At 42.6% G+C, this 72,089-nt stretch overlaps 1 protein-coding gene across 2 annotated transcripts; it reads left to right on the forward strand.

Moving 5' to 3' along the window:
- The first annotated feature begins 10,240 nt into the window (after nucleotides 1-10,240).
- On the forward strand, nucleotides 10,241-47,952 carry wnt5a (wingless-type MMTV integration site family, member 5a). Of its 2 annotated transcripts, none has more exons than XM_078209615.1 (5): nucleotides 10,241-11,292; nucleotides 20,944-21,074; nucleotides 22,314-22,561; nucleotides 25,835-26,127; nucleotides 45,577-47,952. In XM_078209615.1, the coding sequence occupies exons 1-5, from the start codon at nucleotides 11,287-11,289 to the stop codon at nucleotides 46,033-46,035; spliced, it is 1,137 nt and encodes a 378-aa protein (XP_078065741.1). In that variant the 5' UTR covers nucleotides 10,241-11,286; the 3' UTR covers nucleotides 46,036-47,952. The 2 variants fall into 2 exon arrangements, with proteins under 2 accessions (XP_078065741.1, XP_078065742.1); XM_078209616.1 differs by lacking the exon at nucleotides 10,241-11,292 and adding an exon at nucleotides 18,957-19,035 and having other exon boundaries at nucleotides 45,577-47,842.
- Nucleotides 47,953-72,089: the final 24,137 nt, after the last annotated feature.

Raw genomic sequence — 72,089 nt, forward strand, 5'->3', positions numbered from 1 at the left:
CCACCCACAGGCTTGTGCAGCGCGATTCGGACTTGCTGATATTTTTGCAGGCAGAGTGCATATGGGGGTGCCTGAGAATGGGTCTAAAAGTTGGATCTGAAACACTCCCAGTTTCAAGTCCGCCCAGTGCTTAGAATCAAAATGGTAAAATAGGGCCCTTCATCTGTCATGTGACAATTTAACTGGTGTGTCTATGTCCTGTTTTCTGTCCCTTAACCAATTTTGTACACATGCTTCCACTGCCCCTTTAATCCCAAGGGCTTTAATTTTACTAACAAGTCTATTGTGTGACAATTTGTCAAACACTTTTTGAAAGTTCATGCATATCAACTGCACTATCAGCATTAACCTTTCTGTTACTTTAGCAAATAATTCAATCAAGTGAGTCAAATAGAACTTGCCTTTAGCAAATATCATTTGTCTTTAAAATTAATTAGTCCATAATCTTCCAATTGTCAGTTAATTTTGTCCTGGATACTGTCTCTAAAGCACGACTGGATGTGGCAGGACTGCAGAGCTTAGATCTGATCCGTTGGTTGTGGAATCACTTAGTTCTGTCCATTGCATGCTGCTTCCACTGTTTGGCATGCACATAGTCCTGTGTTGCAGCTTCACCAGGTTAACAACTCATTTTTAGGTGTGTCTGGTGATATTCCTGGCCTGCCCTCCTTCACTTATTGTTGAACCAGCATTGATTCCCCTCTCGATGGTAATGGTAGAGTGGGGGATATGTTGGATCGTGAGGTTACAGATTGTGGTTGTTTACAATTCTGCTAAAGCTAATGGCCCGCAGTACCTCATGGATGCCCAGTTTTGAGTTGCTAAATCTTGTAAAAATCTTTCCAATTGCCACAAAACAGAATGCAAGGTAATCTTAATGGGAAAATCCCCACATGAACTGCGCAGTGGACAATATTGTCATGGACAGACGCATTTGCAAGAGGTAGGTTGATGAGGACAAAGTCAAGTCAATTTTTCCCTCTTGTTGGTTCCCTCACAATCGGACACGGACCCAGTCTAGCAGCTACTCCTTTCGGACCCGACCAGCTCAATGTGTAGTGGTGCTACTGAGCCATTCTTGGTGATGGACATTGAAGTCCCCATCAAGAGTACATTCTGTGTCCTTGCCACCTTCACTGCTTCTTCCAAGTGGTATTCATCAAGGAGGAGTACTGATTCGTTAACTGAGGAGTTAGTGGTCCAAAAGGTGGTAATCAGCAGGAGCTTTCTTTACATACATGTTTGACCTGATGCCATAAGATTTTATGAGGTCCAGAGTTGATTTAGAGGACTCAGGGCAACTCCCTCCCGATAGTATACCACTGTTCCGCCACCTCTACCTGGTCTGTCCTGCCAGTGGGACAGGACACAGCCTGGGTTAAGGTATGATTCCGTGAGTGTGACTATATCAGGCCTTGACTAGTCTGTAGGAAAGTTCTTATAATTTTGGCACAAGCTCCCACTTGTTAGTAAGGAAGACTTTGCAGTGTCAACAGGGCTGGGTATGCTGTTGTTGGTGCCTAAGTCAATGCCAGGTGGTCCATCTGGTTTCATTCCTTTTACATTACATAGCAGTTTGATACAACTGAATAGCTCACTAGGCAATTTCAGAGGACATTGAGAGTCAACCACTTTGTAGTGAGTCAGGAATCACATGTAGGCCACAGTAGATCACAGTTGGTTGCCTCATTAATGAACCAGATGGGCTTTTATGACAATTCACAATGTTTCATGGTCACCATTACTTAGACTAGCTTTTAATTCCAGATTTATTAATTGAATTTAACTTTCACCAGTTGCCATGGTGCGATTTGAACCGTTGTCCCCAGGGTATTAGCTGGAGCCCCTGGATTGCTAGTCCAGTATGCCACCGCCTCCCCTCAATAATGCTCTGCTTTTGTTCTCTGCTGTGTATACTATATAATTTGATTCTATGTAATCAACATTTTCCAAAATTCTTTTTGTGCTTAAGGTGGAAAATATGAAACCATGTTCAAAAAAATGAGAGGCCAGTTTGCCTTACCATATTTTGCAGCCAAGGACAATTTTTTGAATGCCAGTTATAAGAAGGGAAACATGCATTCATCAAATCATTTAAGTAGACAGAAAATCATAAGCAGCCAATCCACAATGTCCTGATGCACATAGTTTATAGGTGAGGCTGCCTACCACTAATGAATGTTTATAATATTATCATTTAGAGACCGAGTCCATAATGTAGGATGTAGTTAGTGAATATTTAGAGTGGCATGGGCTGAATTTCTAAAAGACAATTTGTACTTCACTCATTAAAGTTATTTAATTATTAGAGAATATTAATAAAGGGAATACACTGTGCATTCAGATAATTCCAACATCTTTAAAATAAATTGGATGAGTAAGGGCATGGAAGTGGAATTAGAGCAGATAGCAGAGGACGAGAGTAAAACGTAGATTTAGAGGTATGCTGGGCACAGCTTGCAAGAAGTTGCCACTCTCTGGCACCATCGAGCTGATGGTAGATGTGGGCTGAATGGCCTCCTTCAGTGCTTCAGTTTCCTTGATTCTTGGCCAGGCAATTAGCTTCCTTGGTGCCAGATTCTCTATTATCTTTGGATTAATCCCACTGCTGAAAAAATGCTATCTGAACATCCATCAATCTTTTGCAAATTTCTGAACAGATTATAGGCCAAACCAGATGTTCTCTTGCATCTCACTACAGGAGGATGGATATTGCATCTGTAAAGGGTTCCCAGTGGTTGGAGAAAAGGGGACACAGTTATGGCAGGTGTCAGCGTATGACATTCATTGCCTTTTTTGATATTTGCCAGATTCCTTCCTGACTAGTTAGGCAATACATCTGGGGAACAGATGAGCAAAGAAAGCATGTTATTTTTCAAGAGGCAAATAGATAGATTGCATTGAACAGTAGTTTGGCTGACTCCTGACTTTCCCATCTTTAGATATAAGGTCAATCAGTTGGTTGACTGATAGCACAAAGAGTTGGATGGCGAAATACACTGAACATAGTGCGTCAGTACAATTACTGAAAAAATGTCTTTATTGGTCGAACATTCGGCAAGAACAGAAAATTGACTAGAGTTCTGAAAAGTAAAACAGCACAACCTTGGTTGTGGACTCATCAGGAAGTGACAAAGCAGATAGTCCAAAAATGATATTGCAGACAGATAGGTCACTTCTTCACAAAATAAGACAGGAAAGTAAGGAGTTCCAGCTCCAAAACAAGGCCAACAGAGCCATCTCTCAAAGGTCAATGAATAAAATATCAAGAAAGAACAGTTCCATCCTCCTTTCCTTTCCATTGATCCTTTGGACATAGTAAGATCTTCATATAGTTAGTGTGTATTAGACCTCCCCAAAACATTCAATGCAATGGATTGCATTGAAATTGAGTAATTGTTCTTCAGAAGGGAAATTGGCAAGTTGGTTTGGATGCAGCAAGATCCTACTAACAGCAATTAGATGTAGGACCTGTTCATCATTTTTTGCAGACGTAGTTAAGGGAAGAATTCTGGCCAAGACATTGAGAGAAGTTCCTGCTCTTCTTTGAATAGCACCATGAATCTTTGTTCATTCAATGCATGCCTGCCACTTACAACTGGGCTTTTGTTCTCTGTCTTTATTGTATGGGACATTTCCCAAAAAGGTGAAGAGTTATGACTCTGCCGCATCCTATTTACAAATGAAAATTGCAAAAGGGACACATTGATTTCTAAATGGTAAGCTCATTATTGTTACGGACAATCTATTTTACAGCAGCTAGAATACTAATCAGTCAGAAAAAAATATAACAGTAGATGTTTAGTGAGGAGACTTAAAAAGTAGGATGTGACAAGTGTAATCCCCAAGGGTCTGTACTGGGGCCACAGTTCATCATTATATTCATAAATGACTTCGACAAAGGAATAGAGAATTGTTATCATTGTTAACTGATTACAAGTAGCATAGTACCTAGAGTACATGGAAATGGAAAGTTGTTCAGAGGCATTGATAGATTAAATGACTGGGCTAAACTGTGACAGATGGAGTTTAATGTGACAAAGTTTGAGGTTGTCCACTTTAGACATGTGAAAGAAAGATCAAAGTATTTTCTAAATGATGAGGAACTAGAAGCTATGATTGAGCAGAGACATTTAGGAGTCCAAGTGCAGAAATAACTGAAAGGTAGTGGACAGGTATAATTGGAACCTATGAAAGAGAAACTTAGGACAAACATAGCATCAGGGAAGGAGGTGCTGGGTTGCTAATGTATTTCCCACATCTTCCAGTTAGCGTTGCAAAAACCAGTGATAAAGTGGAATGCCATTCAGCTGCCAATCTGTTATCTGCTTCAATAAATTGCAATATGGAGCATTTGTGGTGCTCAGCTGACATTTTACATGAGCATTATTTTAACATATTTTCAGCTTGTAGAATTTTGAATCAACCTTGAAGGTTCACTGGTTTTGTAATATCTCTGATTTGAATGGGTTTAGAACAATTTGAGTTGCACAAAAGAAAATGTCAGAATTTATTTTGTTTGTATAGTCCCTGCCTCTGTGTAGTTTTCCTTGCACTTTCTATTGTGTGGAAATTGGTTTATGAACATCAAAAGCAATTTAAGATACCATTGCTTGCGTCTTGTGCATTCCCATTATAATTACTCCACAACTCGTGGCTGTGCCTTCAGTTGCCTAGGTTCCAAGCTCTGGAAAATGTTCCTCCTTACACCCCTCTATCTCTCTACCTCATTTTTCCCCCTAGAGACACCACCTACCTCTTTAACCAGGCTTTTGACAATCTGACGTAATAACTCCTTATATGGATTAGTGTCATATTATTTTTATAATGCTCCTGTGAAGTTAAAGTTGCTATACAAATATAAGTTGTTGATGTTGTTTTTCCAGAGTGTGAAAAAGCCTTAAGCCTTTTATTGGTTAATGCAGGTATTGTGTTACTAGATTATGCTGCGTATTCCACCTCCATATACTTGTGCCACAATCTTCTGGTGGAAAGCTCTGGTAACCTTTTCAGTCATGATGTGGAGATGCCGGCGTTGGACTGGGGTGAACACGGTAAGAAGTCTCACAACACCAGGTTAAAGTCCAACAGGTTTATTTGGTAGCAAATACCATAAGCTTTCGGAGCATTGCTCCTTCATCAGATGGAGTGGAAATGGAGTGGAATTGCACATTTCCACTCCATCTGACGAAGGAGCAGTGCTCCGAAAGCTTATGGTATTTGCTACCAAATAAACCTGTTGGACTTTAACCTGGTGTTGTGAGACTTCTAACCTTTTCAGTGGCACAGTGGTTAGTACTGCTGCCTCACAGCAAGTGAGAAGCATGGGAAGTCCATTGCCAACATACAGCAAATGCCTCACAGCACCAGGGACCCAGATTTGATTCCCAGCTTGGGTCACTGTCTATGCGGAGTTTGCACATTCTCTCCATGTGTACGTGGATTTCCTCCGGGTGCTCCAGTTTCCTCTCAGAGTCCGAAAGATGTGCTGTGCTAGCTAGGTGCATTGGCCATGCTAAATTCTCCCTCAGTGTACCCGAACAGGCGCCGGAGTGTGGCGACCAGGGGATTTTCACAGTAACTTCATTGCAGTGTTAATGCAAGTCTACTTGTGACACTAATAAATAAACTTTAAAAATTTTTAAATGCCATATATTACCATTGAAGAGTGATCAGTGCACAGGCTATTGTGAATATTTTATCTCCCAACAATAGGTATAATGAACTGGTTCAGTTTGCTTTTTTAAAAATTAATTTATGGGATGTGGGCGTCACTAACTCAGCCAGCATCTATTGCCTATCCCTAATTGCCCTTGAGAAGGGCAATCCTCTATTTTACCCTGTAGAGAATTCAATTTTTAAGATGAATAATATTAAAGGCTGGAATTTTGTCAGGAACCTCGGCCACCACTCAAAGAACAGGTGAAGAATTGTCATCCATTCCAAATCTGGAATATTGTGTGCAGTTTTGGTGCCCACATTCAAGAAAATATATATCACTGTCTGTGTGGAGTCTATACGTTCTCCCCGTGTCTGCGTAGGTTTCCTCCAGTCTCCTCCCACACTCCAAAGATGTGTAGGTTAGGTGGATTGGTCGTGCTAAATTCTCCCTCAGTGTGCCCGAACTGGCACTGGAGTGTGGTGACTAGGGAGTTTCACAGTAACTTCATTGCAGTAGTAATGTAAGCCTACTTGTGACACTAATGAATAAACTTAAACTTAAACTTGCATTGAAGGTAGTGCAGTGAAGGTTTACCAAGTTGATCCCTGTGATGAAGGGTTATCATATGATGGGAGGCTAATAAATTGGGCTTATAAACCTCTGGTGTTTAGAAGAATGAGAGCGAACTCATTGAAACCTACTGAAATTCTGAAGAGGTTTGACAGGGCAGATTTTGAGAGATTCTTTATAATGTAGGGAGGTGCGAAGTTATTAATTTGGTCTTAGAAATGCAGAATGTTTTTTCAAAAGTGTGAAACTTGTAAGTGCTGATGTTCAAAGAGTCATCGGTGTGCTCATAGAAGAAATGAAGAAAGTTAGCACCCAGGTGCAGCAAGCAACTAGGAAGGCAAATGGCCTGTTGGCCTTTATTGCAAGAGGACTGGAGTGCAAGAGAAATAAGTCTTGTACATGGTTTTAGTGAGACCACATCTGGAATACTGTGTGTAGTTTTAGTCTCCACATCTAAGAGGGGATATAGTTGTATTGTAGGCGGTACAGCAAAGGTTCACTAAATTGGTCCCTGAGATGACGGGGTTGTGCTCTGATGAGTGGATGAGTGAATTGGGCTTATATTCTCTGGGGTTTAGAAGAATGAGAAGTGAACACATTGAAATGCCTAAGATTCTGAAGGGGCTTGATCAGGTGGAGGCAAAGAGATTGTTTTTGCTGGTCGAGAAATCTCAAATACAGTGTCGGCATAAGGGGGCGAACATTTTGGATTGAGATGAGGAGGAATTACTTCATTCAAAGGGTTGTGATTCTTTGGAATTCTCTAGGATTGTGGATGCTCCATCATTGAATATATTTAAGGCTGTGATAGCCAGATTTTTAGTCTCTCAGGGAATCAAGGGATATGGGGAGCAAGTGGGAAAATGGGAGTTGAAACCCAGGATCAGCCACGATCGTATTGAATGGCAGTGAAGGTTTGATGGGTCATATGGTCTATTCCTACTCCTATTTCATGAATTCCATAGGAGAGGCCTGATGGAATCAAGTGCCCTTCAGGGTGGCCTTATCCGCCATTGAGTTCCTCGACAGCGCAAGTTCCAACCGCAAGAGATCTAGTGGCCAATCAGATGCTCCAGTAGGAGTGGTGGCTGCTGCCAACACTGTACTCACCAGAGGCCTAGGATTATTGTGGGACCCTAGACCAAAGGTGAGTGAGGATTGGAGGGGGTTGCATGGCCGCGGGAGGGGAGTTGGAGGAAAGGGGGGGGGGGGGGAATGCTTTAAGCCAATAACACTCACCTGAGGCCAGATAGCATAAATGGGCATAGCATTCCTGACAATGAGGGACCCTCAGGAGGTCACTGGCAAAGCTGGCTGTCCTGTCAGGTAATCCCTGAGCCACCACCAAATTGCAGTAATGAGCGTCAATTCCTCCATTCATGAACCTAACTGAGATCCCTGCCGCCGGGAATCCCGCCTCAGCATCTTCCCCCTCTGAATCAGGGGGAGAGATTTCCCGCCAGATAGCCAGACTGAAGCGCTGCCTCTCCCGTGATTAAAGGGACCCGACCCGCCGGCCGAGCCTGGCTCCCGCCGAGAGAAGCTGCTTTAAATCCAGCCCAACACTGCATTACAATGAGTACTGCTAGATATAATAAACCATGGCATCCGCGACTAAAAACACAAATGCTGCATAACCCTTCTGAATCCACCATTTCATTCAATTTCCCAGTTACAAAACTGAAACCTAAAAGCTGTCTAACCAGCCAATTATGACTTTAAAAAAGTTTAGTTTTGCTTTATTATATAATGCTTGTGATTAGGTAAATTGTCAAGCAGGAACTGGAGTGGGGGGACTTTAATATCTTTTATAGATTTCTCTTGAGAATTCTTGTTTGTTGGTGAGTGATTAATTTGGATTTCACTCCCCTGTCGTTAAGCAAATGTCTTGATCGCCCTAGTATCCGCTCTCTAGAGCCAACGCAGCGACATTTCTGCAAGTTCTTGTTCTGAACAGTGTACACATTTTAGATAAACTCTGGCGACTGGCGGATTTCAGCGGGTCCCTTAGAAAAGTCAAAACGCTCGGATTGACCGATAAATAATGACAGGGGGTTACATCCTGTTTAGAGATAGCCCCATAAACTGAACAGAGTTCCTTATTGTTTTACTTAAGGTGAACTGCCTTCCCAACATCCATTAAAACCGTTAGCTCGATTAGAAACCTCTATTTAGTGTAAAGTATCACCCTGGTAATGTGCTATTGTTGCAAAGCCCAAAATATTAGCCTTGGATACAAAGGTGCCGCAGTGACCTCTCTCTCCCTCCCTCTGTGTGTGTCTCCCACCCTTTCCGGAAGTAAGGCCGTCAGTAATTACAGCATTTGGAGCTAGCTGCCTGTGCAAAGCTGAGTCTGAGACCTGTAGCTCCTACCAGTAAAAGGGGGTGAGACGACTCCATGTACTCCGTGCCTTTAACGCTGAAGTCTGTGATATGAGACGGTCCCAGTCTGTCTGAACTGTTAAAGCGGCTGTGTCATGGGGACTGTGGACCCTAGTGTGATGGAGTGAAATTAGCAGGCGACACTTCCCCCGAGAGCAGCCCGAGCTCTGAGATCTTCATTCCCAACTTGCTGGACGTTGGAAAGATCCGTGATCAGAGTGGATGGCTGGGGGGGGGGGGGGGGGGGAGGTAGCAGCTTTCTTCTGTCCTCCCATGTAGCCTTGAACCGTGAAATGAAGGCTTTTGTTTTAGTTGTGTTCCCTAAAATAAAATGCCTGGAATAAACGCAGGGGTTCTTTGAGTTGCTGTTTATTTTGCAAGTAAAATCGAACCAATTGTGTGGATTGGGGCTGGGGGGGGGGGGGGGAGCAGGGGGGGGAATGCCCCCTTTTTGTATCAATTTTAACACGCTGCTCAGTTGTAAACTTTGATCTGGGTTGTGTTTGATACGACATCTAAAGTCAAGGATGCTCCAGCATGCAGCCCACCAGCTCCTGCACCCTTCCTCCGCGCCCCTCCACCCCCCCCAGCCCAAAGCAACTTGGTCTGATTTGTGTTTGCATTTCTCGTTTGGTGCTTCAATTTGTTGGAATTTTATAGGCCTCAGGCTTTGGAGAAGGTTCTTTGTTGATGTAATTGCCTCCCTGGGTGGATAAATTAGATCACCGGCATCTCTAACTATCAGCAACTTGATGCAAAAGTAAATTAATGATTTCAAAGTGGAAACGTGCACATCCTCAAACTCCATGTTTTGAATGGACCTACCGTTGCATTAAGTTGATCTTTCTCTGCACCCTAGCTATGATTGTAACACTACATTCTGCACTCTCTGGTTTCCTTTTCTATTAACGGTATGCTTTGTCTGTATAGCGTGCAAGAAACAATACTTTTCACTGTATACTAATACATATGACAATAATAAATCAAATCAAATGTAACTATATTCTGCACTCTCGTTTCCTTCTCTATGAACGGTATGCTTTGTATAGCATGCAAGAAACAACACTTTTCACGGTATACCAATACATGTGACAATAATAAATCAAATCAAACCAAAATGTTAGCCAAGTATGCCAGCAAAACAGAAATTCTAATCTAATAGACTTTTAAATATTTTAATATTTTCCCGTAGCTTCCCTATTGCACCAAAACATAAATCCATGGATGCATTATTTTTTAAATCAGCAATAACACATATTTTCCTGATTAGGCTGGTTCGTAACAAACACTATAATTAGCTGTTTACAGTTTACACCCCATTGTAATGAGTGAAACTGTAAGCTCCATTCAGCACTGTTGTGGTTTACATTGTTCACGCCTCAATAGCTTCTAGTTTTATCTGTGCCCTGCAAAAAAACATCATTGAGAATCTTCGGTAAACAGATGTTGAAGTGTGTTTGTTTGGTGGTGGGCATGGGACATGCCAGCTTTAAAAAAAAACACAACTCCCCCTACCCTCCCTCCCAAAAAAAAGTTGGGTAGGCGAGGGCGCGGCGCATGCGCGGGCCCCGGCTTGCCTGCGGGAGGAGTCAAAGCCTTTTCCGCAGAGTTCAGGAGGAAAAGCCCAGAGTGAGAATGAGAGCGGACAGGTGAGAGCGGAGGGGAGAGAGAGAGAGAAGCGAGGAAGGAAGCACGGTCCTGTGGATAATGACCCAGCCCAGTCTGTGCTTGTGTGTCTCCAGCCAGGCTGCTGTGTGTGTGTACATGCTGCAGGACACCAGAGGATTTATTTATGTGAAGGGCTGCTGCTGCTGCCGCTGTTGCTACAAATCTGAAGGCTGAAGCCGCAAGAGGAGCTCAGGAAACATTTAGTGGCTGCAATCAGGGTGTGGGTGGTGTTGGGGGTGGGTGGGGGGAGGAAGAGACAGAAAAAAAAAATCCTCCCAAGTCTTCCCTCTCCTTGACCACAACCCTCACTCAGAATGTCAGAAAGGACTTTTGAACCATGTTCGCAGGACACTTTGCTCTCCGCCAATTCGCTCTGCTAACAGCTCGGAAGGCTGGTGGAGAATACGGCTGCCAAACCCCACTCAAAGTTCGAGCAAAAATCTGATTTGGACTTGTTGGGGGGGGGAGAAAAAGGAAATCTTGCCGAAGTTTGCCTATCTGAAACCTGTGCCAGCAGAGATCAAGTGTGTGTCTGTGTGTCTGCTGGGGGGGCTGGCTGGGTGAAGCACTGGAAGTTTATTGCTGACGATCTGGCCAAAGGCATCTTGTTGCTGAATATCTTACTTCTTCCAAAGTGTTTCCGCACATCACGCCCACAGTTTGTTAGTAGCACTAATTATTTCTATTGCAGATGGACATTGTTGTAAATAGCCCTCGTTCCTTGGAAGAGTGGCGGTATTCTCCGCCTGCATCAGTTTAAAAAAAAGGGGAATGCGGCTGAAAAGCTTAATTCATTGATCCGGGTTTAAATCATTCGATCTGAAAGCCAATTTTTTTCATCGCCTTGATCCTCGGAGCTCTTTCGCCAAGGACATCTCGTGCTTAACCCGTTTTCACGCTTTGGACAGAGGGGATCAAGACTTTAAGCACAAGCTCACTGCAGAGGAATTACCTGCTTGATACTGTAATCTTGGATTACTTGGTGACCGCTTTGCCAAAGAAATATGGGGGTAGGTCTGTCTGCCTTGACACTGCTGCAGCATTCGTGGCTCTGTTTTAGACGGAGATGTACGTTTTGTTATTCTCTCAATAAGGAACTATTGCAACCGAGGCTTTTGTATAAGTAAGCGTGTAGTCACCGTGTGAGTGGTAACCATTTCTAACAGGCTGTAATAGTGAATTAATCTCTGCCTCTTGTGTGTCCATTCCAACTTTAGTCAGGGTTCTCGCTTCAGTACTGTACACTGCTAACACAAAGTAGCTTTTTTAGAAGTTGTACGCGGACAGATCAGAGAGCTCGATGTAACGTTGAAGCCCTCACTAAGACTATTTCAGGAGTTGCAAAGGTTCATTAATTTTAATTGTAATAATTGAGCCTATTTTTATAGGACAGCATGTAATAACAACAACATGATTCGAAGTCCAGTAAAGAACTTGTTTCAGTTTGGACATGTACATTGGGCAGTGCAGATATTACTATACACGCGGTGTGTATGTTCCACTTCTCTTGGCTGTACAGGACTTGCTCATGACATGAAAACACGGAGTGTGTGTTTAATTACATGTTAAATATTTGAAATGTTGCAGATATATTTTTCAATCTGTGTGGGTTGGGACCTAACTGGTTCGGTCGTCAAACGGTGTATAGCTCCATCTAGTGTGGAGATGCCTTCAATGTGATAGCCTCATTCCACCGCCCCCCCGAAAAAAAATACCTCAATTTAATATTTTTAAACACGGCATCATTCCAGCTGAGAAGCCAAAGAGAGGTCAAAAAACGGTTTCAAAATGTCACAGTTAACGTTAAAACGCCAAGGGAGTGTGTCCTAACGAGGTGAATCTCAGACAAAGAAACATTTTACTCCCCCATTAGACATCAGGTTGAAATCAAAGCGGTGATTTGAAGTCACATTTTAAGGAGGAAGACTCTTGTCAGTTTGGTAGATTGCCGCTTGAAGAATGTGTAAACCCCCCCCCCCCCCAAACGCCACAGAACTGCTCCCTGTAAAATAATTCCCAGCTTTTCGACAGACTCGAACAATCCTTGACTAGAACCAGTCTGATTTGGTTTACAACCTTGTCAAATTCACGATTTTAATGAATTGCCGAAGAAAATCTAGCCGTCCGCCAGTCTCAGATGAGCAGCGGAGTTGAGGACTTGTTCACCCCCAACCAGTACTCGCTGACACCGGCCGGGCGCGGGTGAAAGCGCCTCTGTGATTTGGCAAAGATTGAAAAATAAGAAACGAGCTTGTTCAAAAGCCACGGTACTTTTAAAACCCCGAGCAAAAAAGTTTGGTAAAGGGGCAAGGCCCGGATTTTCTGGCAGTTTGAGATGGACTGGTTGCGTTTGAAGGTGGTGGATTCGGACTTGTCCCTGCAAAAAGGACATTATTCACAAGATTAAAACTAAAATCATTTAGAAAGCGATGCAAAAGATTACAATGCAAGATTGCCCCCAGTTTGCGCACATGGCGTGGCTGGGATTCCACATTTATCAGGAAACCGCCAGCATTATGTCTAAGCACTGACTGTTCAATCAATCCACTGCACTGAACTGAATGAAAGGAATTGGCCATTCGCACTATAAACAGCGCAATGGTACTTTCCCGAACAATTGAGACTCTCTGCTTTTCGGATGTTGAGGCAGTTTGTCTTTTAAGGCTTCCGGGTGATCACGAATTAAATGCTAATGGTTTGAGCAAAAACATAATAAAACCGTCCAATGAAGCAGCTTCTCGCTTTCACTCCCCGAGCTCTTATTTACAGACGCCAGTTTTGCATTATTATTTCAATTCTTATTATTTTAGCCGGACCGTTAATCTTTCCAGTGTCCAAGGGGATTTTCACAGCAACTTCATTGCAGGGTTAACGCAAGCCTACTTGTGACTAATAAATAAAAACTTTAACTTTTAAAAACTTTGATTTGTTAAATTCACCGCCTCACTTTGAACATACACAAAACGAATCCCACATCTCCAAAATTAGAGGGGTTCAGGCGTGAGTGTGAAAGTGGCGAGTGGCCTTCTCCTGAGCAGAGGAAGAAGGGATCATAAGACCATAAGACATAGGAGCGGAAGTAAGGCCATTCGGCCCATCGAGTCCACTCCACCATTCAATCATGGTTGATTTCAACTCCATTTACCCGCTCTCTCCCCATAGCCCTTAATTCCTCGAGAAATCAAGAATTTCTCTTCTTAACAGGATCTTCTTAACAGGACTGGATTGCAACCGAATGGTAGTCCCGAGTGCCCGAAGTAGTAAACTGGTTGATGGGGGCGGGGTGGGCGATGGTTGTCAATGGAATCGATAAATTATCTGATCAGAAATATAGGTCGGAATGACGTGTTGTAATTGGCTGGTGTGACTGAATCCCTCGAGGAGAAGGAGGCACTAACATGGGGGCGGAGGGGAAAAGAACAGAGTACAAGATTCCCGGAGTTTGCAACAGAGCGAATGTCAATGACTGCGGGCTGTAGGAGTGTAATGCTGGCGGCTTGCGGGGAGGGGGGGATCTCTGCTGTTGGAAGAGACTTACACAGTGGATGTTAGTGGGCGCGATGAACTCTGACTTTGGGACTTGTGTTAATAGTGATGGCTATCTTGTCTCAACCCCCTATCACCCCCCCCCCCCCCCCCCAGCCACCACCACCGTTGTAAATTGGAAACAAAATCCCAAGTGAATGGCCAACAAGGGATTTTTCTTGGTGGGAATTGAACGGTTGAGACTAATTACTCCAAAAAAGATGTTTTAAAAACAAAAAAACATCTCAATTTTGAGTTTCCCGTTGGCGAGTTGCTGCTTGCAAAGTTCAATGGCTTTGCATATTAATTTTAATAAAGATTATTGTCCCGACTTATAACAATACTTGAGACTTGTTTATTTTGTCTTGTGAATGTAAATACATCACATCCCTCTGACTACTCCAGGCTCCTTAACTCTTTTCTTGACGTTGTGACTATTTTGTGAAACTGGTCATTCCAGTAACTTTGTAGAAATGTATCTGCCAGAAATGTTTAGTTTTATAAAAACAGTTAGAACGACACAGGGGGAGAGGTCTTTCTAAAATGCTTCTTAAAATGATTAATGCTGCATATGTCGAAACGGTCTCTTTGGACTATTGGAAGAATGCAATGTAACAAGAATACTGTAGCGGTTACAGAGATGTTTAAAACCGTACCCCTGTTTAAGCCGTGTGAAATATCGACTTGATCCAACCTGCTGTCCCCTACCTTAAAAAAATGGAATTTGAAAAATAGTTATTGAGTTTAATTCGCCGGTTTGGTGCAGCTGACTGTTACCTTTTCATGTTGGTGGCGAGAGAGTGGAAACTCTCTCGGTGCCCTCTCCGGCTTCCAGTGGAATTGAGGTGCTTTGTTTTCGGAGGTATCCCTCTCCCTCCCGCTAGATCATTACAGAGGAAAGGGAGCCCCCGTGCGTTGAACGCAGGACGTCTGGAGTCCCAGCTCCAAGCTGATTATGAAAGGACGGAAAGGACTTTGACGGGAAGTTTGGTTTTTTTTGGGGGGGGGGGGGGGGGGTGCGTGGAATTTAGGTGCCACACTTCTGAAGCTAAATTTCTGACAGCCACCTGAATTTCTCATTCAGATCCTCTGGCTTCGTTTAAATAGATTGAGTGCTTCAGACCGAACACAAATCCCCAAGTTGCTCTGCCAGTTTCATCTCCAGCCTTGTGCTGTTAAAATGAGCACGCGTTTCAACAACAGCGAAAGAATGAAAGAAATGGTTGTAGGGAATGTAAATAAATGCCCCGCAGGATGTCCTTTGAAAACTTTCCTGCATATATTAAAAAAAACCCCAAATGAATACGGTTGAATTCACGTCTCTTATTTTGATCGTTATCATGTAATCGTGTGGCGGAAGTAAAGTTTGTATCGTGAGGAAACCTCATTCTTCCACTCACTGTGAGTTGCGGTGCAGCCGTCTGCCCGAGCTGTACAAAGTGGTGGCTGGCTGGTAACCGCACTAAGTTCCTCCCTTGATAGCTGAGCGCCTCTCGCTTTCCCGGCACCTCGGCGAACACATAGACCGATGGTTTTGATATTGCTTTTTCAATTTGGCTTTGGAGATGGGAATTTTCAGATCAGTAAGTGCGACTGGAGACAGGCCCGGTGATAAATGAACAGTCTGTGACATCTTGCTGATTGATGCGTGTGGTTGTAAGGTGAAGTTGCTCTGTGCTCCATCATGTTTGGGATCCGGACAGGGACAACAAACTCGGTAAAAGGTGTTTGGCCGACTCTCTCCTTCCCCTCTCCCCACTTCTCCCCTTCTAAAGAAAAAAAGGCATCTAGTGAAAAACTGATACAATTTGCATTGTTAGAATATAAAACAAAACTAACAGGTCACTGGGATGGGATGCGCTTTAATTTAACAGTAGCAGGGATCCAAAGGGGTCGTCAGTTCCTGTGGCAGTCCGTGGGCTTGTAATAACTTGTTGCTTCTCCACTATGAAACCGATGACTATGAGGCACGACTTATCCGAACCATGTAGGTGTAAATAATTCTTGGTTCGATGTCTGACTTGTCAGTCATTATTCTCATTTCCCCCTGGTCCTAATGTGTAAATTAGGGCTCTGGGAAGTGCTTCGGAGTGTGCTCTGCAACCTCCACCCAGCTGATGAGATCGGAACGGTTTCCTGTTTAAATATTTCTGCTCGCGAAGATATTTACACAACTTTTTGTTGCTCCCCTAACATGTCCTAAGTGCACTTAGTACATTTTATATAAACAAATATTGTGACTACTAGCGGTAGTGCGCTTATCTCGCGTCGATTATCTACCATCACACAGCCAAGGGAAGGACGGTTGACTCCGTTGAATCCTATCATCTGTTAGTGTATCAGGTTGCAGTCTGAATATTTCACTGATAAAACATAAAAAGCAGCACAGGGCCCGCAGAACATTTTATCTATCGGCCTAAACATTGGAATTTGACGTGAACCGCAGAGAGAAAAAAAACCAAGAACCGGTGAAATTGGATTTCTTTCTATATTTACCATCTAGAACCCTGACAGTGAATTGACCAATGTTTCATTTCAGGCTTGGTCGTGTTATGTTTATATTTCTTTTTTTTTGTGGAGCCATAATGTCAGTTTGCCACTAAATAACCTATTTGGTTCCCTTCGGGGTGAGTTTAGTTTGTTAAAAGTAACCCTTAAAATGTTTAGTCCCTGGCAGATGTTTTCCGGAGGCCGCAACGTTAGCTCATTTCTATCAGGCCAATTTTAACTTCAACGCCTCAAATGATTAAATCGGACTTCGCCACTGCGATCAAAGGCGGGTGTTATTTGCCTTTTGAGTATTTGAACATTAACTGTATGTATAGTTGCTAATAAATCCTGTAATTTTAACACTATATCTATGTGTATGATCACACAGTTGGCTGTACTCTCCCCCATTTAAAAGGAGTTTCCCCTGCTAGGTTTACATTGACTGGGCTCTGGTTAATTGTTCAATGTTATCGTAATCTCTTGGTTTAAAGTTCACACTTTATTTCGGAAATTATTTCGAGAACTTTCAATTATCTCCAGAAATAATGGGAGCCAGAGCTAACTTTTGAAGCTTTATTGTGGTTTGTGGCACATATTATGCGCATAGAGCGTGTTCCTCAAAACGAAGGAACGCTCGAGATTAGAAAAGTTGTAAAACTTTCTGTTTCTATCTAAATTGAGAACTAGCTGATTCAATATTTACACCTTGCTATCCAGTCGCTTTTAGCATGCCCTTTTGCTCGAATTAGTTGCTATGAAAATCACTGTTTCTTAGAATTCATTCTCAGTGGACTTTAGAATTCTTGATCCAATGCAATATTTTAACACCGATACAAAATGCCCAACTACAGTTTTGGCAGTTTTGAAGTGATGCTATTGACATCTCGAATTTTCAAATGCCAAGTCTCAACATTCCACTTATCTCCCCAGTATGGCCAATAAGTGAAGAAATAAGAAGTAAGCTGCTGACAGATTCTTTGTATTATATTTTTTTGCACAGAGGATAAGCACACCTCTGCCCCTCACAAGCAAGAAACCAGTCCAGACACTATTGTGGCCGTTTCATTAACCCGCAAATATCTGAAAAGTGGGTGGAGAAACGCCAATGAATTTCTGGACGCAAGCAGCTGTCTTTACCTTGGAGGAGAATCTGATAGAGATGCTTACAACAATGGCATTCTTAGACTGGCTATTCTTTGGTAACACTCCAGATGGCTTCTTTTTGTCCAAATGACAGTTGTCCGAAAGTATACTTTATTAAATCCTGCATGCAAGCGGAGGGACTGAAATATCCAATCTCCACTTTCTCTACAGCTTGGCAATATTTCCAGAGTGTACCTGTTGAGGACCTATTTGCTGCATAGCTTCTTTCTCCATTGCCGATTGAACCAAACCAGGCGGCATTGTAAAATGATATGAGGCATAACGTCCCCGTTTGAATCCATGGAGTGTTCCCTGTTACTGATCCCAGAAGGTTCCCTTCATCCAGGATTCTTCTTGGGTTAATCTGAAAGCTGATTTGCGGGGCCGCTGAATCAGGGGATGCTTGGAACTGAGAGAGGAGGCCCTGACCCAGTTACCTTAATATTCTATATTATAGCACATCAGGGCACATTTACAACAGGCGAGGTTAATTATTTAGTCGTTGGTAGAATGAAAATTAATCTCTTGGCAGAATAATGTTCGGTCTTGAAGTTTTTGGGAGTGTATCAGCTGCATTACCTTTAATATACTAAGAGAAACATGTTAATAGAGGCGAGATGAATGCAACCAATTCCATTATTCAAAATCCTATTATAAATTGCAAGTATCCATTACAGATTATGAGAGGCTACCAGACACGTTTAATCTGAGTGTGAGGGCCTCTGTCTTCATTCAATAGTAGCCGCACATTTGATTCCCTCCCCAGTTAACGGGGCTCATTCTTGCTAACCTTGCCCCGCTGCATTATTACCCTGCCGCGTTCCCACGATTGTTGGGTCGATTGGCAACCGGTCTGGTATATTTTCACGCCAGGAGCAGAACGGGGAGATCAATGCAATCATATCCGTGTGCACAGATCTGGCAAGCAAGCTAAATATTTTCCTTTGCAAGTGGATCGCTCCTTCAGTCCATTTGTTTGCTTAGTGGGAGTGTTTTCAGTCGAAACCCAAACATTTGAAATGTCACCTAGATATTGGACCCCCCCCCCCCAACACACTCGCACAACTTAACTTTGATTTCGTGCAGCCCGAGATGGGGAGAATTAGAAAACGCCTACTGCCGCCTGCCAAAAGTCGAATGAGATGTTAGAATATGTAAATTGTCGATGAAAACTTATGTCTAACAATTTGATATCATGCTCCGCCAATAGAAAGCAGCATGAGGAGTTGTGCAACTCCTGTAGAAACCAGTGCAGTCTGAAATTGGAAACATGAATGCAGCCAGGCTGGGAACAAAAAGGGGTCTTTAATTGATGGGCGCGGTGCCGTTTCTATTTAGGATTTTTTATAAAAAAAAGTTAGCTGCACTACAGCCTGCTAACATAGGGAACAGATGTTTGTATGGTCGGATTTGATTAAACATTGGTGACGGAAGCACTTATATGGCGTTGTCGAAAATAAAACACTTTAGAAATTTCATAGTTTTGACAGTTAACTCAGGGGTCGACAAAGTTGCAGGGAATAAAGTAATTATGAAAGAACCCGCACCCCCTCAAGTTTTGGCTTAACTTTCGCACTAACTAGATAGATTTTGGGGTGAGTACTTGGTCAATAAAATGACCTTTTTTTCCGACCTTGCCAAATGTCGAGGGTTGCTTAGAGAATTTGCTGTCCCAGCGATGTTTTGTGTTTCGGATGCGGTGCACGCTGTGTGGATTGTCACTGCCTGCTCCAGCTGCAGCGAGATAGGCTGAGTTGATTTCTATTGCGTTCAACTGATAAATTTGGGCTCCGTTAACATAAACTATTCTCCGAGTGAGAGGCACGGCGGATTGTATTCCCGAATGAGTATGTGCATCATTCGAATTCACAACCGTTAATAACATTGGTGCACAAGGGTGTCAGCCCGGTTGCGAGTCTGCAGGGAAAAGCTTTGAATGTAATATTGAATTTTATGTTCTATCCACTGCAAACACGGCAGTGAATTCTCCAGAAATTCGATTGCCACCAGCACATCCCAGGGATTTCTTTAGGACATGACGTGTTTGCACAATAGAAAGTTAATAAAATTATTTGTTGCGCTTTTTTTGGGAGGGGGGGTGGTTAATACTTAAACGTGACGCCCCATCACCATAGATCAATTCTCCCCCCATCCCCATTCCGCCATACATAAATCTTATCAGCGATGGGAAGTGATGCTGGATGACCTCCTGTATTGACTTTGCAAGATTTTCTAGGTACTTGCCACCTGTTAGGGAAGTGTTTCTTCTCGGGGGGAACATGCTGCCTCAGTTGAGACACGAATTCAAGTCTTCAGTCATCCCTGGTTAGCCCAGACGGCAATCAAAGCCTTAAAGAATCTCACGTCGACCTTCGCCTTTAAAAAAAATTAGATCCTTAATTGACTATCAGAATTCGTTTATGAAAGTAGAGACTGTATCCTTATCCAGTTGTGGAAATATTATTTGAATTCGTACTCATCCATTTAAGGGGATTATTATGGTCATTAACTAAAGAAACATGTTTTTTGTTACATTTATTTAACCTTTTTGCTATGGAATCAAGCGGCTTCTGTCTCTAGCTGTCCCACGCCTTGTACAAGACCGGCTAATGACTTCGGCCCTGGAGAATAGAGACTTGTTCAGCCTCCCACCTAATTTTGGGTCACTTCACCTAGCCGACCTGACTTGTAGCCTGCAAGCTTCAAAGCGGACAGGCAATGCCGCCGACACTAAAGCACAATTATTATTTCCCATGTATATTGCTTTCGGAAGATTCGAATGACTCAGGGGGTGTTGGAGAACTCCGTCGGCCAAATCCCTTCCGATGACCATCTCTTATGATTTTAAACTCCAAACCCAAACTGGGAGTCCACCACCTCTTGGCTAATATTTACACGTAAATTAATCACCTCCTTTGAGAATAATTAAGGAGACTTCTCCCCCTTTTCGTTTAGTTACTTTGGCTATATTTGAAAATGATCCAAAAAAATAACCCGGTGCAGGATCAGTCTGAATGCAAACAGGACAGAGGATGTTTAGGGATTTGAAATGTTTACCTGTATTATATACTTTTCAGAACGGCATCAGCTCTCCAGTGTTACAGAGCCCGCTTTGCCTAAGTGTGATTTATTAAGAAGCAAGCTAAGATCAGGTCACGTTAATGTTTTCTGCACGGAATATTGCGTTCTTCATTTGCCCCATCGAGGCATTCCAGCAACTTCATAAGCAAATGATCTTTCTTAAGACTATCTTGTCTGGACTGCAATAGCCCGCCAATTACAGCGATCCCAACACATCTGGTAAATTGTACCAGATGTGTGCGAGCTAGTGTAATTGTTGGTCAGCCAATAGGAGATTAGAGATGGTCCTTGAACATAGGGAGCCACCTTTTCACCTAAAGTTAACATCATTGTGTTACTAGTCATCATTGTTCTGGATCTCTCTGTCTGTGTCCTCCCCGGCTTCCTTGATGTGCATTGGGTTATGAATTGTGTCGTTGCAGAGTGGGGGAGAGACAGCGCCAGGAGCGGTCTATTCAGCGTTAAAAAGTGCGATGGCCTGGAGATACCTGCTGGTCACTGCCACTCTCCTATCGGGCTGCAAGCAGGTCCTGGTGGAAGCAAACTCCTGGTGGTGAGTTCCACGTTTTAAAAAATAATCTTAATATGTGTTCAGTATAAACTTCATCGGTTCATATGTGAATCTGAGCTGCATCAATCTGGGGCAAACCCGTGCAAACACTCTGGTGTGATCGTGTATACACATGTAGACATCCATACCAGTCTGTCCCTGTATACTTATCTCGATGTGAGGTCCATTTTACCGGCTTCTGCCTAGCAAAGAACATTCATTTCCTGCTATATAGATATTTTAAAAATGGGGAATCCAGTCTCCCATCTCCCCGAAGTTGTTTTTCCAGAGATAGTACATTTAGAAAGCTGTCTGTCTGGGGTACTAAGGCGGATGTTGCCACAATGCGTTACATTTTGCAATGTGGCGGGCTCCTGGCATTTTCCAACTGTCCAGAGATACAGTTATGAAGGTTAGCGGGGGACTTCAGAAGTAACTGACAGAATGAAGGGATTCCCTTGTGCAGGCGAGTTTTTTCAATGCTTGTCCTCTCAGGGACTCTGTCACACCACGGAAGTGAATTCCTCTTGAACGAAGTCTTCTGTAACTTCACGGTAGAGTTTAGAGAGAGAAAAAAGGTCGGTGGTGGGATAGTCCCTCATTTTCTCAATGTCCTTCCTCACACCGAGACTTGAAAGTACCAGTTAACTAACAAAACTGAACATAACTTTAATACTTAAAGTTACTTTGTTTGTTCAGAGCCGATTTGTTGCAGTGGCCTGAAATATATACTGATAGCACACACCTTGACAATGTTGAATTAATACACCGAACAACTATTACTGGCTGCAAGAAAATGGATTTAAATCGAGTTAATTTATGTAATTCAATCTGAACTGTAAAAAAAACTCCAAATCCACTTTGGAATATTACAGCTGTTGTTTTCACACGGAATGAATTTAAGCAAGGATATTTGAGGAATAAAAATGTTCACCAACAACCTCCAATTATTAAAATGTATTTAATTTTCAAATGTTTAATATTTATTTTCCGAATGTACACCAACTGAATCAATTTTCACACATTGCCTTGCTGCAGGTGACACTAATTTTAGTATCCCGAATGATTTTAGTACCTTTTATCTTCACCATTTGCTACCTCTCCCTTGTAGGCCTCATAGATTATGTCTACACCTTTCATTTAGCTCTCTGGCCAAAATCATAACATGTTTGGAAGTCGTCCTTTGAAACGATTGAAATGATGGTGAATTTTACCAAATCCTTTTTTTCTCCCCCACTTCAGGTCTTTAGCCATGAATCCCATTCAAATCCCAGAGGTGTACATTATGGGAGCCCAGCCTTTGTGTAGTCAGCTGGCTGGGCTTTCCCAAGGCCAGAAGAAGCTTTGCCAGCTGTACCGGGATCACATGCAGTATATTGGAGAGGGCGCCAAGACTGGCATCAAGGAATGCCAACATCAATTCAGACATCGGCGGTGGAACTGCAGCACTGTTGACAACACGTCTGTCTTCGGCAGGGTCATGCAGATAGGTACATTTCCCCCAAAAGAATGCATGTTGTGTTAGAAATTGTAGTTTGTGTGTATATTTGCATAAGTATATATTTTTTTCACTGCACTGAAGAAATAGACAAATTGACGCATCTTTTGTTTGTTCACTCAGTTCCTGTTATTTTCCTGCTTGAATTTCCCAAAGCCTTTCCATTCTTATTAAAAGCAGCTTGCTTTTTATCATTTTTTTTTCCTTTAAAGCATCTGATGCATTTGTATCAATGATTATTTTTTTTAAATTTCCACAAAGTCCTGCACGAGAAAAAGAAATCTTAATGACAGCACCTCTAGTAACACAAAAATACAGCAAAACAAGTAAAGACATAAACTGACTACAAGCAATGGGCCATCATACTTAGATTAAAACAAACTCATTTGATATCATCAGGCAATTTCAAATATTCCACTCAGTCGCAGACCTTGTCAGATATAACTTGCTACCATGCTATCACTCTAAGATGAATATGTGCTGAGAACAGTTTATAACTAGCAAGACCCATGTTATATCGTTAGCATATCACAACCTCATCGCAGGAGAAATCTTTGCATGTGCAGATGCGGAGTTGAGCTTCTTGCTGGTATAAGTATTAATGTTTATAGCATCTGGGTAGACATGCCTATTTTACTAGTAGTCGGTTACTAGTTGAAGACACAGATTAGCAAAAAGCGGTAGAGATATAGAGTTTATGATTTAATTTCATTGTTTTAAACCCAATCTTTTCAACATTTTTGACTTCATCAAAGATGGGGGCCAGAATTTTACCGCCCTGCCCCACCAGCCACACAAATCGGAACGGGCGTGGGGTGAACATCGAAAGGTCCGTTGACCTCAGGTGGGATTTTATGGTTTCGGGACTAGTGAGGCTGTAAAATGCTGCCCGTGGATTCTGTATCTCTTTCACAACTTGATGGGGGCATGTTGAATTTTTTAGAGCAGCACAGTTGCACTGGGTAAAGTCTGTGGTTCAATGACAGCTGAGTCTTCATCTGGCTTTGGGTTGGCTTTGGGCTGACCACATCAGGAGAAGAGACATGCTCGAACTGCCAGAGATTTACGTTTGAAATGAGATTTTTAAAAAAATCTTTCATGCAGACATGCATTTATTTAGTCTTCAAGTCTGCTAACTTGATTCTATAATTCAATTCAAATACCTAAATCAACATCACTTAAAGCAGATTATCTGGTCATTATTGCATTGCTGTTTGTTGGACTTTGTTGTGATCAAATTGGCTGCTACATTTCCTACATTAATACAGTGACAACACTTCAAAAAGAGTAACTCATTGACTGTGAATTGCTTGGGATGTTCTGAGCTCATGAAACGCACTATATAGATGCATGTCTTTCTTTTATAAGATGTGGGAAGCTTGGCTTCTAGTACTGTCATGGAACCAGGTTGTATGTTCAAGGTACCTTTCATCCTAATTAACCCCAGCGTAATCATGCCTATGAAAACGACAGTTTAGCAGCACTCTTAGTCGTGGGCAGGCATTGTGTTCTTCACACCTTCAGTTGTAGTTCACCTATCCAACTTTGGCCAGTGCCCATTGAGACCATGGATTTAATTTTTTGTCGTATTTTAAACCTCAGTTCCTGTTTTGTGTTTTAATACAAAGTGGAAACCAGTTAAAAATCATGGATAAAAGCAAATTACTGTGGATGCTGGAATCTGAAACCAAAAGAGAAAATGCTGGAAAATCTCAGCAGGTCTGGCAGCATCTGTAAGGAGAGAAAAGAGCTGACGTTTTGAGTCCAGATGACCCTTTGTCAAAGCTAAAATGCATAGAAAGTGGCTTTTAGCTTTGACAAAGGGTCATCTGGACTCAAAACGCCAGCTCTTTTCTTTCCTTACAGTTAAAAACCATGATCATAGAATCATAGAAACCCTACAGTGCAGAAAGAGGCCATCTGGCCCATCGAGTCTGCACTGACCACAATCCCACCCAAGCCCTACCCCATATCCCTACACATTTACCCACTAATCCCTCTAACCTACGCATCTCAGGACACTAAGGGGCAATTTTAGCATGGCCAATCAACCTAACCCCCACATCTTTGGACTGTGGGAGGAAACCGGAGCACCCGGAGGAAACCCACGCAGACACGAGGAGAATGTGCAAACTCCACACAGACTGTGACCCAAGCCAGGAATCGAACCCAGGTCCCTGGAGCTGTGAAGCAGCTGTAACCACTGTGCTACCATGCCGCCCAATCTGGTGAAAGAATCTGGTGAAAATCTGGTGAAAAAATCAGAACAAATATCACCCATTGCTCATGTGCAAAAGCTGGTATAATGACGGAGTATCGCTTCATGTCTGTTCCTGTATATTTTATGGTACTTTTCTATTACTTTCCTCTCTCACTCTAACCTTAGCTAGTGCATAGCACCACTGGCAAGATCTTCTCAGGACTAATTGCTTTTCAGTTTTGGCCTGCTGGAAAGCAAAGGATCCAGCTTGCCTTCAAGTTGCATGCATCCACCCGGAATCCTTCGTGGTCTCTTTTCACTTCTTCTGCATTTATTCCTCATGTGGCCTCGTGCAGCTCTTCTCTACCTAACAGACAAGCTATTTCAGTTACCACACGGTTACCACTCTTAAATACATTAAATATTCATTGATGCGAATAATTTAAAAATATATTCAAGTTCTACAACAGTGCCTGATTGGCTGTTTGTACATTTGGTGATATGCCAATAAGTTTGAATGGGAACTTGAGCAAAACAACCTCTTAAAAGTGTCACAGTTCTGAGTGCCATTTGTGTCCGGACCTCCGATTATGCTCGTAGCGGTAACCCATGGTCATGATGGCCAACAGTAATGTAACTCTATCCTACAAAAGCAATGCTTGTTACTTTTTTCAAAGGATTTACAGAACAAGATTACAAATAGCTCAGTTAGATTCTATTTTTCATTTTCACTTGTCTTAATTCCCCAAGAAGATCTAGATTACAGCATTTCTTGCTAATACTCTAGAAATAGTCAACATAATCTTAAATATACTGCAGATCCCTACTGCAATCTGTTTGAGAGAGTCAGGCATGTAGCACTATTTTAGTAGGGTAGTGTCTTCTCCTTTGTTTGGATGACACGTGATGTGTGTGATTATTACATCTTTCCAACTACTGAGAGCCTTCTGGGCTTCCACAAATATGTAGGAACTAGGTTTTCAAACAGAGTTTGAATGCTTTTTAAAAAAATACAAAGTGATTGATTGACTCTCCTGCATTGATATCATTTCCATTTTCCATTAGGAAGCCGAGAGACTGCTTTCACCTATGGGATCTCCGCTGCTGGAGTGGTGCATGCTATCAGCCGGGCTTGTCGTGAAGGGGAGCTTGCCACTTGTGGTTGCAGTCGTACTACACGGCCCAAGGATTTACCACGTGACTGGCTATGGGGTGGCTGTGGAGATAACGTAGAGTATGGCTACCGTTTTGCAAAGGAGTTTGTGGATGCCAGGGAGAGGGAGAAGATCTATCAGAAAGGAACATATGATAGTGCCAGGACATTCATGAACCTGCATAACAACGAGGCTGGAAGAAGGGTAAATTGATCTTTCATACCTTGAGTTTATTTATGATATAAAGATATAATTTGCATTTACAGTAATAGATTGAAGCGGTATCCCATTCATATAATATTTTCCATCGTTTTAAAAATTGACTGCAAATAATTTTGTTTTTTCATAAATACTTGTGGCCAATTTTGGAATGCCCTAAAGTATCAATTCTACTAGAAATGAGAGATTCTAGCCCCACTCTAGGGTTGACACTCCAGTGTAGTATTGAGGGAATGCTACTTTGTCAGAAGTTCTGTCCTTCAGGGTGAGATGTTAAACGTGGCCTGCTTGTTAACAAAGGAAAAGATTGGGTCTGTCAGAGATGTACATGGTAACTTGTGGATTGATTCAGAGGATGTGGGCAGGGTTCTCAATGAGTACTTTGTCTCCATCTTCACTAAGGAGAGGGATGATGCAGACATTTTAGTTGAAGCGAAGTGTGAATTATTAGATACAATAATCCAAAGATGTGCAGGTTAGGTGGATTGGCTAGGCTAAATTGCCCCTTAGTGTCCGAAGATGTGTAGGTTAAGTGGTAACTGCATGGGGATACGGGGATAGCGTGGCCTAATTGAGGTGTACAAAATTATGAGGGGCCCCGACAGGGTGTACAGGAATACAAGACTTGTTTCCCCCTAGCTGAGGAGTCAATGATCAGATTTCAGCTGCTCGGTAAAAGGATTAGATGGGACATGTGGAAGAGGCTTTTCACCCAGAAGATGGGGGGCGTCTGGAATTCACTGCCTGAGTTGGTGATTGAGGCTGAAATGTTCAACTCATTTAAAAGGTGCCTGGATTTGCATCTGGAGTGCTGAAACCTGAAAGGCTATGGATCAGGTGCTGGAAAGTGGGATTAAATGGGCTGAATGGCCTCTTTCTGCAATGTAACTTTTCTATGTTTCTAACTGTAAGGATTTTGGTGGGGATCTCAAGGATATTAGTCAATGAGCAGGAATATATTCAGTTCTTTCACTGAAATCTCCCTCAGAAATAACACCATCGGAAACAATTAAATTGACCAATGGACTCATTGCCAGCTTGTGGCAGCTTGCGGTGTGAAAATGTGTTGCCACATTTACCCTTGTAATAGTAACTGCATCTTAACATCAGATAGAGGTTTCCTTTGCTTTTAAGATGAGGAATATATATAAAGTAGGGGAAAAAATAACATAAACATTGTTAATTAAAAAGTTTGCATTTATGCTTTATTGTGCCTATAATATAACAATTAAAGAAACAAACCATGCTTCGCTGGCCTTCTATTGTTTAATTATCTATATTAATTTATGAAGAATTTGTGTGTATATACATATTCCTTAATTGTCCTCAAGAAAGTAGTGGTGACGCACCTACTTGAAAATAACTGAGTGGACTGCCAAGCTATATGACATTGACTCGTTTAAGAGTCAGCCAATTTGCTTGGGTCTGGAGTCACATATAAATCCAACCAGGTGTAGATGGAAGATTCTTTCCCCGACAGGGCGCAAGTGAACTAAGACGGGTTTTTACACAAATATGGTTGTTCCGGGGTCACCATTATTAATACCAGTTTTTAAATCTGGATTGATTTAATTGGATTTAAATTCCCCAGCTGCTGTGGTGGGCTCTGAACCCTTGTCTCTGGATTACTAGTTCAGTAACATAACAGCTTTACTGCTATACCCTTTAGGTCAGATATAGGGTGAAATATCACCAAAAAATGGCAGTGTTGTTTCCGGTGAGAAAACCGGTGTGTTTCTCTCCAGATCTGATGACATTCTGCTGAAAAAAAAGTTTCACGCATTACATAAGGAAACTGGGCCTCAACACGCTGGCAGTACCTGGCTGCCATCTGTAAAGGGTGCCCCAATTGTAACCTGATTAAACCTCCCCCCAGCCCACCACGGATGTCTCAGGGTCTACCCACACCTGATTGGAGTCGACAGTTCTTTACCACCCCCCCCTCCACTGATCATCGGCCCCTTACAAACCTCCCGATCATTGGCCCCTTCACCACTACCTACCCCAATCATCAGCCCCTTCACCCTCCCCGATCACCACACCCCTCCCGATCACCAGCCTCTTTCCCCCCCACCTGATCACCAGCCCCATTATCCCAATAATCAGCCCCTTCCCCCCCAATACCAACCCCCCCGATCATCACATTTTCCCTCCCCACTCCAATCATTGGTCCCTTACCTCAATCATCAGCCACGTCTTCCCCTCCCCCACAGTCTGAGCCGGCATCCACCTCCATCCTCCCACCCGCTCCCCAACGACCATAGCTGGCATCTCCAGCTCCTGTGTCTGCTCCTGGCCATCACCACATACCCTTTACATCATCACCACATATACATGGACTACCCCCCCTCCCCCACAGCATAGGCCTCCCACTGGGGCCCACCCCCTGGCACAGGTTGCCACTGTTGGCATGGGCATGGTGTCAATCAGGCAGTGCCAACCTGTGCCAAGGGACAGTTCCAGGAGGCATTGCCAGGCCACTGTGATAGGCGCAAAAGTAAACATAATCCCCAGGGAGACCCCCATTACAGGTTCACGTCTGTGTAAACCTGTTGTAAACCATGCCAATGTGTCAGTATATGGCAGGGGTGGGGGTCAATATCTGGCGAGGGGGCGGGTTAATAACATTTAAATCCATTCAAATTCATATATAGGGCGTGAATCTGATGACGCCGCTGGTGAGGGGTGGGGAAGATCCAAAATCGCGAACGTGTTGGCGAGCACTGCAACTTCTGGATCCTGACGCCCCACCAGTACTCACATGGATGGCAAACATGGGTTCAATATCACCCCTGGAGTACAACTCCACCTACTCTGCCCCTACTCTACCCTCCATCCTTGATTTTCTTTGGGACAGGAGTGTTTTATGAAAGCTAGAGGATTTGTGGCACTTTCCTGGTTTCCAACACCCTAATTTTCAGGCTGCTCCTGTGTTTAATTGAATGTTTTTGTCCATTTGAGAATGCAAGTTATCTACTGAGCTGGAAACATTTAATTTCCCTGCCTGACCTGTTGACAGTGTGAGATTAAATTAGACCAATCTCAATGTTTGGTGAAAGATTTTTATAATTTCTTGAGGTACATTGTTTTATCCACATCATTTTATTCAGAATTTTATTCCAGCTATTCAAATACTGTACAATTTAGGATTGGAAAATGGGGAGCAAAAATGTCCAACAGCAGAAATTATAAAACAAACCTGTGCACCTAGCAATAATCTATATATTCCTAGACAATAGAAACTAATATAGTCCTGTATGTTGCTGATTTCCAATTTCCAAAAGAGTATTAAAGAGCAGCAAATTGTGATATTGCAAAGTAACTTCTTCACTGGCTTGAGCTATCTGCTCTGATTGCACTTAAATGTGGGCAAACTTGAATTGATTTTGGCAGGAACAGAACTGGCTCAAATTTAAACATGTGGAACATTACAATTGTTTTTACATTTCCCTGTCATCCATTCCAAATAGTTTATAGTTTGTCGCCATGGGCACTAATGCACACAGCCAGCTGTCTAAAAACCGAGTCTGAAACTGACAATGACAGGCATAATCCTTGGTCGTGAGTTATGGTCCAATGCAAATAAGGTAAACTCAAGGCTTACTTGAGTAAGTTGTCATAATAGCAGCTTTTTAAACTATGTCTGTAGACATTTTCTTCCTCTACATTCTACCCATTCATACTTTAATTATACCGGTAAGACCAGTGAATGGTCATTGGGACAAAAAAGGTTAGAGCCTCTTATTTCTTCTGTCCATTTGTATCACTGTACCATATCTAAAATTCCTACGCCTCAAATTTCTCAACGGTTGATTGATACAATGCTGAACAAATTAATACATTTAAAGTTAAAGTAAGCATAAAGGGTCAGTTGCACAAAATCACGCATACCAGTAGGGTGCATCGACTATCAAGTATATATGTTGGGAAGTTATGGATACAAACTCAACTATTTCCTGTCAATTCTGGATGGCAATCATGGATAGCATACATAGGATTTCCTAATATGCGTTCCTGCAGAAGTACCTGGATTAGTGATTCCGAGAATATGAGTTCAGATTCCAACATAGAAGTTTGAGAATTTGAATTATGTATTGTTAAAATCAGGAAATAAAAAGAAGGCATCAGTAAAATCAGTTACGATGCTCAGAAAGCCGAAAGGTTGTTTAGATATGCAACTGATTGACTAATATCCTTTAGGGAAGAAATCCTACCACCTTTACCCTCTCTGGCCCGTGACTTCAGTCCTCCATCAATGTGTTTAGTTCTTCAATATCCTCTCAAGTGACCTAGCAAGCCGCTAAGTCGTAACGAACCTCTACAAAGAATACTTTTTACCACACGGACGCCGAAGTTAAAGAAAGCAGCCCACTGTCAACTTCTCACTATATGTGAGGAAGGGCCATAAATGTCTGCTTGTGATACTCACATCTTCAAACTGAAGATTCCTGCTTGAAGTAAATATCTGTAAAATTAATCCCCATATGCAAAATATGTAGATCTATTTAGAAACTAATATTAAGTGGCAAAGTGCTCCTCTATTAAATAATATATAACACAAAAGAGTACCAGTGCCTTGACACTTTGGATATTTTTAAGATTTAGGGCTGGATTCTACGACCTTGCTTCCCATCCTGCTGCAGAGAACAGAGATTTGGCTGAGTGCCGAATTCTCCATCCCCACTGGCAGCGGTAGTGGAGTGTGAACAGCTAGAGAATCCCGCATTTAGTCTTTCTCTGAAACCTTCAGACAACATGATTTCCAGTATCTCTTTCAATTTAGCCAATACTTGCTGGTAAATGTAGTCAAACAGTAGGTTATTCACGTTAAAGTTGATATTGTTTATGGGTTGTAAACATTTTTGGGTGAAATTGCGCTGTGTGATTGCAGTGTATTGACATTAATGTTTAGGTGAAATTCCTTTGTCCAATACTTGAATGTTGAAGCTAAGCCATTTGAAAGCTGTTTTTCCAGCCAATGTAAGAGTTTTAACAACACCAGGTTAAAGTCCAACAGGTTTATTTGGCAGCAAATACCATTAGCTTTCGGAGCGCTGCTCCTTCGTCAGATGGAGTGGAAATCTGATTTCCACTCCATCTGACGAAGGAGCAGCGCTCCGAAAGCTAATGGTATTTGCTGCCAAATAAACCTGTTGGACTTTAACCTGGTGTTGTTAAAACTCTTACTGTGTTTACCCCAGTCCAACGCCGGCATCTCCACATCATTTCCAGCCAATGAACAGCTTAGATTATGATTATTACTTTAGTTGCATTGTAGGAGCGGCACGGTGACACAGTGGTTAGCACCGCTGCCTCACAGCGCTAGGGACCCAGGTTCGATTCCCAGCTTGGGTCAGAATCTGCACATTTTCCCCGTGTCTTGTGGGTTTCCTCTGGGTGCTCCAGTTTCCTCCCACATTCCGAAAGATGTGCTGGTTAGGCGGATTGGCCATGCTAAATTCTCCCTCGGTGTACCCGAACAAATGTGTGGGAGTATGGCAACTAGGGGATTTTCACAGTAACGTCATTACAGTGTTAATGTAAACCTACTTGTGATGGATAAATAAACTTAAATATACAATCAAATCAATTTTGCCATGAAGTGGCATCATATTGGCAAATAAAGTTGTTGGCATCCCTGGTCATTTGATAGCATGCAAATAAGTAAAGTCTACTGTGGTGTTGTAAGAGTTAAGATTTAATATTGCTCAGAGGACTAAAATGGTTTGAGTTTTTCTTTCATGGTTTAGGTTATCTGAACCTTTTGATTGGATTATGGTCTTAACTTCTTTGAGTTCCATTTATTCTCTATTCAGTGCAGGCTTTGTGTGCAGCAAGGCTGAATCGACGTTGTAACTTTATATCTGGTACAGAAGAGATTTCATCCATACTGGATGGAGCAGGTTCTAATAGTAGCTTTTATACAATGCATGTGAATCAAACATCATATGATACATGCTTTTAATTTCAAGTATGTGAAATAAAGATTGATTTCAATGTACATGAAATAATCTGATTTGAGTTACTTTCCCATGAGCTGTGGGATGTAGTGAAGAGTTTGCTTTTCCAATCAGTGAATATCCGTCGGTAACTACGGCAATTCCTTTCTTGTTGCTGATTATGAGCATCCTGGTGTCTTGTAAGGCAGATAAAATCCCTGACTATTGAAACATGGCCACTCACAAAGAATCCCAAAGTTCTACAGCTATCCCGTAAATAAAATGGAAACCATCTAAAGAAACATTGTCGTATTCCCACACACCTTGCAATAATGAGCAAACCTGAATAATTTACTTTTTATGTAATCCATTACTTCAGGAATAAATGATAAACTCAAATTCCTGTCCAGTATCCTTGCTCCTTCGCAAATGCAGAATTTGTGTGCTGTTGAGTGTTGCTCGAGAAGCATTTGTTGGTTTAAAAGTAATTCCAAGCTGGCTAATGTATGTGCATAAAATACAAACTAATACTTTATTTCTAGCCCCCCTCTTCAGTTGTCTCTTTTCCTGAAGGTAGTGACACATGTTCAACTAGAATCCAATGGATGCTGTCAACTAGAATCCAATGGATCCAGTATTTTACCCAATTGATCATTCTTAATGTCATAGAGTCATACAGCACAGAAACAGGCCCTTCGGCCCAACATGTCTATACTGACCATCAAATACCAATCTATACTAATCCTATTTACCAGCACATGGTCCATAGCCTACTATGTCTTGGTGATTTAAGTGCTCGTCCAGTGCTTCTTAAATGTAGCAAGTGTACCTGCCTCCACCACCCTCTCAGGCAGAGATCCCATATTTCCACCACCCTCAGGGTGAAAAGATATTTCTCAGATCACCTCCAAAACACTTACTCCTCTCCTTAAACCTATGCCATCTGGTCTTAGACATCTCTGCCATGGGGAAATAATTCTTATGATCTATGCCTCTCATAATTCTGTATACCTTTATCAGATTCCCCCTCAGCCTCCTCTGCTCCAGGGAAAGCAAGCCCAGCCTATCCAATCTCTCCTCATAGCTGAAACTTTCCATCCCAGGAAACATCCTGGTGTATCTCCTCTGCACCCGCTCCAGTGCAATCATCTTCTTCTGATGGTATGGCGACCAGAACTGTACATAATATTCCATCTGTGGCCTAACCAACGTTCTATAAAGCTGTACCAAAACATCCCTTCTCCTATATCTATGCCAGGGTAAATGAAGACAAGCATTCCGTATGCCTTTTTCACCACCCCATCTATCTATGCTGCCACCATCAGAGATCTATGGACTTGTACACTAAAGTCCCTTTGTTCCCCAATATTCCCTAGGGATTTACCGTTCATTGTGTATTTTATTAGACCTCCCAAAATGCATCACAGCACACTTATCAGGATTAAATTCTATCTGCCATTGTTCTGCACAACCTACCAGCAGATCAATATCAGTCTGTAGCCTAAGACTATCACTTTCAACAACACCACCAATTTTCATGTCATCTGAAAACTGACTAATTATACCTTCTACATTCATATCCAAGACATTAGTGTATATAACAAACAGCAAAAGTCCCAGCACCGATCCCTGTGGATCTTTTTGGATCAACCTTTTGGATCAGCCTTCCATGGGGGACCTTGTCAAAGGCCTTACTGAAGTTCATGTAAACCAGATCAACTGTACTCCCCTAATCAATGTATTTAGTTATCTTTTCAAAAAACTTAGTTAAATTAGTTAGATCTTCCACAAAATCCATGCTGACTAACCCTAATTAATTCCTGCCTTTCCAAATGTTTATTAATCCTGTCCCTCAGAATTTTTTCCAATAATTTCCCTACCACTGACTTTAGACTAACTAGCCTGTAATTACCTGACTTATCTCTGCTGCTCTTCTTGAATAAAGGTACCTCATTAGCTGTCCTCCAGTCATTTGGCACTTCACCTGTGGCTAGCGAAGATTTAAATATCTCCGTTAGGGCCACTGCAATCTCCTCCCTTGCCTCCCATAGCAGCCTGGGATACATCTCATCAGGCCCTGGGGATTTATTCACTTTTATGCCTACTAAGACATCTAGTACTTCCTCCTTATTAATCTTAATGTACTCAAGGACTTCATCATCCCAACTGAAATCTCCAGTTACAATGTCTTTCTCCTTAGTGAATACAGATAAAAAAGTATTTATTTAAGACCTCGCCCACATCCTCTGGCTCCATGCACAGATTGCCCCTTTGGTCTCTAATGGGCCCCATTCTTTCCTTGGTCATCCTCTTGCTCTTAATATACTGTTAAAATGCCTGAGGGGTTTCCTTAGATCTTAGATAATAAATCTCAGCAAACAATTCAAATGTGGGGGAGGTATTATGGCTAGATCCAATGTTTGTCTCACCAACCTCCCCACAAGCACTTCAACAGAGGTTATTGGCTACCAGTGAGGAACATTAGCTGATAAGTTTTTGTTTCTGCTTCTCACCAAAACCTGGAGACATCAAGGCGGATTGTGAATCTATTGTGACTCAATACTGCACCGCACTTGCATTTTACCCAGTTAGATATTTGGGACCTATTACTGTACTTTTAAGTAAATACTTGTACTAATACCGAAGTCCTGGCTACTACAACGCTAGTACATGGAAGTGCTTACAATTGTGATAAACTATAGAGGACAATATTATTGCACAAATCTGCCCCGTGTTAATGTGGATATTCTGCATGGCGAATTTCCTAATGATTAACACACACCATGGATGCTGCATTTAGACACATTCATTGTCATTTATACACTGCAATTTGATCAGAGTAATGTGCTTTATCTGGATACAAAACTCATTTTACTGAAACACTCCATGACAAATGGATGCCATGCTAGCGTGGTAAATGCGACCTCCAGCAGTAATAGAAACAATCTGCTTCTTTTTAATTCTCTGTAGAACTCACAGGGCAGTATTGCAGTGTTTGTAAATTAAGCATTTGGAATCCATTCTCAACAACCAGCCATGCACAAGGATGCAAATATTCTATGTGCAGTTCTTCTTTTATGAGATGCAATAATTTGTACCCATTGGAAATGATTAAACTCGGAGTTACAACAGTTGTGTTGGCCCAGCAAAGTTTAAGTTTATTTATTAGTGTCACAAGTAGGCTTACATTAACACTGCAATAAAATTACTGTGAAAATCCCCTAGTCGTCACACTCTGGCACCTATTCGGGTACACTGAGGGAGAATTTAGCATGGCCAATGTACCTAATTAGCACGTCTTTTGGACTGTGGTAGGAAACTGGAGCACCCGGAGGGAACCCATGCAGACCACGGGGAGAACGTGCAGACTCCGCACAGATAGTGACCCAAGCCAGGAATCAGACTCGGGTTCCTGGGGCTGTGAGGCAGCGGTGCTAACCACTGTGTCACCGTGCCAGTATTAAGTTCAAATATTAGCCTAAATCATCATTTACAGATATCTAGTTTAAGTTTGTTTATTAGTGTCACAAAGTAGGCTTTCTGCTGTGAGGCAGAATGCTAACCACTGTGCCATTGTGCCGCTCCATCTAGTCCCATTTGACAAATAGATGGGATTTTAGAATTAGGTTTTGGTTTGGGTTTTGTTGCACCTTCCCAGGAGCACGGATTGTGATACAGCAGAGATGTCTGCAGACTATTTTGGAAGGTGTGGGAGGCAGCTTGGGTATTTAGAAAGTTTCAGAAGACAAAGAAATTGCAACTTGATTTGGATGTTTAAGTCACAATTTTATTGCTAGCAATTACTCCAAGTTCATTACAGGAACTGGGCAAGATGTTCGTTTTAAGTGTTAACCTTTTGACTGTCAGTAGATCCAAGGACATTCCAGTCTGCAGGGGCCAGCCATTTAAAAAACAAAATCCAGTTCACCCCATTGACACTAAATACTTGAATCGGAAGAAAAGATTTATTGAGATTTGGACTTCAGACAAATGAAATAAATATTCAACCGTTTAAACCACAGCTCCTCAGTGTCTTTCCTTTACCCACAGTCTGTTTTTTGTCACTAACCGCCATGTTACATTTATTTTTTTTAACCCTTTTCTTAATTTCCATAAGATTTGGAATCGGGGTTTCTATCTGAGAAAAAGTCTTAGAAGCCTCATGGGCAGCATAAGTTACGAGTGACATGGTTGCATCACAGGCACAGCCAGGTCAATCTTTGCATTTTTATATTAGAAAGGGCGAGATTAAATATGCCAATGGTACACAAGCAGCTTCAGCTCAATTCAAAATGATAGCAGCAACTTACAGCTGGGAAGCAATTTCTGGAAAATTGTGGGCAATTTCCACTGCTGCACTGTGAGCTTCACAAAGCAGCATCTTTTAGATGGTGATTTTGATAAATTTGCTGAATGTGTGCATTAATTGCCTATTAAACTCATCAGAGAAAGTTAATTCTAGTAATTAATAGGCAAGCACTCATATAATTGTGCGATAATTGTTAATTGTGCAATAATTGATTGCCAGTAAACATCTCCTACCAAGAAAATAAGCAATTATGAGTACAGAGTCTCATTTATTCAAGTTGCAATTTGTTTTTGGAGATTTAAAAATGTCAATTTTTTAGTTTTTTTGATTTTAATTTAAAAAATTTTTCCTTTCTATCTTTTAATCTCGCTCTCATAATCCAATTTTTTCCCCTCACTTTACTTCTTCATATGTACCTGATTGGACATTTTATTGAATTACTCCACCCTGCAGCTATATAGGACCCTGGTCAGACCCCACCTGGAGTATTGTGCCCAGTTCTGGTCGCCTCATTACAGAAAGGATGTGGAAGCTATAGAAAGGGCGCAGAGGAGATTTACAAGGATGTTGCCTGGATTAGGTGGCATGCCTTATGAGGATAGGTTGAGAGAGCTAGGCCTTTTCTCCTTGGAGAAGCGAAGGATGAGAGGTGACCTGATAGAGGTGTATAAGATGTTGAGAGGTATTGATAGAGTGGATTCTCAGAGGCTTTTACCTAGGGTTGAAATGGTTGCCACAAGAGGTCACAGGTTTAGGATGCTGGGGAGTAGGTACAGAGGAGATGTTAGGGGTAAGTTTTTCACTCCGAGGATGATGGGTGCGTAGAATCGGCTGCCGGTAGTGGTGGTGGAGGCGGATTCGATAGGCTCTTTTAAGAGACTTTTGGATAAGTTCATGGAAGTTAGTAAGATAGAGGGTTATAGGTAAGCCTAGTAGGTAGGGACATGTTCAGCGCAACTTGTGGGCCGAAGGGCCTGTTTGTGCTGTAGCTTTTCCATGTTCTATGTTCAATGTTCTAATTCACCTCCTTCTCACTCCTTCCTTTATTATTCCTCAATCCTTAAATCTCTTTGGTTCAGGAGGTTCAGTGTTCATCCTGCTGTCTACTGAGGTCCCTGGCTCCCTCCTTGCACTGTTATCAGCCCATCCTTTCAACAAGGGCAAAAAAGAATTTTAAAAAACTAAACATGTGCAAAAAAAGTTGAACGAATGGTGCATTCTGTGAGATGCCTCACTCCAGCAAAGTCTAGCTGAATATATCCCTCCTAAGGTTTGATGACCCAAACTAAAGTCAGTACTCAAGGTGGAGTTTGAACAAAGTTCTGTACAACTGAAGCATCATGTACTTTTATACTCCAATCCCCTTAAGGTAAAAGCCAATATTTCATGTTAGTTTTGGTTAGCACTGCTGCCTCACAGCACCAGGGACCTGGGTTCAATTCCCGCTTGTGCAGAGTCTGCTGTTCTCCCCGTTCTGTATTGGTTTCCTCCGGGTGCTCCAGTTTCCCCTCTCACTCCAAAGATGTGTGGGTTAGGTTGATTGGCCATGCTAAATTGACCCTAGTGTCTGGAGGATTGGCAGGGTAAATGCGTAGTGTTGCAGGAATAGGGCTTGATGGGAGGTGGTTGTTGCAGACTCGATGGGCTGAAAGGCCTCCTTCTGTACTGTAGGGAGTCTATGATCCTATGTGCCTTTTGTGATTTGTGTGTGTGTGGATACTGAACTCCCTTTGCTCCTCCATAAATCTTATTTTCTGATCTTTAAGAAAGTATTCTGCTTTGTCTTTCTCAATCTGAAGAGGATAGCCTCGCACTTCCCCATATTGAACCCAGTCTGCTGCAATTTGTCTGCTCACTTAGCCTATTTTTCTTCCTAACTTTCCCTTCCATGTTGAGAATAATATATCATTTTGATATGAACCGCACTTGAGCATTAGATAAAGCGGAGGAATTATAGATCTACCTGATGATATACTGTGTCCACTTCTCCTGGAGTCACTTCTGCTTTTAGCCAAATCAGCTGGTGCAGAAATCAAATATAACTTTAGCATGAAGTAGAACTGCTAATTTTACAAATTTATATTAATTTATACCCCAGAAAATTGATAACAATAGGATTTTGTTTGTTCAGAGGCTGTGGAAAGGAGAAGACTCTTCAAACTTTATAACTTTGCAGGCTTAACTGATTTTGTTTTAGTTCCCTGTATGTACAATCTTTCCACTTTCTCCCAATCTGTAACCCAATGAACATCCTAATCATGCCGATAGAAATAAAGTGCCGGCTTAAGATAGCCGTTATCATAAAGATTAAGCCTGGAGTCTTGCCAGCCACTGTCATTGGTTAACATTTATATGGAAAGAGTTAAATTGTGCACATTGTTCTTTCCATTGTAAGTTGGAGCAATTAAAGTTTAGGAATGTCCATTTTACAGCATTTTGCTTCATTCTAAAGTAAATAGTGTTTGAAATAATTAAACATAAAGGGGGCGATCTTACCAAAAATATTCTAAGTCCCAAATGAACATGAAAATGGGAGACATTTGCGCCTTTTTTTGGGCGACTTAAAAATTGAACCTTACTTAACTTAGTCAACAAAATCTTGCCAAACTTGGAATCCACCAGCAGGGGGAAGGGGTGGGGCTTAAGTTGCTCAAAAGCCTCCTGATAGCAACAGAGGAGGCAATTGCACATGTGCAGATATTAAATCTGTCACTGCCTAGCTATGGCCGGCTGGCCTTCATGGCCCATCACTACCCCTTGCCGCGGGGCTCTGTGGATGCTCACTCCCTCTGCCTGGACCGATTGCCAGCTCACCCCACCCTGGCTCCAGTGGGCTGATCAGTGCCTGGACCAATCGCCAACCCCCTCCCCCCAATCACTGTTGCTTAGTGGTAGTGATCCCCCTCTCTCGCTATGATCGCTGTTGCAGAGTGCGCACCAGTCCCCCCCACCAATCGTTGTTGTACAGTGTGGTGCGGTTCCCCCCTCCACTAAAAGGCTTGCCCCGGCCTCCCCTCAGGCCCCGTGCTCTTGGCACCGCCAGGGTGGCACTGCTAGTTTGCCCAGTGGACAGTGCTAGGGTTCCAGGCTGGCAGTGCCAGGCTGGCACTGCTCAAAGGGCACCCCAACCCCTGCCCCGACCTCCTGTGAGGGCTCTGAATGGTCGCCGGTTCTACCGGCGAGGCCATCATGCATGGTCCCCGTTAATGGGGAGCATATGTGATCTTCGCCAGAGGGAACTTCCACCCGGGAGGCCACAGAATCAAGTGAACCCTGGGTGATTCTGTCCTGGGCACGCTAATTCTATTAAAATGAGATTTAAAATATATTTAAATATTCTAACCAGCCTCATGCCCTTTTTGGGAGGGAGCTTGGTGGGGGAGGGAGATGCAGAGGTCACTAGGCCTTGCAGGGAGGGCACTCGCAGTCAGAATGGAGATGGTGCCACACCCCCCCCCCCAACCCCTGAATCCCCCCAACCCTCATTCCTGCTAGAGATCTAACTTTGATTCTTTCTGGCTTCAGGAAGGTTCACTGTTCCCGCCAGCCTAAAAATTGAGGCTGGGCAGTAAACTGCTCTTAAGTGGTTATGAATTGGCCACTTAAGTGTCTCAACTGGGGCCAGGGCTGGCCTCCATCTGAGGCCTTGCTCGCTCCTGCATGACATCACTGTGTGGTTGGGGCAGGCAGCAACCCAGAGGGAATACTATCCCTGCAATTTCACACTCACCTCTGCCCCCGGTGGGAGGACGGAAAATTCAAGCTATTATATTTTTCCAAGGGAAGACTGAGTAAAGGGAACTTCCTATTCTAATGGCGATTCAGAGCCACTTCCATAGTTTACTCATTCCTCATCTCTGGATACAAAATATTCAGGGAAATTTTCATTCTTTGCTACTGAACTTATCAAGGTCTTCTTTAGCTTCGCACTACGGCCATGCAGAATTTACAGGAAGTACAGAATAAATTAGAGCAAGGTTTAACTATTCCCTTAATTTGTAAAAGCTTGGCTCTGAGATTATATTCAATTCCTCCTGTTCCAGCTAATTTTGTTAAAAGCACTCGGACTGCGCTGCAAATCATGGATTGTACTGTGATGTTTTGTGACCCATGCAAGAAGGACTGGGTTGCCAACCAAGCTACATTTTCTTCAAAAGATGGAGGAAAATGCAATTATCAAGGCGCCACTTGTTTTATTTTCATGAAATATTTCAATCTGATGGGTTCTGAAGTATTTTAGTCCATTTCTATTCGAGAACTGCTTGCTAAAACGGTTCTCCAGTGCTGACTTCATTTCCTGTTGAAGGAAAGAACTTGCATTGATTCTTGCAACACCGTAACATGTCCCAGAGCACACTGCAAAGCATTTCACAACATATACATTTTCATGTGTAATTGTTGTAAACGTTACAGCCATTTTGCAGCTAACCAGATCCAATCAGCAAATTAAAGCACAAATGGGCGGCACGGTGGCACAGTGGTTAGCACTGCTGCCTCACAGCACCAGGGACCTGAGTTCAAATCCCGGCTTGGGTCGCTGTCTGTGTGGAGTTTGCACGTTCTCCCCGTGTCTGCGTGGATTTCCTCCAGGTGCTCCGGTTTCCTCCCACAGTCCAAAGATGTGCGGGTTAGGTGGATCGGCCATGCTAAATTGCCCCTGAGTGTCAGGGGGACTAGCTAGGGTAAATGCATGGGGATTGGGCCTGAGTGGGATTGTGGTCGGTGCAGACGCAATAGGCTGAATAGCTTCCTTCTGCAACGTGAGGATTCTATGACCTATGAAAGGGTTTTTTTATTCATGCCATTGGTATGTTGACCAGAATTCTCTGGTTTCCAAATAGTTCCATCAGAGCTTAGTTATGTAAATTGATCATAGAATTTACCTTATTTGTACTATAGGGTTTGTTTCTTGATGTAGGTGGAGATAATTATGTATGTGCAATTGTTTTAAAGTTGTTGCTTGAACAAAAATATCACTTTTATTGCAAATGCTTTTCACATTGGCTTGGAAAGACTGAGAAAGGTGTGTCAGTGGCAGCACAACACCTTCATTCAATATAAAGAGGCAGGCGGCGTGCTTTACTTATTTTAACTCTTTACCTATTATTTCCAGTTGATATTGCTTCCAGCAGTGTTTGCAGTTTTGGGGGAATATTGTTGTCAAACCTAAAATGTAATTTCCAGTTCCCTTAGGAATTTTTCACTGTCCGGGTCAGTTGATCAGGCCTCTGATAACAAACACAGAATCCCTACAGTGCAGAAGGAGGCCATTCAGCCTGTTGAGTCTGCACCGACTACAATCCCACCCAGGCCTTATTCCTGTAACCCCACATATTTACTCTGCTAATCCCTTGACACTAGGGTCAAGTCAGCATGGCCAATCCACCTAACATCTTTGGACTATGGGAGGAAACCAGAGTACCCAGGGGAAACCCACGCAGGCACGGGGAGAAGGTACAGACTCTGCACAGACAGTGACCCGAGCCTCGAACCCGCGTCCCTGGCGCTGCGAGGCAGCAGTGCTAATCACCGTGCCACTGTGCCGTGAGAGGACATCTTTCTAATGCTTCATCTGATATATATGTTTGCTCACGCTTTGGCACTTCTCTCCCTGTAAGCCTGTCGGAGGTGAATTTGGCAGAAATATTACAGTAATGGAAGGTGGCCATGGGATTAACACTGAACTAGTTCCATGGAACTGGGGGCTTATTCGCTAATGCTATTTGACATAGTTTGACAAGCATGCATGGAACACCTCATCCATTTCATTGACTCAAAACTCTCGTACAATCTTAAGACAGATTGAAAGACTGTGGGTTTCTGATTCTATCCACCTTTCAAACTGCCTATCTTTGCAAATGCTGTTGACTGCAGTGCCTTTAAGTAATCCTCAAACTTGGTCCTACACGAATCTTGAATTCTTGTTCAGGTGCACAAATGATTAACCCAGCCAGAATAGATTTTGTCTAAGTACTAAAACATGTTGCAGATCTGGAGATGGAGCCAGCAGAGGCATTGATCAACCCAGTCCTGATTTGAAAAGCGTCATTGTATGAATGGATTTTCTTCCATTCAGAAAGGTTGTGCATATTATCTGGGATAATACATTCAACGTTTGTGCATGAACTATTTTATATATACAGCAATTGTGCCACGGTAAATAAATTGGTTGTGGAATATTAATCAATGTATTTATAAAAGCATAAAAGCAGTATAACTGCATTAAACAAGTGTGTATTTCAATTTCCATCAGCTTTGGCTTTCAGTCAAGGATGGATGTGTGTTAGCCATTCAGACGGAGCTATTGGGGCCAGACTGAGGTTAGAGAGACTCCAGACTGAAATTAGAGAGACTCTAGACTGAGATTATAGAAACGGCAGACTGAGGTTAGAGAGACGGCAGACTGAGATTAGAGAGACGGCAGACTGAGATTAGAGAGACGGCAGACTGAGATTAGAGAGACGGCAGACTGAGGTTAGAGAGACGGCAGACTGAGGTTAGATAGACTGCAGATTCAGGTTAAACAGACTGCAGATTGAGGTTAGAGAGACGGCAGACTGAAGTCAGACAGACTGCAGACTGAGGTTAGAGAAACTCCAGACGGAGGTTAGAGAGACTGCAGACTGAGGTTAGACAGACTCCAGACTGAGGTTAGGGAGACGGCAGACCGAAGTTAGACAGACGGCAGGCTGAGGTTAGAGAGACTCCAGACTGAGGTTAGAGAGACGGCAGACTAAGGTGTCAGGAAGTCCCTCGGACAGGGTTTCAGTGTCAATAGAGCTAAGGTGTGTGAATGGGTATTGCCTCTTCAACCAGTAATGTCCACATTAATTGGGTGAATTTAATGATACCTTCTTTCCTCATTACCTCTTCCTGCCTTCAAACTTACCCCTCGCTCTTATTTCCTTTCATACCTCCCAAATTGAATCCAGTTTTCAGAGTGAGACTGTAAGGCCGGGGCATGATGGTTTAGTGACCCAGGGCCAGGAACAGGCTGCAACCATTAGAGGGCACCGTGTATATCCAATTCTCCAGCACCCTTTGATCTGGAATTATTCTGAAGGGAACTTTGGGATGTATATTCTTCATGAATTGAACTGCTAAACATGCGTTGCTGAGAGTTGTGTGGTGGGGAGGAGCAGGTGGGTGAGAGAGTCTGTAACGGGTGTATGAGAGTTTGTAGAGCTGGGGTAGGGATGGTGGTAGGTGATAGTGCGTGGGGCTGGAGGGAGAGTGCGTGGGGCTGGAGGGAAAGTGTGTGGGGCTGGAGGGAGAGTGTGTGGGGCTGGAGGGAGAGTGCGTGGGGCTGGAGGGAGAGTGCGTGGGGCTGGAGGGAGAGTGTGTGAGGCTGGAGGGAGAGTGTGTGGGGCTGGAGGGAGAGTGCGTGGGGCTGGAGGGAGAGTGCGTGGGGCTGGAGGGAAAGCGTGTGGGGCTGGAGGGAGAGTGCGTGAGGCTGGAGGGAGAGTGCGTGGGGCTGGAGGGAGAGTGCGTGAGGCTGGAGGGAGAGTGCGCGGGGCTGGAGGGAGAGTGCGTGGGGCTGGAGGGAGAGTGTGTGAGGCTGGAGGGAAAGTGTGTGGGGCTGGAGGGAGAGTGTGTGGGGCTGGAGGGAGAGTGCGTGAGGCTGGAGGGAGAGTGCGTGAGGCTGGAGGGAGAGTGCGTGGGGCTGGAGGGAGAGTGCGTGGGGCTGGAGGGAGAGTACGTGGGGATGGAGGGAGAGTGCGTGAGGCTGGAGGGAAAGTGTGTGGGGCTGGAGGGAGAGTGTGTGGGGCTGGAGGGAGAGTGCGTGAGGCTGGAGGGAGAGTGCGTGGGGCTGGAGGGAGAGAGCGTGGGGCTGGAGGGAGAGTGCGTGGGGATGGAGGGAGAGTGCGTGGGGCTGGAGGGAGAGTGCGTGAGGCTGGAGGGAAAGTGCGTGAGGCTGGAGGGAAAGTGCGTGGGGCTGGAGGGAGAGTGTGTGGGGCTGGAGGGAGAGTGCGTGAGGCTGGAGGGAGAGTGTGTGGGGCTGGAGGGAGAGTGCGTGGGGCTGGAGGGAGAGTGCGTGGGGCTGGAGGGAGAGTGCGTGGGGCTGGAGGGAGAGTGCGTGGGGCTGGAGGGAGAGTGCGTGGGGCTGGAGGGAGAGTGCGTGGGGATGGAGGGAAAGTGCGTGAGGCTGGAGGGAAAGTGCGTGGGGCTGGAGGGAGAGTGCGTGGGGATGGAGGGAAAGTGCGTGAGGCTGGAGGGAAAGTGTGTGGGGCTGGAGGGAGAGTGCGTGGGGCTGGAGGGAGAGTGCGTGAGGCTGGAGGGAAAGTGTGTGGGGCTGGAGGGAGAGTGTGTGGGGCTGGAGGGAGAGTGTGTGGGGCTGGAGGGAGAGTGCGTGGGGATGGAGGGAGAGTGCGTGGGGCTGGAGGGAGAGTGCGTGAGGCTGGAGGGAAAGTGTGTGGGGCTGGAGGGAGAGTGTGTGGGGCTGGAGGGAGAGTGCGTGAGGCTGGAGGGAGAGTGCGTGGGGCTGGAGGGAGAGTGCGTGGGGCTGGAGGGAGAGTGCGTGGGGCTGGAGGGAGAGTGCGTGGGGCTGGAGGGAGAGTGCGTGGGGCTGGAGGGAGAGTGCGTGGGGCTGGAGGGAGAGTGCGTGGGGCTGGAGGGAGAGTGTGTGGGGCTGGAGGGAGAGTGCGGAGAGGGTGCCAAAGTGTTTGTGTGGAGGGGTAAGGATGTGTGCGGTGTAAACAGAGTGTGGGAGTGAGTTCAGGAGAGGTGAATGCGGGAGTGTTAGGGTTGGGGGGGTCTCTCTGAGGGGTAAATTTTGGGGTGAATTTGGTGGAGTGTGTGTGGGTTTATGATGTAGTGGATGAGGGTGAGTTTGGGGGTTGAATTTGGGGGTGGGATGGGGGGAGCTTGGGGGTGGGGGAATTTCGGCGTGGTGGTGCTTTTCGGTGTTCATTTTGGGATGAGTGTGTGGGGGTGAATCTCGGGTGGGGTCAGTGTGTGGGGGTGAGTGTGTGGGTGCGGGTCTCGGGTGGGGTGACTGTGGGGGTGAGTGCGTGGGGCTGAGTGTGTGGGGGTGTGTGAGGGTGGGTCTGGGCTGTGAGTGGGGTGTGGGGGTGAGGAGGGTGTTCAGGGGCCCTTACAGTGCTGTCACTCTCCCTGAGCTGTGACGATATTGACTGTTTGCTGCAAGAGTTTCTCTAACACCTTTGTCTGTGATATTTCTTCCAGATGGTGTATAACCTGGCAGATGTGGCCTGTAAATGTCACGGGGTCTCGGGTTCTTGCAGCTTGAAGACCTGCTGGTTACAGCTGGCTGATTTCCGCAAGGTCGGCGATGCCCTCAAGGAGAAATATGACAGCGCCACCGCCATGAAGCTGAACAGCCGGGGCAAACTGGTTCAAGTCAACAGCCGCTTCAACCCACCCACCACCCTGGACCTGGTCTACGTGGACCAGAGCCCTGACTACTGTGTCCGCAACGAAAGCACCGGCTCCCTGGGTACCCAAGGCCGCCTGTGCAACAAGACCTCGGAGGGGATGGATGGCTGTGCGCTCATGTGCTGCGGACGGGGCTATGACCAATTCAAGACGGTTCGCACCGAGCGCTGTCACTGCAAATTCCACTGGTGCTGCTATGTCAAGTGCAAAAAGTGCACAGAGGTGGTCGATCAGTTCGTCTGCAAATAACACTCCCCCAGAAAAATACTTGTAGCTACAGAGGAAGAGAGAGAGAGAGACCTTTGAGAACTAAGAGACTCCGAGGAGGACTCGGTGTAGTTGCAATACTCGAACTGCCGCTTAATATTTGAGCTAATGGAACGCAAATTGAAGAAAGCAAATGCAAATGTTAATGCTATGTGGACCCCCAACCTTACCGAATACACATTAAAATAGATTTAACTCTTAACATGGGAAGCAGCAATAGTGATGTGAGATCTTTGAAACCCCGCAAAGACTATGACCAACACTCAATGTGATGGGACAGAAATGCAGACTTATTTAACACATCAGAGGATCTGCCTCCCCTCCTGTCATCTGATCCTGTCTCTAACCCTGGGCTCAAAGGAAGGATTGGCACCAACCAGTTGGGTGGATAATTGACTGAATTCGGAATATCCCTTTCTGAGAATGGACAGAGAGAACATTTAACTGAACGCTCTTAACTAAGGAAAACGTCGGCACGCCGACAAACCTGGGAATGAATTCCCAATACCAATCTTAACAATTCATGAGCTACTTTGCAGAAAACCCTCCATCCAAAAAGCCAACTTTGTTGACCATCGCCCAATTGGCCGCCCCGAGACTTAAAACGTCCAGAAATGTCCCCGGGATTCATGTCATTCTGACTGAGAAATCCATTTCCATGTGGCTTTCTAATATTTAAAAGCATGGTTTAATTCATCGCTTGTCATGTATTTATTTTGCGGAAAATATTCGCTGTGCTGGCAATTTGGTTCCTGTGTATTTAAACCAACTAACCCACTATTAATGAACAGACTGGGAGAACTGCTGCAAAGATGGACATTCACTTAGGGATCATCCTTAATTGCAATATTTTAGTTTCCAAAAATAGTTGATATATAACTGCAGGGCAAAACGGGAGGACTTGCTGGGATGGTAAACTATATATTACGGGCAGACTAAGGTTTATTGGTGTCTAATATTCCAACTTTGTATATACGTCTACAATCAGCGATTTAAATTGTATTTATTTACAAGTTATATCTAGATTAGATTTGTCTACCTTTCTGCATTTTAATGGATTTGCTGCATTTGTAGTCATCTATCACTTCCAATTGGTTTCTTTTTAAAAAAAAAAAATCCGTGGAAATCTTGCGCTAAGTGGACATTGCTAATGTTTGCAGATTTTTTCCAACCCCTATACAGTTTTTGGGACATTCAGTTCCATTGGAATGTTGCACTGACCTAAGTTGTAAAATTGTTACAAACAGCACTTGTGCACCATACCATTCCCATTTATTAAAAATGTTTGGGGCATATTTTTGGGTTTGAATTGGTTTATGATTTGTGTTGCGTTTGTTGCGATGAAACAGGGAGACATTTCATGCCGGGGCAGTACCAGAACATGCCAAACATGGCAACTCCAATTGGTGACTATTTCAACAGGCAATATTCTTTTCTTGTGTTACTGCACGCCAAGTTTCTGGGAGCATATCAACATGGCAGCACAATCGACATGTCTTAAAGTGTTGTACATTTCAAAGTGGATTTTTAAAAAAAAATTATAATGGTACAATGTTGCAAGAAAATAGATATAACCCAGGCCAGTAAAATAATTGTCATTGCAATTAACTTAACCGTGGAAACTTTAATCTCGTGTATTGTGCTGTATGCTTTTGGTGGTCTGACTATGGAACCGTACTTGACCAGGGTTCATTGAGTAACCTTATTCCTTAGACCACCCCTTTAACGTTTAATGGCTATTTATAAGGAGACTTATCTTCAGTGTTGGAAATAAAACTGCTATAGTTCGAAATGTGTTATCGTTTATATATCAACATATTGTACTCGTTCCATAATCTGCTTTCATGAATTCAGTACTTTTCCCAACTGTTTCATAACGATAAACCAGTCAGAAGATTCACCTTGGGATTGCGGTTTACCTATTTTTAATTTTACATCTCCAGTTAAATTATTTGTTTAACATCCGAGATTTAAGAGCGAAACAACTCTCTTGTCGGTTGGAAATGCAATTAGTTGGAGACCTTGGTGTTCACAGGCACAGTTGGACTGGGGAGTGGGTTCACATTTGCTATCGTTTTGGGGGACACAAGTGCAGATCACAGGCCAGTATCTGTTGTGACCGAACCCCATGGAGGAGGCTCATTTGGAGTTTTATTTTTAACTGACCTTTTACCAGTTTTAAGATTTGAGAATTGATTTGATTTATTATTGTCACACCTATTAGTATACAGTGAAAAGTATTGTTTCTTGCGCGCTGTACAGACAAAGCATACCGTTCATAGAGAAGGAAAGGAGAGGGTACAAAATGTGGCTTCCTCTTCATTGATTTGAGGACAGGAGACATTACCAGATGAATGATAACTGTTAAATTCAAGTCTCATCCACGTTTGGATGCTTCAACATAGAGCAGTGAAGGGAGTGTGGGGTGTCTGAATTCGCACGACATTCCCGACATGTTATCAACCCTACCGAAATGAGGACACATTTTATGTTCTTGCTTTTTGCCCGCATTTGGCCCATATCCCTCTATACCCATCTTACCCATGTAACTGTCTAAACGCTTTCTCAAAGGCAAAATTGTACCGGCCTCTACTACTGCCCCTTGCAGCTCGTTCCAGACACTCATCACCCTCTGCAGCTTGATGTTCACCGGAAGCAAAGCGATCAAAAGTAAAGCCCCGTGTTTGAAAGCACCCCGAGTTTGTAAATCTGAAGGAGCCGGCTCTTCCTTTATTGGCAGTCGCAACCTTTCTTTTTAAAGTTCAAATATTTCCATCGCGCAATGTCAGTGTTATTTGTAATATTAGCAGTTTGATCTGCCGCATTTGCAAAGAAAATGGTGAAATTGCGTTTGAAATATATGATCCGGGTTGACGGCGATTTCAAAACCCTCAGAACCTGACTTTGCGATAGGGATTTAGGTTGGAGTAAAATACCAGAGCACCCTCTGCTTTCATTTCACTGAATTTCGATTTGTCTGTGAATCATAGAGTCATAGAGGTTTACTGCATGGAAACAGGCCCTTTGATCCAACTTGTCCATGCTGCCCAGTTTTTAACCACTAAACCAATCCCAATTGCCCGCATTTGGCTCATATCCCTCTATACCCATTTTACCCATGTAACTGTCTAGATGCTTTCTAAAAGGCAGAATTGTACCGGCCTCAACTACTGCCTCTGGCAGCTCGTTCCAGACACTCATCACCCTCTGAGTGAAAGAATTGCCCTTCTGGACCCTTTTTTATCTCTCCCCTCTCATGTTAAACCTATGCCCTCTAATTTTAGATACCCTACCTTTGGGAAAAGATGTCTACCTTACCTATGCCCCTCATTATTTTATAGACCTCTATAAGATCGCCCCTCAACCTTCTACACTCCAAGGAAAAAGGTCCTAGTCTATCCAGCCTCTCTTATAACTCAAATCATCAAGTCCCAGTAGCATCCTAGTAAATTGAATAGGTTTTCTTTTATAACAACCACAATCTTCCTTCTCCAGACCCCAAAATCTCTCACCCTGAACTTAATAAAGAATGCCAAGGGACTCTCACTTTATTTGTACGGAGCTGCTGTGTAATGTTGCTAAACTTCTTTCGTTTGCCAAAGGGATGAAGTCACCCACGATTTTGGCCAATTCGGTGAGCTTCATTTGATGATAGCAGGCACTTGCTTTCTGAAAAAAAAACTTGTCATGCTTGAGAATGGAGCACAAAGGGCATTATTACAAACATCACTTCGTCATTAGAAACAGCTTCTTTGGAAGGAAATAATTTGTGGTATTTGGGCAGTGAACATCTGTTTCAGTACCCGTACCACCCCCCCCCCCCCGTACCCCCCCCCCCCCCCCGCCCCCCCCAACGTGCCATCATATTATTGATCAATGCTCTCTTGTTTGGGAAATTGTGCAAACAATTTTAAAATATGTCAGCACTTTTCTGCGGCATCTGTTCAGATGGCCGCTTTATATAATAAAGTTCTGACTTCAATGCCAACAGCAGAGCTTTCCTCCTCCAAATAGCGTTCTTAAATACATTCCTTCAAATCAAAGGCAATCTTTTACTCAGAGAATTGCTTTGCTTGCTGTAATTATTGAAACGTTCCCATTTTCAGGAAGGACATTGTCCAGGCCGTAAATGGCAAAACTTCTAAAGCATTTTCATGTAATGACGATGGATTATATCATGTATTTACTGTCAGCCTCCAACTTCTTCCCATCACTGGTGGAGATGCAGACACAGATCTGGGAAATAAATGGGCTTGATCTGTCCAACAATGGGCGGATCACCCTATCTGAAGTCTCTCTAATCACTCTGTCCTCTACAATTGATGTTATTTTCCAGAAAGCTAGAATTCATTTACTTTTGCATTCAAAAATAATCCCTCCATTTGTTTTACATTGTAGTACAATATTGGTGAAAATTGAATTGTTATACCTTGAAAACAAGTAGCGCTCAATTCAAATTATCAACGTTCAGATATTTTGGTTAGTTTTTTCACTCTGCCTTCAGTCTGAGAAAGCAAAAGTTGGTGGATGGGCTGTAAGCCTAGGGTTTATTACTCTAAGCTGGCAATTATTTGGGATGATTAAGCTGTGGGGACACGCCTGGGGAACTTGTTTGTGCCAGCAGTGACTACACTCCGAAAATACTTCATATTGGCTGCAAAGCGCTGGAGGGCGTCCTGAGGTCGTGCAAAGTGCTACATGAATGTAATTCTCCGTCCTTTCCTTACTGGGAATGATGTACCCAACAACCCTTTACATGTCAGTAATCAGAATGGGGCTCATTCACCAGTAAACGTTGCGTAGCCAAAAACCGTCCTTTATTTTATTTTAATAAAGTTGTGATGTACAGGTAACTAATGAAAACAATACCAGGAGAGGTTGAATAAAATTAGAATTGTTTTCACTGGAAAAGATGCTGAGGGGAGACCTGATAGAGTTCTACAAAATTATGAGAGGCATAGACAGGGAGGATAGTTAGACGCTTTTTGTCAAGGTGGAAGTGTCAATTACAAGGGGCCACAGGTTCAGGGTGGGAGGGGAAAACTTTTAAGGGAGATGTGCAGAAGTTTTTCACGCATTGAGTGGCGGATGCCTGGAATGCGCTGCCAGAGGAGATAGTGGAAGCAGGCGCATTAGCAACATTTAAGAGGCATCTTGATGGGTACATGAATAGGGAGGGAATAGAGGGATAAGGACCGAGTAAGGGCAGAAGGTTTTTTTAGTTTAGTTAGGGCATCATGATCGGCACAGACTTGGAGGGCCGAAGGGCCTGTTCCTGTGCTGTACTTTTCTTTGTTCTTTAACAGTCTGTATAGTAGGAGTGAGATGTATCCTTTGGTGGTATTCAAACTCCTTTTCCAATCCTTAGCAAATGTGGGTAGTGCATTTACTTGACACAAATACTGTTATATTAAAATGGGATAATGTGTTGAATATAAACACAAAACCTCAAGAGTTAATGTAAAGCACCTCCAAAAAAAGGAGTACTCAGAAAATGATGGAACAGACATTGGGTTCAGATGGCATGCATCCTGAAATGTAAAAGGATTTAGAGAGGAAACAGCAGATACTTTGACCACAATCTTTCAAATAGTTTTGAAAATAACAGTTGTGGCTGAGTACTGGAGGATTGCCAGTGTAACACTTCATTCAAAGCAGGGCTGGGGAGGGGAGGGGGGAAATCTTGTGACTGTCGATACTGGTGTCTACAAGGCGTAATGGGGCATCGTTAATCCAGCCCTTAGAAAATAATGGATTATTAAAAATAGCCAGCGCATGTTTGTAAAATGAAGTTTGGATCTTTAAAATTCAATAAAATTCTTCGAGGAAGTAACTGCGTTGAAAGGGAAATGTAGTAAAAGTTGCATATATCAACTAACACAGATGTTTGATTAAAAAAGAAAGCTGCAAAGCAGACATGCTGATCAAATGAAGACTTGTGGTATTGTGGAAAAAAAGGGGTGACGTGGACAGCAAACTTGTTAAAGGACAGATAATATAAACAAGTGTTTTTTTTGGATTAAAGAGACACAAGCCAGTGGTATTCTTAATATAATTGAATCATTTGGTGTTGGATGTGGGAGACATATTGTCCAAATCTGCAGATGTCTGAAATTGTAAGCAGGATTTTATGTGGTTTCAGATTAGTCCATTGGGCAGATGGATGTTGGATTAAATTTAATGAGGAGAACGTGAGATGATACATTTTGGGAGGAAGAATGAGGGGAGGAAACATGCACTAACTGATAAAACTTTCAACAGAAACAGAACTGAGAAACTTAAGGGTTCGGGCACCATGGGAGAGATGGTTGATATTACCGCAACAAAGGCATTTAGATCACAGATTTTATAAATAGGGGGACTAAGTGCACAGAAAGACAAGTCTATGATTACACTGTAGTTAGAAAATTGTGTCTAGCTTTATGTGTGCCCTACTTCAGAAATTATATCAAGGAATGGAGAGGGCATACAAATGATTCAATAAGATGTTACTAGGGAAGAGAGATTAGTATTGGATATCAGAGTAGAGAATCTGAGCTTCTTTCAACAGAGAAAGTTGAAGAAATCTGGTACAAAATTATGAAGGATTTCAGTATGGTAAGTACAGAAAATCTATTTCCACTCTTTGGGGAGTCAGTACTATAGGGCATTAATTTAAGATCATCACAAAAAGAAGAAAACCATGAGGTTATGTTGAACTAGAAGATCGGTCATTAGGATATGGAATGTTCCATCTGAAACAATGTGGAGTCAGAATTCAAAATAGCTTTTACAAAAATAAGTGGATTGTTTTTAAATGAGGGAATCGATAGGAGAAAATAGGAGGATGGGGATAATTGGATAACTCTTCCAGCTTGTCAACATTGACACAATGGCCAAATAGACTCCCATGCTGTAAAAGTTCGTGATTCTGTGTGTGAGTGGTTCTATGGATTTAGGTGACAATTTGTGCTGGGGGTGGAATATTACCAAAACATTATCACATGAGTGTAATGAAAAGGTGGTGGCCATTGAGTGTATGGCTTAATGATTTTACTCTTATCTGATGCAATTCCATTTCCTTCATGGACTGTTTAAAGATTGTTTCTCAGATATGTACAAACTATTCTCTTTGTCCAGTTATCCAGACAGCGTGGATTATTGGTTTGAACTTCTAAAAAAAACTATGTTTACATCATTATCGGAGGATGGATTAATGATAAGTGACTGTTTACAATCTTACTGCTGCTTTTTTCACATAAGGTTAACTCAGGTACTCAGAGTGCACCATAATTAGCTGCAGTAGAATTAAAACATCAATGTTTGCGATCAGGACATCCAGCATCATACTTCCAAAAAGCTGATAAATATACAAGGCCTGAGGAAACACCAGTATCTTGGTGGAGATGTTAGCAATTGACAAGTTCTACTGTTCAGTGACCATCACTTTTACAATGTTCTTTGTCCACGGCACGGTGGATAGCACTGTTGCCTCACAGTGCCAGGGATCCGGGTTCAATTCCGGCCTTGGGTGACTGTGGAGTTTGCACATTCTCCCTGCGTGTGTTTCCTCCGTCGATGGTAGTCATGATGTGGAGATGCCGGCGTTGGACTGGGGTAAACACAGTAAGAAGTTTAACAACACCAGGTTAAAGTCCAACAGGTTTATTTGGTAGCAAAAGCCACACAAGCTTTCGAAGCTCTAAGCCCCTTCTTCAGGTGAGTGGGAATTCTGTTCACAAACAGAGCTTATAAAGACACAGACTCAATTTACATGAATAATGGTTGGAATGCGAATACTTACAACTAATCAAGTCTTTAAGAAACAAAACAATGGGAGTGGAGAGAGCATCAAGACAGGCTAAAAAGATGTTTATTGTCTCCAGACAAGACAGCCAGTGAAACTCTGCAGGTCCACGCAACTGTGGGAGTTACAAATAGTGTGACATGAACCCAATATCCCGGTTGAGGCCGTCCTCGTGTGTGCGGAACTTGGCTATCAGTTTCTGCTCAGCGACTCTGCGCTGTCGTGTGTCGCGAAGGCCGCCTTGGAGAACGCTTACCCGAATATCAGAGGCCGAATGCCCGTGACCGCTGAAGTGCTCCCCAACAGGAAGAGAACAGTCTTGCCTGGTGATTGTCGAGCGCTGTTCATTCATCCGTTGTCGCAGCGTCTGCATAGTTTCCCCAATGTACCATGCCTCGGGACATCCCGGGATGTCCCGAGGCATGGTACATTGGGGAAACTATGCAGACGCTGCGACAACGGATGAATGAACACCGCTCGACAATCACCAGGCAAGACTGTTCTCTTCCTGTTGGGGAGCACTTCAGCGGTCACGGGCATTCGGCCTCTGATATTCGGGTAAGCGTTCTCCAAGGCGGCCTTCGCGACACACGACAGCGCAGAGTCGCTGAGCAGAAACTGATAGCCAAGTTCCGCACACACGAGGACGGCCTCAACTGGGATATTGGGTTCATGTCACACTATTTGTAACTCCCACAGTTGCGTGGACCTGCAGAGTTTCACTGGCTGTCTTGTCTTGTTTTGTTTCTTAAAGACTTGATTAGTTGTAAGTATTCGCATTCCAACCATTATTCATGTAAATTGAGTCTGTGTCTTTATAAGCTCTGTTTGTGAACAGAATTCCCATTCACCTGAAGAAGGGGCTTAGAGCTTCGAAAGCTTGTGTGGCTTTTGCTACCAAATAAACCTGTTGGACTTTAACCTGGTGTTGTTAAACTTCTTACTGTGTTTCCTCCCACAGTCCAAAGATGCACAGGTTAGGTTGATTGGCCATGCTAAATTGACCCTAGTGTCGGGGGGTTATCAGGGTAAATGTGTGGGGTTATGATAATAGGGCCTCGGTGGGATTATGGTCGGTGCAGACTCGATGGGCTCAATGGCCTCCTCCTGCACTGTAGGGATTCTACGATTCAATTACATCTCGGGGGAAGTGAATGTTTTCTCATTTAATTTTTTGCTGTGTAAGTGGGCTCATCCAGTGAAGCCATTAATGTCAGATATTTTGCCTTAATAGAGATAAACGAGATAGAATCAATGAAACTGGGACTAATAGTTCCAGTGAACCCATTTAACATTTTCTGTTACAATTGCAGGGAAAGGACGATACCCATCTATTACTGTTCCAAATGTGATTGTTGTTTTAACATTAATCACTTTGTGAATATGCTCTAAATTATTGCAATGAGCAAACATGTGCCATTAATGGATCTTTATCAGCTTTTTGGAAGTTGGAGGCTTGTTTTCCTGATTACAAACATTGCTGCTTTTATTCTACTGCAGCTATTATGGATACGCCCTGAAGTACTTTGGTTAACCTTAAATGACGTAGGAAATAGCAGCATACTAGAAAAGGACCGTAAAATAGCAATTATCAGTAATAAAAAGAATGAACATTATACATAAAAATCACTGCAAAACTGAAGGAACAAACAACATCTACAAAAGACGTATGTAAAATGCCTATGGCTAACCACTTTTCAAGTTGTGTTCCAAGACAATCTGTCACTATGAAATATAATCACCATTGTCAAGGACATTTATCTTGTTCTGGAAAATGACATAGTTCTAGGATATGGCGATTACCGCAATGAGTTCTAAGTGCTTGCCAAATTTCACTTTCCACAGGTTTCTGACAGTTTTCCAAATTTCTCACGAAACTCCCATTTTCTGTTTTAATAAAGCATTGGGAAAGGATAAAGAAATAAACTCTCAACATTAACAAGTTTCAAACCTCATCTGGATATGCTTTGTATTTAGTGTAAGTAACCAGACTTAACTGAGTTTGTAATACAGTGCGTTTCTTGATAAACGCATTCTAAATGCACCATTTATTACCGTTCCATATAATTCGCGAACCAACGATTATAGTGAAATAAAACCAAGTAGTCCCTGGATTATCTTAGGTTTAATCTCCAGCATGCAGAATAATCAGTCCAATGATATGTTTTACTAAAAGGCACAAGCATATTTTAGAAATGTCATCAATTTACTCTTGTATAAGTTTACAAGGGATTCTTTATGAGGGCTGTCGGGATCTGAAAACATCTGAAACTACCAGCTTTACTTTCTAATAGCTGAAGACCTTAGTGCACATTTAATGTCACGTTTGTAACCTGATAGATGCTAATTTATCTCAAGCTTAAAACCAAAGTTACATGTTTCCGTTCTGTCTCCTTGGTCTTCTACCTCTCTACCATGCATCATTTTCTGTCTGAAAGCTCTGGCCACTTCAGAGCTCTCCCAATGCTATTCTACAATCTCTTGAGATTGGCCTCAGTTTTATGTCTTCCCCTCTTGACATGGCTAAGATTGAGGCTCACTTCATAGATGACAATTGATTCTAACATGGATATCTTTTGAAGTGCTCATGCACTGCACCGCCATGTTGGTGAATATGAATTTACTTTAAAAAATGTATTTCTGCACCAAGTTTAATGGAGGCAGAAAGTGAAAAACATATCCTGTACGTATGGAATCAGCTGCAATTAATGGTTGGATGTTCTTCAAAAATGTGCTGTACCATGGTAACTTAATCCAGGGATATTATGAATGATTTCTAGATTTTCAGATACGAAGCCAATAGAACAGATGGTAGGGTCAATTAGTGTGAAATTAAACATTTTTTAAAGAGTTAACAAGTAGGTTCATTAAAGATGATGATCTCTGGGGAATGGGCTAATGATTTGAACAAAAGTTAATTTAGTTGCTTGAAATAAATTTAGGTCACTGCAGTTTAATCAACGGAGAAAACAATTGAATGTTCCACAAATGGTTGCTCATGATATTATTAAACTAGAAAGAGTGCAGAATAAATGAAATTATTAAACTAGAAAGAGTGCAGGAAAGATTTACTAGGATGCTACCGGGACTTGATGGTTTGAGTTATAAGGAGAGGCTGGATAGACTGGGACTTTTTTCCTTGGAGCATAGGAGACTTAGGGGTGACCTTATAGAGATCTATAAAATAATGAGGGGCATCGATCAGCGAGATAGTCAACATCTTTTCCCAAAGGTAGGGAAATCTAAAACTAGAGGGCATAGGTTTAAGGTGAGAGGGGAGATACACAAAAGGGTCCAGAGGGGCAACTTCTTCACACAGAGGGTGGTGAGTGTCTGGAACGAGCTGCCAGAGGTAGTAGTAGAGGTGGGTACAATTTTGTCTTTTAAAAAGCATTTCGGCAGTTATATGGGTAAGATGGGCATTGAGGGATATGAGCCAAACATGGGCAATTGGGACTAGCTTAATGATTTTAAAAAAGGTGGCATGGACAAGTTGGGCCGAAGGGCCTGTGTTCATGCTGTAAACGTCTAAAAAGTTGAAGTTAAAGTTAGTTTATTTATTAGTCACAAGTAGGCTTACATTAACACTGCAATGAAGTTCCTGTGAAAATCCCCTATGAGCAGGATGTTTAAGCGTGTAATATCGGATTTGGAATTCTAGAGAGGGTTGTGCTGACTTGATGGCTAGATTTAATGTATAAATAGAGTATATTCTTTAGAAATATCTGTGTATTGCCGAAATATCTTTGTCAGTTCCAGCCACAGTAATTTCCTGTCAGTGAATGCTTGCCTAGTGTTGTCATATGCAAGCAATCTAGCGCATTGATCACATAAGTTTTTGGGTGGTTACTTACTAGAGGTGAAAGGACTAAGTTCCACATAGTATGCTGTTTTCCAAAGGAACAGATGCTGGAAAATGCCTATTGGCAGTTGTACAGTAATATAAAGGTGCTTTTGTAGCAAACTGTGAAAAAGTAGTAGTGCCATTCATTGGATTCACTTTACATTTATTGCACTAAAATTTAGTGGTGGTAGGCGCTTACCTTAATTTAAGAGTTTTGAGAGCAAGAATTTCTGAATCTCAGGTCTGAGAAACTTGTAATGAAACATGATCAGAACATGATGGCTCAGTGGTGAGCACTGTTGCCTCACAGCGCCAGGGACTCAGGTTCGATTCCCGGCTTGGGTCACTGTCTGTGTGGAGTTTGCACATTCTCCCCATGTCTGTGTGGGTTTCCTCTGGGTACTCCGGTCTCCTCCCACAGTCCAAAGATGTGCAGATTAGGTGGATTGGTCATGCTAAATTACCCCTTAGTGTGGGGGACTGGCTATGGTAAATGCATGGTTGTTATGGGGATAGGGCCGAGTGGGATTGTGGTTGGTGATGACTCAATGGGCTGAATGGCCTCCTTCTGCACTGTAGAATTCTATGAGATACAACGTTGTGTTTTGACTAGTTATTTCTAAAACCAACAGAATTATGGTAAAATAGATGTCACTATGATTTTAATCTACAATGTTAATGAATATTGAAAAACTTAATCTACTTAAACCTATACAAACTAATGTTAAGATGGCTTATTCAATCATCATAGAATTATTGGGATTTTGAAGGGTTAACATCTCATAGAAATCATAGAAATCATAGAAACCCTACAGTGCAGAAGGAGGCCATTCGGCCCATCGAGTCTGCACCGACCACAATCCCACCCAGGCCCCACCCCCACATACCTTACCCGCTAATCCCTCTAACCTACACATCCCAGGACTCTAAGGGGCAATTTTTTTAACCTGGCCAATCAACCTAACCCGCACATCTTTGGACTGTGGGAGGAAACCGGAGCACCCGGAGGAAACCCACGCAGACACGAGGAGAATGTGCAAACTCCACACAGACAGTGACCCAAGCCGGGAATCGAACCCAGGACCCTGGAGCTGTGAAGCAGCAGTGCTAACCACTGTGCTACCGTGCCGCCCAAAACTGTAAAACATTTTTTGAATTTTTCAGTGTCAGTCTTTTTGCTGCTTAATTTTTACTTGCATCTGCATTACCATAGCTTCATAATATATGTAAGTATGATTATTCAATATGATTGATGATTTTGAAATTGTTTCAGCAGAAACAGCACGGTGGCACAGTGTTGGCACTGCTGCCTCACAGCGCCAGGGCTTGTGTCCAATTTCACTGTCTGTGTGGAGTTTGCACATTCTCCCCGTGTCTGTGTAGGTTTCCTTCTGGTGCTCCTGTTCCCTCCCACAGTCCAAAGATGTGTGGGTTAGATTGATTGTCCATAGTAAATTACCCCTTTATGTCAGGGAGATTTGCAGGGTAAATACATGGGGTTACAGGGATAGGGCCTGAGTGGGGTTGTTGTTGGTGCAAGCTTGATGGGCTGAATGGCCATTTTCTGCACTCTTGTGATTCTATGATATTATAATACACTGCGTTTCACTGTATATATTATAGTACACCATGTTTCATAGAATAATTTAATACTAAATCCCAAAGTTGCATTGGGCATTATTTGCAAATTGTATTAAGTTGTAAGTCAATGGAGGACATTTTCCATGTCTTCGGATGTAGTCAGCAGCATAACTCAAACTAATGGAGCAGAAATGCATTGAATTCAGGTGAAGAGAGGATTTGTAAGAGAAAGAGATCAAGAACGTGATTGTTAACAGCAATTTCCCATGTGCAATGTATATATTAATGATTTCAAAGTTAATTTTTTAAATTTGAATTTTGTGCTCATGAAAATAAAGGAAATGAATGCTAAGGATGACACAGTTTCCACTTTAGGCAGCCAATGTTGCCATTAAAACAGCTACGTGCCAGGTTAGCTGTAGAGTAATGTCCGACCTGCTTTGTTTCAACGTAGCCTCAGCACCAATCTCATCGGGACAATCCCACTCTTCAATTTCGTCACCCAACTTCGAAGGTTGAAATTGCCTAATCTCAATTTGGGATGAATTCATTACAGTAAGAGGGAGGAAGGGCCTTTCAATCCATCAATCTGACTAGGTTTGAGGTGGGGCCTGCCTGAAAAAGAGGCTGCTTTCGAAAGCTAATCAAAGAAAGACTGTGAAGTGATGAGGTAAGGAAGTTACCAAGACAAAAAGAAATTCCACAGAGTACTGCGGCCCATTTTATCCCATTGGTTGGCAAGTAGTTAGAAAATAGAGCAATCCAGTGAAGTCCTGGTTCCAGCTGGTCAGATTGCGGTAGACATTTACTAAATGCTTTACTTTGGAAACCTGGAAAAGGTAATTGTATTGAAGCTGGTGGCTGGCTCACTCTGATTTCATGGATGGTTTTGAATTTATCTAATGTGGGTAACCTGAATAACAACCAAAAAGATTAAACCATGCAAACTGAAATTTTGCCTTCCTGGCCACCTCTAGATAATTAAGTCAAAATATCAGAACATCAATTTAACATCTTGTAGATTGTGGAGAAAGACTTTAATTTACATAGTATCCTGATGTCTCATTGAAATTGCCTACAAAGGTGATGGAAACAGAGATGATGAATGGTTTCTGAAGGAAATTGGATGGACACTTGAGGCAAATAAACTTGCAGGGCTATGGGGATAGAACGGATGAATGGGACTGATTGGATTACTCTGCAGATAACCAGCATGGACTCGATGGACTGTATGGCTTACTGCTGTGCGCAATGATTCTTTGACTCATAAATTGCCTGACCGGCAAGATTGCTGCACTTTTTAATTGCTGTGCTCTCTGTTCTATCCATTATGCTGTGGGTGGCCATGATCCTGTCTTTTATTTCCACTTACTGCTGCAAAGAGGGTGTGGATAGCTTAAAAGTATTTTTAAAAATAGTATTCTTGAAACACTACAGAACCAAATTTGCAAGGTTGTGATTGGACAAGATATAGTCAAAAGATAAAAGTTAAGGTAGTTCCAGATAAATGTGAAGTCATTTTAAGAAACATAGAAAATAGGAGCAGGAGTAGACCATTCAGCCCTTCGAGCCTGCTCCACCATTCATTATGATCATGACTGATCATCCAACTCAGTAAGCTGTTCCTGCTTTCCCGCTATACCCTTTGATCTCCTTAGCCTCAGGAGCTGTACATAACTCATTCTTGAAAACATACAATATTTTGGTCTTAACTGCTTTCTGTGGTAGAGAATTCCACAGGTTCACCACTCTCTGGGCGAAGAAATTTCTCCTCATCTCAATCCTAAATGGTCTATCCCGTATCCTCAGATTGTGGCCACTGGTTCTGGACTACCCCGTCATCAGGAACATCTTTCCTGCATCTATTCTGTCTTGTCCGGTTAGAATTTTACAGGTTTCTATGAGATTCCCCCCTCATTCTTCTAAACACCAGTGAATGTAATCCCAAGATTTAGTATTAAAAGTTCAAATTCAACTAACTAATAGTTAGCTACATATTTTGAGTCAAACTTTGTATTTGTCATTATGTTTGGAGACTTAATAAGTTTTGGCAAATAAGAAAAAAGTAAGTTTCTTATTTAAAAGAGTAGGTAGAAGAAGTTAGAACGAGGGAGAAGTTATTGCTTGAAGGTACATTAAAAAAATGCAGTTACTCTTTGCTGCCTCCTGTTATGATCCCCTTAGAAACTGATACTTTTAAAAAGAACTTACAGTTAATAGCTGGACAGATGACATAACAAGATTTCATTCTTTAAGACATTTATTGTAATGAACAGGCTAAAAGTACTATTGATGAAACATTATTTTTGTGGACAACATTTACTTTAAACAATAGAAAAGAACATTTAACACAATGGAAAAGCTCACTAAAAGTTATATTTTACACTGTTGTTTAAGTAGACTTTCAATTCTCCAGGAATCAGTTGAAAATGATGCTTAGCTCCTGAGGGTTTACTTTGGATCTTTTCCTTTCTCAACCTAAAATCTATTAACTCCAGAACTGCCTAGCATGGTGCAAATTTTTTTGGAGACTTCTCCCACAGCTAAACTTGCATTACCACACGGTGAACCACAGGGTCTCGCTGCCTATAGTTGCTTCTTCTCCCAGGTCCTGGCAGTCTAACTTGTCTGCGATATTCAGTGATATTTTAGGAAAACCTAATATCCCAATGTCATATTGACTTCCTTTGTGTCCTTCCCATCTTAAAGTCCATCACCATGGCAATGTGAATTATGTGGGCCTTGTATTTGATTTGATTTATTATTGTCACACATATTGGGATAAAGTGAAAAGTATTGTTTCCTGCGCACTATACAGACAAAACATACCATTCATAGAGTACATAAAGGAGAAGGAAAGGAGAAGGTGCAGAGTCTAGTGTTACAGTCATACCTAGGGTGTACAGAAAGATCAGCTTAATATATAGTAGGTCCATTCAAAAAGTCTGATGACAGCAAGGAAGAAGCAGCTCTTAAGTCGGTTGGTATGTGATCTCAGATTTTTGTATCTTTTTCCCGATGCAAGGAGGTGGAAGAGAGTATATCCAGGGTGTGTGGAGTCCTTGATTATGCTGGCTGCTCTTCCAAGGCAGCAGGAAGTATAGATGGATGGGAGGCTGGTTTGCGTGTTGGACTGGGCTTCGTTCACAACCCTTTGTAGTTTCTTCCGGTCTTGGTCATAGCAGGAGCCATACCAAGCTGTGATACATCCGAAAAGGATGCTTTCTATGGTGTATCTGTATATCCTGTTAGAGATGCTGATTAGCTATCCTTGAGAGGCAACTTGCTTTCATCTTTGAATTAAAGGGACAATTTAAAGCACAACCGTTTACAACCTAACATCCTCAACACTTTTCTGGGACTTTAAAGACTCACATTTTATACACTGTTGACACACAGGCTATTGCTATTGTCTCTAAGTGTAAAAACCTTGCACTCTTCCCAGTAAAACACCCATGGCTCTCTTAAATGTCTAACAATCAAACCACCCAGGCTTGCTGACAGGCAGAGTTCACAATAACTCACATGACCCCCTTCAATTTACCTAAAATTTAAAGTCCAAAAACATAATCTTATAAATTTTATAATTGGAAATTGAGATTGTATTTATCAATATTCAGCTGACTGTTTGCATGACGTTTGGGTTAGAAGCATAGAAACTAGAAGCAGGAGTAGGCCATTCAGCCCTTCGAGCCTGCTCGGCCATTCATTTTGATTATGACTGATCATTCAATTCAATATCCTTATTCCCCCCTTCCTCCCATATCTCTTGATTCCTTTAGCCCCTGGAGCTATAGGGACCATTCTGATCCAGAATTTGGATAGAGTTCTGATTAATTCATTCTGACAAGAAACAAGTTGGCGAGTTCAAAGATGAACTAGTAATAATATTTTATACAAGAAGGAAATTTATTTGGGAAATAGTTTCCATTGTCAAAATCTTGCTGACCTTCACGCTGGCGGGATCTCATGGTCCTGCTGATGGCGCATCCCCGCTGCAGATTCCCCACCGGCAAGGGGTGTATTCAGTAGAAATCCCCATTGACAAACATGGGATTGTAAGATTCCACCATCAGCAAACAGCGCATTGCCTCCCGCTGTCGTGGAACACGCCGCATAGAATGAGAAAAATCCTGCCCCATGAAATTATCAGTAATATTACAGAGCAAGTACATGACACCAAAGCAAATATTAACTAACTCTAGATGTGTCAAAATGTAAACTAAACTAAAGGGAACCGTAGAACTGTCCAATCTATTTTCAACACTGAAAATGTACAAAGATGGAATCACAGGGCATAACAATCATGAACAAGCCGATGACACCTGGCTACCAGTGACTGTTCAAGGGATAAAGGAAACAAATAAGATTAGAGGTAATATTGTAGGTGTAAGTCACTCCAGAGTAAAAGGGATTGATGAAACCTCCTCCAATTTGATTGGGAGCCCCAGATGTTGCCTTCCTTGCCATGTGACAGGTTCTGGAACTTCACTGAGCAGATGGAAAAGATTGTGATAGAAAGTACAAATGGATTGGCGAGAGAAAACATTAAATATGAAGACTTCCAGGGCAGCGGTCTAAGGATTATTACATCCCCATACAAGACTTACCAGAGACATATTGGTAGGTCATTGATAACTCAATGAAATTGTGGGAGGGAGGGTTGGCCAACCAACAAACAGTTCCTGGAGAAAGGAAGGGCATCAGGGTGACCTTCACTGAAATTGAGTTGATATATATTCATCCCAAGTGATAGGATGAATGAAAGATTTGGCAAGGATTAACAACGGAAGCAATGGGGAAAGGTAACTAGGTGGAACATTTATTAGGAAGGAGTCATGTGAATAGAGGAAGTCAGAGGGTGATAGAATTGAAAAATAACCACTGTGGTTGATGGAATTGAAAACATGAAGGCTATTTAAACAGAAGACTGGATGAATTTCCATTAGTAAAGGGGATACAAAGTTATTAGTTCCAAAACCTCAGTATGGAAATTGATGGAAGACATGAAAGGCTAAGCTAATGATCTTTTCCTGCCCAAAACATTACTGTGTTACCACCAAAATAATAAGTAAACTCATTAAGGAGTAACAACAAATTGGATTTTGTGAACTTTAACAGGAGGCAGATCAGCTGAGTCTTTATGGTATTTCAGAACATTGTGAAGAATCTATATTTATATTTGTGTGATCACCAGTTCTGTGCATGCCTCCACTGAAACTATCATTATTAGCCTCATGTGTTCTTCCAATTAAGAAGCAATCATTGGTTTCTCTTCACAATTCTCTTCTGAATTCTCACATCAGCAGAATGCGACTGATGCAATAACAATGCTGCAGGAAAAGATGATGTTTAAAGTTTATTTATTTTGCTCTTTCGACTTTTATTTATTTCGCTCTTTCGAAAAGGAGATCTCTCCAGTGAATCGGAGAGCCTACTGTCAATCAAAGCACTTCAAAGAGATTTCAGAGCAGCTGAGCCTTATGAGAGAAAGTAAAGGGATCTCCCTGATAAAATCACAGATCCTTTCGACAAGAGCACTTTAAAAAGACCATTTAACACCTGGAGCTTATGACATTAACCAGTGCCAATTCCTAATGTGGAATGGAATGCTGAGTGATTTTGAAGGCTTCCAGGTATCCATGCAGCACAGATATCAAAGTGACCAGGGCACTTCAAAGGTTTTAAAGGACAGATAAAATAATGAATATCTTTGTCCGAATGGTGTCTGAAATCACCATCCTGAGAGTGAACGCCACCTTTCTCCAGGGCAACAAGGTCAAATGCAGTCACTAGACCACCATCCTGGAGGAGACCCCCTGAGATCAACCCCTTTCCCTCCACCCCGAGTCTACCCAACTTCTAGGTCCCTTGAGGGGCACTCCTTGTGCCACCTGGCAGTGGCAGAGGAGACACATGGGCACAGCACTTACCTCCTTGTCCCCCACTCCTCGGAGTCTAAGGCACCAGGTGCAGGTTTGTCAAGACCTGCATTGTATCCCATCTGGTAGACTTCCCACTGGGGTGAGCATACCAGGAGACTGACGTATAACCCGGTAATGACATTTAAGTGTCTCTGTTTGATTATCAATTAGGTTTAACGCCGCACTGGGTGGGAACCTGATCAGGGCTGGCCAGGAGAATGGTGACAGGCTGGCACCCAGCGCCATTCTAGTTTTAGCCCTAATGCCCAATTGACTGGGCCATCAGGATTCCTGCCAGAGTCTAGCGGGCCTGGTGAATCCCGGCTGATGCATGTCGCAAAAGAAAGAAAGTCACTAAGTGGAAGGAATGGCAAATTGACCCCCTCTGAGGACGACACACCACGTATCATGGAATGTCTGCTGGCAGAATGGATCTGGGGTGAGGATACTGGTGGGCTGTTGCTATAAAGGGATTTGTGCATAGATGAAATATTCACTAGCCTATCGTGATTGTATTGCACTTTGGAAGATTAATTGCAGCTCACTGTTGCCTGACATATTAATTTCTGTTAATTTGTCCTCCACCCAGACAGAATGAAGCCGACAGAACATGATAACATTAAGGAAGAGGACTTCTCCCAATCCGGCTCATCCTGCACACCTTCATCCACATTTCCATTCACTTCATCACTTTCAAGAACCAAGCAGGAAGAAGCACCCAGCAGCTACAGACTAGCCATGGGGAAGGGTTTACATTGGGTGGTAGTTAAGGCCCAGAGTGCCAGAGGGAATGAGAGATGATGATTTTTCTGATCAAAGGCTCTAAAGGTATCAAACTCAGTTGAGGAGCTTCAGGACAGAGATTTCATTGGCTGTGCTTTCAGGTAAAGGGTGCAAATGGGGCAATGAACCTAAGTAGAGACATTGCAGGTAATCTCCCAAAAATGCATTGGGCATTTCTGGTGTGAGGTTCTTCTCCCTGCAGCAGTGCGTGGAGAACTCAGGGAAGACTAGCAGAGAATGCCAACGTGAATGAAATCATTGATGTTTAGTGTGCTTTCTCAAATGTTATGATCCCAGTTGATCCCATTTCCCTCAAATGTTATGATACCAGACCGGATGAGTCTGATCCCAGAGTGAAACCTGGCTTGATAGGTCCGAACTTTATTTTTTTTTAGAGACCGCGGAGGACAGTTACTGAACACATTCACAGGAGTCTGCAGGTATAATTTTGACACAAAGAATAATGTTTATTAAAAAAGAAAAAAATGAACTATATTATACTGGACAAAAAAGTTGGAAAGATTTCAATATGAATCAAGTCACACCATTCCTCACCCCAACTGTACCTTTACAGATCCATAGAAGCTCATGAATTATATTACATTTATATTAGCCATCTTAATCTCTAGTATTCAGGGTAAGTATGCGGTACATGTGAACTAATAGGCAAACTGTGGTCAGACACACCCCACCCCAAAACAAGTGATAGATGCCACCAAAGCAGATTCCATGGATTTCTCATCATGTTCCCCAGATGTTTGTGAAATCCTGAGGCAACTGATTTCAGTGAAACTCTTATCTTTCTCATGAGGGCTTCCAGTCTTACCCGACACTGGTAGAATATTTGAGCGGTAGGACCATTGCTACCTCAACACCTGACTTTCAGTTTCTTCTTGCTGGCTCACTATGAATATTATGGACCGTTCCTTTCCTGACCATCATAGAGTGGAAGGGTGGTGTCCGGGTTCACAGCGGCTTTCCCTTGCTTCTTGGGTTCCCGATGGCGAATGTGACGGTAAAGCAGGGGGAGCCATCGGTCGTATCTTTGCCGTTCACCTCGGGCTCTCTCTTGGTTGAGGGAATTTTCCTGAGGAATCCAGGAAACTGGGTCGGGGTTGCAATTGTGTTGGGGGCGGGGTCGGGGGGGGGGCGGGGGTGTGGGAGAGGGGGTGGGGGGTGGGAATCCAGTTCCATTGGATCACCACCTCTGGGAGGAGGCGGTTAACAGCCTCCCTGCACCCAAGTTCTGCAGTGTCATTAGCATCTGATTTTCTTTTCTGTTCCAGGTCCATTTGAGCGATGACAAATTAAATTCCTCAGCAGGAAAGTGATTCATCTAAACTGAACTCAGTCAATAAAAAAAGAAATCATTGGTACATGTTAGTCTGTAATCAGTTTTCCAAATGACTTTACTTGGTTTGAGAAGTACTTCTGGTCAAAGGAGATTTTGAATTGAGCTTTTGAATCTTTCCTGTGGGAGGTTCCAACACATGCTCCAACATGAGGAAAATCTGTCACAATTTGCTCTGTTTCTTTGTGATCGAAGACTGACGTGGATAAATGTCAGGACTGTCAGAGATACCAACAAACGATTGACCCTTATGGTGACAATATTTCCGTAATAATTTATGATCTATGTGAACAGAGGGGCGGGAAGGGTGGGCTGGGCATCAGCACGGGGAAGGAAGAATGCTTTACTCTTGGACAAACTCTGAATGTATTTTTCCACCAGTGGCACATTCCCAATATAACCATGCTTCTTCCACGACTAATACGTGCCTTCATCATGTTAAAGATCAATTTCCTGAATATCCCCCCACCCTTTCTTTACTTAATCAAAATCCTTCCATCTTGAGTCATTATGGACACACCCTCACTATTTCCCATTATGCACGTTTCTTCCTCATCATATTAATTTCAAGGTCCTTGTTCTTGTTTTTAAATCCCTCCACATCTTTGTTTCTTTGCTCTTGACTGGTCATCTCCAAGGGTGGCACAGTGGTTCTGCCTCACAGCACCAGGGACCCGGGTTCGATTCTGGCATTGAGTGACTGTCTGTGTGGAGCCTGTGTCTGCGTGCGTTTCCTCCGGGTGCTCCGATTTCCTCCCACAGTCCAAAGATGTACACATTAGGTGGATTAACCATGCTAAATTGCCCTTTAGCGTCCAAATATGTGTAGGTTAGGGGGATTAGCGGGATAAATGTGTGGGGTTACAGGGAGGGGGTGGGTAAGATGCTCAATTCGGAGACTCAGTGGACCAAATGGACTCCTTCTGCATTGCAGGGATTCTATGATAAGGTCGTGTAAACATTGGTTCCCCTCTGACTCTGAGTTATTGATCATTTCCTATCCTCTCTGCCCACAAGGTCACAAGATAATTCTGGGCAAGAAAGATCATTTGGCACATTCAATCCTTCCATCCAGAAAAGATCTAATGTCCCTGCCTCACCCCCATTCATTGTGGCATCCAATTGTTTATTCTACAGTTTATAATACCAAGATTCAAAATTTATACCACAGATCAATCACTCCATCGGGGAGGCAGGAATGTGCAGCTGGGGCCTTGATCAGATATGCCATGATCTTATTGAGTGATGAAGCAGTCTCGAGGGCCAAATGGCTCCTAATCTGTGTGCTCGTGTGTTCTTTTGGTGAAGAATTTTCTGATAATTGTCTTAAAAATATCCTTCTCCACTTCGATTGTGTTCCTAGTTTTATTTGCATGGTTTTAATTAAAATAATATTCCAGATTAATTTTTTGTATACCATTGATAATCCTATCTGTAAGATGACTTCTCAAATCACTCCTGAACAGGCTGATAATCTCAAATTTCCCCATTCCTTGTTCCTTATTCGTACCCCTGACATAAGTAATTAGTCTCTTGTCTGCACTGCCTCCTGCATTTGAATGTTGCTCTTGTTTCTTGGTGACCATTGTGGATGCAATATTCATGATGTGGTCTGACTGGAGCAGTATGCAGTTTGTTTGTTACCTTTTTAAACTTATATTCTACTATCCCGTAATTTCTGAGTTATGCCTTCCATCTGGTTTGGTAACAATTGCAAATTTAATCGTTGATTTGAAAAAAAAATCTAGATCATTAATGTAAATTGGAAACAGTCATGGTTCCAGTACTAAACCCTGAGGGACATCAGTCAGTATGTCTTCCCACTCTGACATAACTGCTCTAACGAGTTCTCATTTGCTATCTTTCAGTTGATTTTTTTATTCATTCCCTGGGTTTACGCAGAATTTCTATAGCTTTCAGTTTAATGAATAACCTTCCATGTGGAACTTTGGCAATAGTCTTATGGAATCAAGGTGCACCATATTACAGGGCTTATCAGAGCTCACTTGAGTTGTAGCTTCCTGAAAGATGTTGAAGAGCTTTGTCAGGTTGTATGTTCATCTTCAAGTTGTGTGTTGACTATTGTTTGCCAGATTGGTATTGTACATGGTTCTCAAGTTTCTCCTGCTAATCAATTCCATTATTTTACATGGAATGGAACTCTCTTTTATCTATGGGCGGTCTTTCATGCGCTGTGCTCCTTCCATTTGGAGCTCTTTCATGTAACTGTCCTTCCTCACCACTTCTTTCACTCCCTTCAGAATTCTTTCATTTTGCTTTTGATTCCTCTCTTAATGTCTCTTGTCCCTGATATTTCTTTTCATTGTTAGGCATCTTGAGATATCCTTCTCATGTAACAGTGTTGCGGTGTCAAGTCTATTTTTATAGTTACCATTACCTTTTTCCTACTGGTCGCAACTCACCAAAATCTTTATTGTCTAACAGTGGTGAAACTGGTCTGAAGTGACTAGAAAAAGCCCCACGTTGCATTCTCACTATTTCCATACATGTTTCTTCATCATTACACTTGGCTAATCCATCTATTTATTAAGACCATGAATTTATGGTGACTGAGTAATCAAATCCTGTTCTTTTACTGAGATTCTGGAATTTTTTCCCAGTGTTTTTGCAACCTCGAGTTTATTCATTTATCGTCGGAAGTAGTAAGATAGTGGCCTTGCTTATCATCTGAAAGTCTCCATAAAAAATTCCAAAGTTTCTGTAATTTGATTAGCGTTTCCTGTAGTGATTTTGATAAAGTGCTGTAATAAAGTCACCCTTGTACTGGAGGAGATCTTCCAGTGGGGAAGATACCCCCGGCTATTTACAATGCAATTTCTGGATAAATAGTTTTTAGTATGGGATAGCACAACAGATTAACTACCCGAAATGCATCTTTAGGTTGAATGAAACAGTTAATTTCTCTTTAAAACGCTGGACAGTGGCGCAATTCCTCAGTCTCTCAAGAATTAAAGGTTATAGACAATGGTGGGACCAGTTACGTTAGGATTTCACCTTTGGAAGAATTGGGGAGAAAAAAAGTCTCAAAGGTGTTTTAAAGTGAAAACTAACCCCCTTCCCTGATGATCAAAATCAACTATATTATTGGATGAGATTTTATTGCAGGAAGAAGTTTAAGATCAGTAAATGGCAGATATTGTACGGATAGGGTTGCAAGCGGCAGCTTCCGCCCCCAACTGTGACCTTGTGTGTATTTTAATTGAAATGCCAGACTTTATTATGGTGGGTTGAATAGAGCTTCATTTCTGTTTTCACAAGGGAATAGCTTATTGTTTATTCAGAAGCAGCTGCTGGGAGCCAGCAATTTTTATAGAAGTGTATTTATACGTTTTTAAAAATTTATTTCAAATATGGCATTTTAGCGTACAAGATATACGAGGGATTTTTAATTCACACTTTTAATTCATAATTGAGAACTCCATGAAATATGTGAAAATAAGTCATTGGTAAATACCAAGCAGAAAGCTTTATGGCAGAATAACTACATCAATCATTAAAGTTAAATATTTGAGAGGTTACAATGTGTAACCTTACATAGGTTTTTATGTTCACATAACCATGCAAACAGTACAGAAGCTGTTTAATTCTACATCTTGATATGATCTCAATAGGGACCAATAACCTTTTTTTTTGTTTAGAAATCCGAAAAACCAGATACTTGCTAAAAGAATGAAAAGTTCACAGTTTAAGCAAAGATAATTTTACAATACAAAAATCAAAGAACATGAACACTAATAACAATACTCTGGGCGGAATTCTCCCCTCTCGCTTGCCATGGGAATCGTAGCGGGCAGGGGTTGGGGGATCGGGGGGAAACCATGCAAATATTCGTTGACCTTGGGTGGGAATTTTCGGTCTTCGTAGAATCGTAGAATCCCTACAGTACAGAAGGAGGCCATTCGGCCTATCGAGTCTACACCGACCACAATCCTACCCAGACCCTATCCCCATAACCCCACGTATTTACCCTAAACTAGTCCCCCTGACACTAGGTGGCAATTTAGCATGGCCAATCAACCTAACTTGCACATCTTTGGAATGTGGGAGGAAACCGGAGCACCCGGAGGAAGCCCTTGGGGTGAGCACGGCTGGAAAATCCCACCCTCTATCTTAAATAGTCAGTTACATGAAAGATATTAAAAGTAAAATTAACACAGTCATTTTTCTCTAAATCAAACTTTCTTAACTCAGATTTCCTTCCTCAATCCATTCGAGTTCCACATCTAAAACTCAAGTCAGATACTTACCGAAAATTGGAAGATCAACCATTTGGCCTAAGTACTTGTTCGAAGATTTTTATAATGGTTGTGATTTCTTGAGCCTTCCACTTACTCCAGCCAAGGCTTTCCCCTCAAGCCTCACGATTGTAAGTTGCTATTTCAACATAATCGCTAACATCTTAACCATAGCCACCTCAGGCCAGAACTCTTTTTGTCCTCATAGTTAACTCTGGAGCTTCACATCTAAATCTTTCTTTTTTTTCCCTCTTTCTCTTCTCAGTTGCGCTATGCTAGAAAACCAACTCACTGTTAGGAGCCCTTCAGTTGACAAAAGTTTCAAACTTTTTTTAGCCAGCACCCAGAATCTCAAATGAATTCCATTGGAAAAATGTACTCTCTTCTCTGCAGCCAGGCTATTCTACCTGAAGCTAAAATCCTGCTTAAAACAGAATTACACCCATAAGCTACTTGCTCCGCCCCCCCCCCCCCGCACCTTAATTAGCTTATTATTGACCCTTTTCTGTTG

Source organism: Mustelus asterias, chromosome 3, assembly GCF_964213995.1.
Source record: "Mustelus asterias chromosome 3, sMusAst1.hap1.1, whole genome shotgun sequence".
Lineage (NCBI taxonomy): Eukaryota > Metazoa > Chordata > Chondrichthyes > Carcharhiniformes > Triakidae > Mustelus > Mustelus asterias.

Coding starts and splice junctions, on each gene's coding strand:
- wnt5a (XM_078209615.1), top strand. Junction 22,562..25,834: donor CGGCAGGGTCATGCAGATAG/GTACATTTCCCC, acceptor ATTTTCCATTAG/GAAGCCGAGAGACTGCTTTC. Junction 26,128..45,576: donor ACAACGAGGCTGGAAGAAGG/GTAAATTGATCT, acceptor TATTTCTTCCAG/ATGGTGTATAACCTGGCAGA.